Source organism: Lotus japonicus, chromosome 5 (genome assembly GCF_012489685.1).
Source record: "Lotus japonicus ecotype B-129 chromosome 5, LjGifu_v1.2".
Classification (NCBI taxonomy): Eukaryota; Viridiplantae; Streptophyta; class Magnoliopsida; order Fabales; family Fabaceae; genus Lotus; species Lotus japonicus.
This window is the reverse complement of record NC_080045.1, coordinates 15,924,823-15,996,911: the sequence shown is the minus strand read 5'-3', so window position 1 is coordinate 15,996,911 and position 72,089 is coordinate 15,924,823. Positions and strand designations below refer to the sequence as shown.

Sequence of the window (72,089 nt, the reverse complement as noted above, 5' to 3'; positions counted from 1 at the left end):
GCGAGGTTCCTTGTGGGGTGGTCTTTTCGCGTTTTAACCCTCTTTTCCAAGAGTTGATGCGTTCTTCGGATCACTCTATGGATCCTAATGATGGAGAAGGTGTGGAAGAAGTTCCTTCGCCAAAGAAAGCTAACATAAGAGGAAGGAAGAAGAAGGAGTTTGGAGCTTTAATAGAAGAGGATTCTTAGGTCCCAGAGGATGAGGTTACGCCTGATAAAGATTCCGCATTAATTCTTCCTTAGGCGTTGGATCCGTTGGTGTCTTGACTAAAGCTAGAAGGGATTTATTAATTTTCAAATAGCTTGGAGTTGTTTCTGAGTTATGTTGAACACCTGAATTCAGATTATATGGACGATCTTAGTAGGGCTATTTCATATTTTTTGTGTGGTTAGATCTCTCGTGGGCTTTTGATTGTGTGTTTTTAGTTGTTTAGTCTGGATTTTTGTTGTTCCCCCTATTCTTTTCCTGTTAGGCTTTGAATCTTGGTCTTTGTTTGTTGTATAGGGTGAGTCATTGCTTGGGGTCTAATCCAAGTTATTTCTTAGGGGGGGGGGGTCTTTTCTTCGCTTTTTGGTGTTTTGCTCTCTTTTTGTTATAACATATTAGCCGAGATTGTTTTCTCTCCTTGAGAGTGTTTCTCTCAATCCTTTTTCTAAAACAATCTCATGCTTTCTAATATGTGTGTTTGTGTGTGTGTGGAGAGGTTTTTGGGTTATGATAGCAATGGTTATTGCTCTAATCTCGTTTTTTTGTATGTTCGCCTGACCAAATCAGAGGGTGTGCATGGTCCTCTAGTGGTTGAGGTGTAGGAAAATGGATACTTTACTATAGGAAGACTTCAATCATTTCATCACTATATAAATGCATGCCATAAACCAAATTCCTAATGCATAAGACCATATCAATTCTTCAGAATAAGAACTAGAATGCGGAAGCGTACCTGAATCCATTGTGTTGTAAATGATTGCAAGATGAAGCCCGAGATTGAATATGAGATGGAGGTATGGCCTTCCAGATTTTCAATGTATGATGTTACTTGATGTTCTCTAGAAGGGGGAAAGAGAGACTTTTTCATGACAATGAAATCTGGGGACCATGACCCTTATTTATAGACTTAAGTTATGATAATTTCAAGTTGGCCCCTTAACAAATTAAAATATCACTTATGCCTCTACACAATAATTTCCATGACAATTATACCCTTTAGTCCTTAAAACTTTAATTCCAAATAGATCACTTTATATATACTTTATAAATAATGGCTACACATTTTAATAATTACATGTGTGACCCTATATGTTGAATTTTAATCCAACAATCTCCCACTGGGCCACATATGTAACTTAAGAAATGTGTTCTACTTTATGAGCTCAATAACTTGCCATTATCAATATAAGGTATAAACAATCTGGTCCATTAACTGCATCAATATAGGATCAAAGAGGCTTTCGTCAAAACTTTAATATGACTAAACCCAACAGTGGTCACATATACTAACACAACCAAACGACATAGATCAATCATGAATGTGTAGCATGGAAAATTTACATGCAATGTGATCTATACATGTCTATTTCCAACTGGTCCTACTTTACCTTAGTGAGATCAATACTGTAACTTAATCTTAAAGAGTGAAACACAACAATCTAATATTGAATAACTTTATTTCTGATCAGAAAATACCATAATACAAAGGTACCTTACATTAAACACAAAATACATATACTCCCACTATTCTAAGATATCCTCAAACATCATAACACCCATATGTTGGGTATTATTGTGAAATACCAAAGGTGGTAATCCTTTTGTAAGTGGATCTGCTACCATAGAATTTGTCCCAATGTGTTCAATGAATATTTGTCCACTATGCACTCTTTCTTTCACAACTAGGAATTTAATATCAATGTATTTTGACTTAGATGAACTCTTGTTGTTGTTGGAATATAGAACTGCTGACTTATTGTCACAAAATAACTTTAGAGGTCTTTCTATATTTCCTAATATTCGCAACCCAGTGACAAATTTCTGCAGCCATATTCCTTGGTTGGATGCCTCATAACATGCTACAAATTCAGCTTCCATAGTAGAAGAAGCTACAAGTGTTTGTTTGACACTTTTCCAAGAAATAGCTCCTCCTGCCAATAGAAAAATATACGCTGATGTGGACCTCCTACTGTCTTGACATCCAGCAAAGTCAGAATCAGAATACCCTATGATCTCCAGCTGATCTGATCTCCTATATGTGAGCATATAATCCTTTGTTCTTTTCAAATAGTGCATAACTCGTTTGGCTGCTATCCAATGGTCCATCCCAGGATTACTCAAGTATCTGCCTAGCATACCCACAATGTATGCAATATCCGGACGAGTACAAACTTGAGCATACATCAAACATCCAATAGCTGATGCATATGGAACCTTTTGCATTTCTTCAATTTCAAGGTGAATTTTAGGGCACTGGCTGAGGCTAAACTTATCACCTCTAGCAACAGGGGTATGACCTGGATTGCAATTCTGCATGCCAAATCGTTTTAGGACTTTCTCAATATAGTTCCTTTGTGATAACCCAAGAACACCTCGAGTACAATCTCGGTGTATCTGAATTCCTAATACAAAGGAGGCTTCTCCAAGATCTTTCATCTCAAAATTCTTCGATAGAAATTTCTTGGTTTAATTCAGTATTCCTACATCATTAGTGGCAAGCAGAATGTCATCTACATACAAAACCAGGAATATAAACTTACTCCCACTGAACTTTTGATACACACAATTATCAACAATGTTCACCTCAAAAACAAATGAGATAATTACTTCATGAAACTTGTGGTACCACTGCCGGGAAGCATGCTTAAGTCCATAGATAGATTTCTTTAGTTTGCAAACCATCTTCTTTGGGTCTCCTAATTCAAAGTTTTCAGGTTGCACCATATAGATTGTTTCATCAATGTCACCATTGAGGAAAGCTGTTTTGACATCCATCTGATGAAGCTCAAGGTCAAAGTGTGCAACTAGTGCCATGATTGTCCTAAAAGAGTCCTTCGTAGAAACCGGAGAGAAAGTATCTTTAAAGTCAATTCCTTCCTTTGGAGTATAGCCTTTGGCCACAAGGCGAGCTTTATATCTCTCCACATTACCATTTGCATCCCGCTTGGTTTTAAATATCCATTTGCAACCAATGGGTTTCACACCTTCTGGTAATGGGATGAGTTCCCAAACTTTATTGTCTTGCATAGACTTATACTCTTCTTTCATTGCTTCAATCCATTTTTGAGAGTTAGGGTCTTGCATGGCTTGATATAGATTCATAGGATCCTCATCCATCATATCATTATCTCCATCATGTTCTTGAAGAAACACAATATAGTCATCTAGAATTGTGGATCTTCTCTCTCTAGTGGACCGACGCAACGACACTTGTTGTTGAGGTTGTTGAGTTTGTTCTATATGAGCAATTGACTCATCTTGAATTGGTTTTTGATCAATATTTTCTTGTTGAGGTTCTGTACTGGTATTGGGCTGAAGACCTTTGTAATCTTGTGGGCTTACGGAATTTGTATTATTGGGCCAGATGACCCATGACCCGAACGGGTCAAAACTTCATAATATATAAAGAGGACACTGCCCAAGCGGCAGGGGGATCCAACACTTTTTACTCATTTGCTACTTTGCCATATTTTACTTCTGTTCTCTAATTGCTTAGCCCTGACCGGAGTTCTAGACCGGAACAGGTTCCATATCCACTTCTTGAACAACAACAGGATTAGTAGCCTGTATATTATCAGAAGGAGCCGTAGGAATCGATTCCGGAATGGAAGCTAATTCTTCCTCAAAAGTAATATGTCTAACCTTATTTCTCCCCCCAAACTCAACATCCTCAAAAAATTGTGCAATTCCCGTCTCAAATATATTCTTTAGTGTATGATTATAAAACTTAAAGCCCCTTGAATGCTCAGAATAGCCAATAAAGTAACTACTAATTGTTTTGGAATCCAACTTCTTTTCATGAGGCCTCTAAGGTCTGGCCTCAGCTGGACATCCCCAAACATGGAAGTGCTTAAGACTAGGCTTTCGCCCTGTCCATAGTTCATAAGGTGTTTTAGTAGTTGCTTTAGTTGGCACTCTATTGAAAATATAGGTTGTCGTCTTTAGTGCTTCTCCCCATAGTGACTCTGGTAAGGTAGAATTACTGACCATACTTCTTACCATCTCTTGAAGAGTCCTATTTCGTCGCTCAGCCACACCATTCATGCTAGGTGATCCTGGCATGGTGTATTGAGGGACAATTCCTGATTCCTCTAGAAATCTAGCAAATGGTCCTGGACGTTGTTCACCTGAACCGTCATATCTACCGTAGTATTCACCACCACGATCAGATCTAACACATTTAATTCTTTTATTTAGTTGATTCTCAACTTCAGCTTTAAAAATTTTGAACATGTCCAAGGCCTCTGACTTTTCATAAATCAAATATAAATACCCATATCTAGAGTAGTCGTCTATGAATGATGTAAAGTATTGTTGACCATTCCATGAAGGTTTAGGAAATGGTCCACAAATGTTTGTATGTATTAATTCCAAGACGTCTGAACTTCTATGGGAACCTATTTTCTTTACTTTGGTTTGTTTTCCTTTGATACAGTCAATACAAACACTAAAGTCTGCAAGGTTTATATCATTTAAAATTCCTTCAGACATAAGCCTTTCAATTCTTGGTTTAGAAATGTGACCCAATCGCTTATGCCATAGTAAACCTGAATTTATCTCATTTGTCTTACGCTTAGTACCGCGTGAAAACGCATGCAAGGATTCTTGATAAGATGCAATTGTGTCAAGTAAATATAGATTGTCATAGCATACTGGAGAACCACTACCAATAATATTTGAATTCATAGATAATACAGCTGTACTGTTTCCAAATGAACAAGAGTAACCTGATTTGTCCAATACAGAAACTGAAATTAAATTTCGTCTAAATGACGGTGCAACAAAAGTATCTAATAAATCCAAATAATATCCAGTTCCTAATAATAATCTAACATGACCAATTGCTTCCACTTCCACCGATTTGTCGTTTCCCACATAAATGCGTCTTTCAACATCAGTTGGCTTTCGGTAGCTTTGGCAACCCTGCATAGAAACACTTATGTGAGTAGTAGCACCAGAATCTAACCACCATGTGTTTCTTGATACTGAAGCTAAATTAACCTCAGAACAAACCAAAGCAAGTGATGTACCTTTCTTTAGACGCCAAGCATGATACTTGGTGCAATCTTTCTTCTGATGTCCAGATTTCTTACAAAAGAAGCACATATTCTTATCCAAGACAATTTTCTTCTCATCCGGACCCTTTGCAGCCTCAATTTTCTCTCTTTATGCCCTTGCCTTTAGAGGTGCTTGCCAAATTAGCACTTTCTGTGCTATCATGTCTCAATCTCTCTTCCTCTTGTACAAGATATGAAATAAGCTCATTAAGAGTCCATTTCTCCTTTTGACAGCTATAACTGACCTTGAATTAACTATATTGTATGGGGAGAGAGATTAAAACCAAATGTCCCAGAAGGTCATCAGATATCTCAAGTTTTAGTTTCTTAAGTTTAGCACCTATATGAGATATTTCCATAATGTACTCCTTGATATTTCCTTTGCCTCTATACTTCATGGAAATCAAGCGTTGTAGAAGTGTACTTGTTTCTGCCTTATCACTTTTTGCAAAGCGTTTCTCAAGTTCAGCAAGGAAATCCTTAACATTGGTGGTCCCTTCAGACACCACACCCCTAAAGACTTCTGGAATGCCGCGCTTGATGATCATTAAACACATACGGTTTGAACGATCCCACTTCTCAAAGTTCTTTCGCTCTTCAGTGGAACTTGCATCCGCAAGGGAAACGGGTTTTTCAATTCGTAGTGCAAGATTTATATCCATGCAGCCTAGAATAATCTCAACATTTTCTTTCCATTCCTTGAAATTTGTTCCATTCAATACAGGAATAGAACTCAAATTGGCAGATATTGAAGTAACATTTGCTAAAAGAAAAGAATACAACACAATCAACATACTCACAATAAATTTAAGTACCAAATATAGATTCAAATAATTATAACATATGACAAGATTCCGATAACAACATTAATATCAAGTATTTTGACAGTAATACTAATCGCAAATGGTGATCTTGTTGCAATGATCAAACATTATAATATCCATGCCAAATAATAAAACTTTCTTTGGATCGAACTATCATCTGCATGTGAAACTTTATGATTATTATATGTTTATCATTGCAGGTGCAAGTATAATTCGACCAAATATCAACCTTCCTTTAGGCCGATTAAAATATTCGCATGAGATTATAAATACACATAACATTCATTATTCTTCATGGTAAAATCTTCACAAGAGAGCTCACTTTGGTGAGATGTTGTGTCAATTAAATCATTAAGAATCATGAACAAGACTATAAGGGATTGATATAATTATTTGAATTTCAAAATACTCAAAATATAGGATTATAATAAAAAGCCGATGAATATCGTTTAGAAAATGAACGCTGGCACAGCAGTTTAGTCCTTGTTTCCCAATTGACACGGCTCGGGTTCGAATCCAAACGGTGGCAGGTTTCGAAAAACGAAATGTTTTTTTTTAACGTTAACTGCTAAAAAAAATTTGAATGTAAATAAAAAGGAATAGACGTCAGATTCGAACACGGGACGCCTGACATCTAGAAACGGTGCCTTAACCGCTGAACTAGCACACACTGTTTGTCATAACATGAAAGCTATTTATACTTACTCCCCAAAAGACATGCGGTTTCATACTACCAAGAAAACAACCATGTCCAGATCATCGAAACTTAGAATAAAAATACCAGAAGTAATAACAGATATGGCAAACTTAAGATGAATACAAATGACTCTATAATGTATTTCACCCAAAAACAACATAATATTGATACAAAACTCAATCCAAGTCATAAACCAAATTCCTAATGCATAAGACCATATCAATTCTTCAGAATAAGAAATAGAATGCGGAAGCGTACCTGAATCCATTGCGTTGTAAATGATTGCAAGATGAAGCCCGAGATTGAATATGAGATGGAGGGATGGCCTTCCAGATTTTCATTGTATGATGTTACTTGATGTTCTCTAGAAGGGGGAAAGAGAGACTTTTTCATGACAATGAAATCTGAGGACCATGGCCCTTATTTATAGACTTAAGTTGTGATAATTTCAAGTTGGACCCTCAACAAATTAAAATATCACTTATGCCTCTACACAATAATTTTCATGACAATTATACCTTTTAGTCCTTAAAACTTTAATTCCAAATAGATCACTTTATATATACTTTACAAATAATGGCTACACATTTTAATAATTACATGTGTGACCCTATATGTTGAATTTTAATCCAACATGAGGAGGTTGTCGATGTTGTCTGAGTTGGTCATGATGTTCTTGTTGTCACAAGACTGAAACTTGATGGTTGGAATTTGTGTCCAACCAAATCGTGGTCCTCTGATGGTTGAGGTGGCTACTAATGCTGCCACAGTTGATCATTATGTCGTTACTGTCATGCTTGAAATTGGATGATTGGGATTTGTGTTTTTGTGGTGATCTACGGTCTTTTACTTTTTCTTTTTCATTGTTTTTTTACACGAGCACGTTTATATCTATTTGTACGTTGTTTTTCGTTCTCTGTTTTTGTTACTGCATTGTATTTAGTCCATTATGACAAAAGTCCCTCGATTCCACACCTCTTGATTTAGGGGTGAAAAGTAAAAAGATGAAAATTGAATAGATATGAATCCTCTCATGTGGAGGCATAGGAGAGTTTCAAACACCTATATCATATTTATGTTTGTAACCACATTATACACATATTTGTAATCACATTATACACATGTTTGTAACCAAATTATACACTTCTTTTCTTTTATGTCGCCTAGAGAACTACAAGTTCTTTTATTTGCTTGTTTAGTAAGAGTATCTACTTGGAGATATATAATTCAAGCAAGGTTACTCTTGATAGAGATATGTTATACAACTTACATCGCTAAATATTATGAAGAATATATTTTTCAAAGATAATGGATATCATCTTAGTTGTTGAAGATGAAGTGTTAGCCAGATATATAGACATCCATGGGTTGAAGGCATCCGGTGTTGATGCAACTCGCTCTCGTCGTGTCCCTTCTCATCTCCAAGACTATTAGTGGTTAGTACCTCCCTCAGGTATATATACCCGTTCTATCTTGCCCAACAAGCACAACAATCCATTTCAACAAGTCATTTCTACTGCAATGTCTCTCTCTCTCTCCAGGTTTGTTCTTCCCTATTTTCTGCTTCAATTTCATTCTTCTGCGTTGCTTCATTCTTCGATGGTTATTTGCTTCAATTTCAATTTGTTCAATATCATGAATACATTGCTTCAATTTTCATTCTTCCCGCTTCAATTTCATTCTTCTGCATTGCTTCAATTTCGTTATTTGCTTCAATTTCAATTTGTTCAATATCATGAATGCATTCCTTCAATTTTCATTCTTCCCGCTTCAATTTCATTCTTCTGCATTGCTTCAATTTCGTTATTTGCTTCAATTTCAATTTGTTCAATATCATGAATGCATTCCTTCAATTTTCATTCTTCCATTGTTTGTTGCTTCAATTTGTTCAAGTTTTGCTTCAATTTGTTCAATTTCACTTTCACTTTCTTCTTCAGGTTCTGGTTCTCGTGGAAAATCATCATTGTTGTTTCCTACAGGTATAACTAATACTCATGCATGTTGAAATTCTTCTTCTTCACAATTCATTTTCGTTATTTGCTTCAATTTCAATTTGTTCAATATCATGAATGCATTGCTTCAATTTTCATTCTTCCATTGTTCGTTGCTTCAATGTGTACAACTTCTTCCATTGTTCAATTTCACTTTCACTTTCTTCTTCAGGTTCTGGTGGAAAATCATCCTTGTTGTTTCCTACAGGTATAACTAATCCTCATCCAGGTTGAAATTCTTCTTCTTCACAATTGGAATTTTATGTTATGAATTTTGGTTTCGACTTTGTTTTTCGATCTTGGCTTTTAAGGTATAATTTAGTTCTAGTTCTTCAATTTGGTTCAAGGAAAATATTCACATTGTTTCAATCATTGTCGTTGATTCTCTGCTTTCTCCTCTCCTTAAGCTGAAGAAGGTGGTGCACCTCAAGAACAAGAACAAGCTGCTGAAGAAGGTGGTATTGTTGCACCTTAGTTTTGGAGGTGCAGCAGAATTAATAAAGATTGGAGATGTCAAGAGGCTCTTCCAAATCGAAAGTTATGTGAAAAACATAAAAATGACAGCTTACAATCCAATACAAAATACAGGATGAAGAAGAGGATGATGCTCATCCATGCGCCTAATGCTGCGGATGATGCGCTTATTGCTGCGGATGCGCCTTTTGATCTGTTTGATGCGTCTTTTGCTCTGTTTGATCCGGCACTTGATTTTGGTGGACCTCATTGGGCTGTTTGATGCGCGCCTTTTGCTCTGTTTGTTCTGGCGCTTGATTTTGGTGGACCTTATTGGGTTGATTGGTTTGATGAGCTTCAGGCTGATGTGCCTGCTGATGCGCTTGGGCTTGATTTTAATCCGACGTTTGATTTTGATCCGGAGCTTGATTTTGACTAGGGTGATTGGTTTGATGAACTTGAGGCTGATGTTGCGCCTGCTGATGTTGCCAGGTGAATATTACTCACTTCCATAAGATTCTTCTACATTGCACCACACTATTAGAATGTTGGATCACAGGTTTCAATTTTATGGGAATTGCATGTGTTGTTCTGTTTTCAAAAGAGTTTTCTCTTTCTGTGCCTTGTCCAATCCTGAAAGTTTAAGTCTTGTACCTCATTTTCTTCTTTACTATCATTGTGTGTGGATATACTTCTAAAATTGATTCTAAATGCAAAATTAATTCCTGAAAGAAAGCTTCTACGAGTATCTTTTAGCCCAATGAATTGATCATGAGAAAAAATAAGCTGATCCAAACATGCTTTACATCTTCTTAATCTATTTTAAGGCAGGTGTGCATTTGTTGTTCCATTTTCTCTAATATTCTCAGCAAAGACATGTGGATTTTCTGTTCCTTTGGCCTAACTCTTTAATGTGCCTCTTTCATCTTTCAATTGGCCCAAACTTTCAAATGCTTTTGTTGTTGTTCACTTTGGTAAAGAGAAGTGGTTTGGTGCCTTATAAGTCCCTTCAATTCATGGTTAATTAATCTCACTCCCCTTTGGGAAAAGAGGGTAGAACCTTTCAAATCTGACTGTCAATACTGAATGTCTATTTGAACTTAAGAACTCTTTCATAATCTATAACCCCACCAAACTTTCTTATCATTCTCCTTGCATTTACACGTTTTGATCATACAAGAGAGATAACTACTTGATTTTATGATTTAATTCCAACTATCTGTGTTTGTAGGATAGGATGAAGGTGTGTTAGGCATGCAAGTTGGTGAAGTTGCTCGTCTCCGGGTAACCCCTGATTTGCTTATTGAATGATCCGAAGCATAGTCTGAATAATGCACAACAAATAGAGAAATAAGGATCAACTCGAGATTTGCTCTTTTCAGCTCGTTCTAGGAGCCATAGAGTTGCTCCACAATGTTTACAAGCCATATTCATGTTTCCAAGATCAACATATCCTGCATTATATAGGATTACATATGAGTATTAAAAATAGCGTTGCTTGATAAATTTGTATATTAAAGCATTAAAACTTACATTGTTTTTCAATTCCAACAAAATTGAAACTGGTATCAAATTGGGTAGAAGCACCTGTCAAAGTAGATTGGCAAGTGCCGGATCCTGTAGACAAAAACAGAATTGAAGGAAAAATAAATATATCATAGAAAATAGCAACTGACTGCAGTGGTTTATGCTGGAATATATAATAAAAAAGTTCTACCCAAAAAAATATAATAAAAAAGTACCTGTATTTCCACTTGTATTGATTTGAGATGAGTTGTGTAACATTTATTTTAGAGTAAAATACACCCCATCCCTTGACACATATAGTTATTACACCTCCCTCCCCTCGTATTTTAAAACATACTCTCCCCTCCCCTAATAAATAAAAATATGAATTTTTAACTCCACTTTTTAATTTTCCATTAAACTGTCGTTAATATTCCGTTAAAGAATTTTTGTGTGACCAAAATACCCTTTATCTACCCTTTCAAATTATCTTACTCAACTATCATATTCTATGAAAAACTCCAATCTGAAACCCTACGACACCATTGTATATCTTGCACTGTGTAAGTCTAGTTTGTTATGTTCATTGTGAAGCAATCAGAACAACTGATTTATGTCCCGTATTTTATAGTTTACAACTAATTTGTAATGAACCTTTGCAAGCAATGTGAATTTCTGACATCAAAATCGAAATCAGTAAACAGAAATAAGTACATGAATGAGATTGAATTGATATTGAATTATGAATAGTTTCTCTCGAATTGCAAGCTATTAACGCAAAGTTACAAAGTTTAATTCATTTGAGCAATTAGGAATTTTCAAAACTAGGAAACGAAGAAGGTGAAAGAGGTTGCCAACGATAAGGATCTAGGTCCCAATTTTTTTTTGTTACATCTAGGTTTCCAATTGAGAAGGGTTAAGGATATTTAAGTAATTATAAATAGTCTAATTGATATTTAATTAAAGAAATTATATCTTAAAATATATACTTAACGGTGTTAAGTTAAATGGAGTTAAAAATACATATTTGTATTTGTTAGGGGAGGGGAGACTATGTTTTAAAATTAAAAAATTAACCAAAATTTAGACTCACCCACAATTATAAGGTGCGAAAAAAATTCTATTTGAATTATCATTCGCTGAGACCGCATCATATATACACTACGATTGTTTACTTTCATAGATACGTCTTTTTTGAGGAGATAAAAAATAGAACCTCTCAGCTAATTGGTTTAGGAGCAGAACTTGATCGTACAAAAACTTGAAATAGCCTATTTAGTAATATTTTAATGTTTACATGCAAGACATTAAACACAAGAAAAGACCATCAAGTTTGGTTGAGTACCTGGTATACACACTGATAACTGATGCACTTGTTTTTTTGTGGTGGATAACTTCTTTCAACTGCTCTGCGCCAATGAATTTACTTGTTCACAATTGAATAGGCTAAAGGGCATCTCTATTTCCTCTTGCTTTCCTAATGTCAATAGATTTTGTGCATGTGCCCAAATATATTTGCAATTAGGAAGTTTGTCCACACATGAAAGCAACGGCTGAAATCTAGGCTTCTTATTCTTAGACGATTCAACAGGCAACGACTGATATTCAGGTTTCTTTGGAGGTTCAGCTTTGGATCCCTTTGAGAGACCTTTTTCTTTCTCATTGCCCTTGTATGATGATGGAGTCTGAAAACATTGAATTTGTTATTATTCTATTAATAACCAATAGCATATAAGTATAAGTAGATAAATAAAGAGAAAAACATCAATTAACATACCATAGTGGCTAAAGACACAAGAGACTTTGGCCATGCCAAAAAAACACCTAATGCATCATGTACTATAAGAATATTTACATTCTCAAGTGACATTGGTAGAGGTGCATTACCCACAGGGACCTTATCAATGGAGACTTTCACATGGTCCAATGGCAATGGAGAATTATGAAGAGTAATTGTCGGACTATTATACATCGTTCCTTTTGCAACCTTAAGATGTGTTGGATTGGCTATATATAAATCACATTTACTTGTTCCCTTGGCAAAATATAAGTAAGGGATTTGTTAATACACTTAACCCAAAATATTATTCAGAAGAACACCAGCAACGAAGAACAACAGTTTAGGGTTTATATATGTGTAGAAAAATATGTATAGCAGACGTGCTAATTTGTAAGCATTATGTAAAATAAGACTTTTTCTACTCTAAATTGTTTGGTCGTGAATTTGTTAATGAAATATTGAATGGATTAGGAACAGTTTGCTTTGATTTATTTCGAATGAAGAAGCCATGCTTTATTAGATTCTGTAATGTACTAAGGGAGAAAAACTACTTAAGTGACTTAAGGGATGTATTTGTTGATGAAAAAATTGCAATGTTCTTATTCATTATTGGTCATAGTGTTCGGCACAGGGTTGTCTCAGATCGCTTTCAGCATTCCACAAAAACAGTTTCATGTTCTTTTAAAGAAATTTTAAGAGCAGTCTGTCGATTGGGGAAAGAGCTTATAAAACCAGATTCTACAGAATTGTCTGATAGCATTAATAATAACCACAAGTACTACCTGTGGTTCAAGGTATGTATGCAATATTATTTAGTATTTACTTCATATTTTATTCATTTATTTTATTTTATTTTATAGGTTCTCATTGGGTGCACATGATGTTAAAATATTTTTGGATGCACTTACCAATCCTAAGCATAATTTTCTTGACCACCTAGAGGTGGGTAGTAAATTTAAAATTAAATTATTTTCTTTAGATGAAATAAATATTTAAAACTAATATATATTTTCTACAATGCAGAGCATTTCTATCTTGTTGATCCAGGCTATTTATGTACTAGAGGTTTTCTTCCACCTTTCAGGGGTGAAAAGTATCATGCATAAAAATATAGAGGCCATGGTAGGCAACCTAAGAACCGTGAAGAGTTATTCAACTATAGACACTCATCCCTATGAATGACAATTGAGCGTTGCTTTGGAGTTTTGAAATACAAGTTTCCTATTCTGAAGTTAATGCCTTCATATAAACCTTCTAGGCAACGCCTTATAACAATAACATGTTACGTGATTCATAATTACATACGCAAGGGAATTTGAATTCTATCATGTTCTTTATTGTTTTGTTACCAAACACTACCATTGCATACATATTTTTCATTTTGACGGTTTTTCTTTTCAATGTTTACTTTGATAGGATTGTTGTGATTCTGGCATAAGTTACTTTTCGTGGATTTCATTATTGGCGTTGTACTTCAACCTTTGTTGGGATAACTTGTTCTCTACACCTTGTTCATCGAATAAATCTTTTACTTTCAGGAAAAAAAATCCTAAACATGAATTTTTTCTTTTTCTATTTCTAAAATCTTAAAACTGTTATAAAAACAAGTGATTAATTTCTATTCACCGACGGTGTAAAAAGTTTTACACCATCATTCAATCACAATCTTCCATATTTTAAATATTATTAAATTCAAAATTAATTATGAGCTAACAAAATGGAGGGATGTGATTGAATGTGCATAGAAATTAATCTCATGAAACAATACAGCTCCATAATAGTTTACCTTAACACTAGGTTAAAGTTTATTTTATATTTAAATATTTTATAGCAAAATAAATGTACAAAAAATTATAAATACAAATGTTTTTTCAGACCTACAAAATTGACAGAAAGAGGAAGAATCAAAATACAAAATCCCCATTCTTAAACCCTAAAACCTAAACCTAAAGCAGAGCACACACTCCCAACGTTACGTTGTCTCTGCCTCCGCTACGGCTGCGATGTCGGAAATCAGAACCGCCAAGACGCGCCGGGGCAAACGCGAGCTCGAGAAGCGTGCTCCCAAACTCGTGAGCATCTCTTCTTCCTCGAATTTTCCGGGAAAATGGTTTTTCATTGAATCAGGGGTAACCTGTGTGTGTGTTTGCAGGTTGAATCAGGGAAGAAGACGCTTATACTGCATGGGACGAAGACAAGCGGCGTGTTGAACGCCGTGTTGGCTCAGATTCATCACCTGAAGAAGGAAAACTCCATCAAGTACAGCCGCAAGAATGAAAGCATTAAGCCCTTTGAGAGTGGCGGCGAGACTTCTTTGGAGTTCTTTTCGCTTAAAACTGATTGCAGCATCTTTGTGGTAATTTTCTCAATTTTTCTGAACCCTTGTTAATATTGACAAATAGGTGTTTTTTTATTTACCTGATTTTTGTGTTTTTGTGGCAACTCAAGTTATTCGATTCGTTGAGCTTCTATTGGTTTTTTAATTTTTTTATTAACTGTGCTTGAAAGTATTATTACTAACTCACTAAAATAACTACATAGATATTTACACGCTAGATTACCATCGAGCTCAATGGCGTAGTGTGATCTATGTAGCCGACCTTACTTAGTGGAATATGGCTTTTGTTGTTGTTGATGTAGTTGTTGTTGTTGATGTAGTTGTTGTTGTTGATGTAGTTGTTGTTGTTTACCATCTTCAAGCAGTTTTGGTCGAGTTCAATGGCGAAGTGTGATCCATGTAGCCGACATTACTTTGTGGGATATTGTTTTTGTTGTTGTTGTTTACCATCTTCAAGCACCTAAGTTGTGGAGGGTTAGAATTTGAACTGTGTTCTTAAGCTATTTAAATTTGGTGGTGTTTGGGGTGATGCACATTTAGCTATGAAGGATGATCGGGGGGCAACTTGACTTGTCTTTAGATTGTGTGTGCTAATATTGCTCTGAGTCTTGTAATGAAAGGATTTTTCTTCCAAATTACTTAAAGGTAGAGAATGATAGATGTTAGTTTATGATAGCAATTGACATCTTGATATAGGCTTCTTCACCTCTTCCTATTAAAATTAATTGAGTTCCTTATTTCATTTCTTAATCTTTTTTTCTTCTTGTATTTTGCAGTATGGATCTCACTCAAAGAAGCGACCTGATAACCTTGTTATAGGGAGAATGTATGATCACCATGTCTATGATCTAGTAGAAGTTGGGGTTGAAAAATTTAAACCCTTGGAGTCATTTAATTATGATAAAAAAATAGCTCCAAAGGAAGGGACGAAACCTTTTATTGTTTTTATTGGAGAAGGATTTGAAGCTGTGGACGAGCTAAAACATTTGAAGGAAGTTTTGCTCGATCTTTTTCGGGGAGAGGTGCATATTTGCTTTACTTAGACTTGCTCACTCTCTTGTTGTCACCCAGAATTATTTTAATAGATGTGATACACCTTATTAATGCAGGTTGTAGAGAATCTGAATCTTGCTGGAGTGGACCGGGCATATGTATGTACTGCCATATCTCCTAATAAGGTATTTTTTACTCACTGTGCATTGCGACTGAAAAAATCAGGCACCACTGTGCCAAGAATGGAATTGGTTGAAGTTGGCCCTTCCATGGATCTGGTTATTCGTCGGCATCGTCCTCCTAATGAGAGTATCAGGAAGGAAGCCATGAGAATTACAAGAGAAAAGCCAAAGAAAAAGGTTGGCAAAATGTCTAAACCTTTCTAGTTTATCTGTTGATGTAAAATAAAATTTGTATGTCTAAATTGTTTATCTGTTCTGTTGCTCACAGGAGAAGAATGTTAAAGGGGATCCATTGGAAGGAAAGATTGGAAATGTTTATATTCCAGATCAGAAGGTAAGATTGAAGCAACTGTTGTAGTTATTTCCTGTCATAGGGATATGACCTGTGCTTATGTTCTTATTCTGTTCACTTATAGATATCTAACTAGTTATCCCAATTTGTGATTTGTTTAGATTGGTGAAATGGCTTTACCTAATTTAGCAAAGGGAGTGAAGAGGGAGCGCCGAGAAGCCAAGCGGAAAAACCAGAATGATGAACAAGCACCGAAAAGGAAGAAGGAAGAAGAATCTTAATATATTATAAACTACACATGTTGTCTTCTTTTGATTATGAAGTGATCCATAGTGGATCAAATTATATCTAATTTCTTATCGCGTAGGTGACATGAATATTCTTTATTTCCCCTACAAGTGAGAGTTTTGTCTTCATTTCATTTTCAGCACAATTTTTCCCTCAAAATTTTGTTTTAATCCATGAGTTTCATGAATCGCTAGTTGTAACTTCATATTCTGTTGTTCGCATGTTCATTTATGTTGGTATCTATATATTTCATTTCTAATTAGATGGTGATGGATTATAACATTGTATTGACATGAGATGCTTGAGGGAAAAGAAAAGGAAGGTAAAAAGAATTCTTTGAAACAAACACTCTAAATTGATTTGTTTAAAATTTGGGTGAGCATAAGATGGTTTTTTTCCAAAATAAATAAGTCTACATTTTTTATTAGGTTAATTTTAAATTGTAGAGTTAAGGTTAGATTTAAGTGTCACGGAGCTTTGAAATTTTAATTGTAGTTCAGTCATGGGATGACCAGAGCAAAAGAATGTCATTCATATATTTAGTGTGTATACATGCACATTAGAATTTTCTTAATAAATATGGTGCATGTTTGAATACATGATAAAAAATTACAGACTGTGATTTTGACACATGTAATTGTTTTTAATTCTTTTTATTCTTGCCACATTGTAGCTCCCTGGAATCGTGCATGCAATCCAGGGGCAGAGAAATATATTTATTTTGGAAAGTTTACTTTTCTTCCTTGTTCATTACATGATCACTTTATTAACAAAGAACCATTGGTCCAAGGTTAGAACAGGACACAGAGACATACATGTTTTTTTATCAACTTTTTCATTAAAATCAATTCTGAAATTTAGAAGCTAATCACATAAGCTTTCCCCCATTATTGATTTTGATTTCAAAATGAAATTGTGGAATGGTTTTCAAACATGCACTAAGTTCAAAAGAGAAGTTTGATGATACCTATCTCATGCGGTACAAACCTGACAATGTGTAAATCTTACCTTATGAGAAAGAAAAAGTATGATTTACTTGAAGCTAACAAAAACTAAAACATAATAATTTACAAAGAGAAGTATTGACACTTAAAGAATTAGTCTTAAAAATTGGAAAAAAAAGAAAGAATGAATGTTGGTGAATGAATACTGATTATAAATCAAATTATTCAATAATATGGCCCCTGAGAACTATAAACACAGCAAGTACCCCAGGAGCAACAAGTGCATAGGAGCAGATGAACCCCTATTCATTCTTAGGTCTATCTTCTTTTGGCTGAACAGCTATTTCGTCATCAACTGGCCACTGATCAATACCCAAACTTCCAAAGCCAATATCCCACATGTCTGACTCTGACAGACCACTTGTGACTCCAAATTCAGAAACTCCATAATTCATATGATTTCCCCAAAGCTCATTCCCACTGCTTGAAGAAGCAGCAACATCAACATTGAACTCAGGGTCCCATAGGTCTTCTTGCTTGATCATGCTTTCAGTTTCAAGAGGTGAAAACTCAGCAAAGCCTTTCTCCGAGGCCGAAACCTCAGGGAAGGAAAGAAAATACCCAGGAAGAATTTCTTGATTTGGACTCAGGACATTTTTCCCTTTCATTAAGGTATCTTCAAGTCTAAAGCTAGATGGTCCATCTCCAAATATTTCTGGAGTTGGCATAATCTCAGGCAGTGCTGCAGCAAGTTCATCTGATGTAATATTCTCAACTTGAGGAGTCAAATCTTCTGCACCTACACTCATTTCTCTTGCTAAATCCTGTGAAAGGTAGTGAGGAGAATGTTCAACGGAAACAGGACTTAGTTCAGGAGTTTCAGAAGACATGATTATATTTCCCCAATCGGGTTGGTACCTCACTATCTGGTCTTCTTTGAGAGTTTCTGAAGGATTCTGTTTGACAAACTTTCTTCTCACTCTTGGGGATTCTATACCTCTTTGTTCCTTCTTCTTCTGCTTAAGGCGTGCTAAGAAGCTCGGGTTTTGAAATAACTTTGCCAAGAAAGAAACCATTTGTTTCTGCCTTTGCTCAGCAGATTGGAGCCTCTGATTCACTTCACCAGCATGTTTAACCGTTTCTCGCTGCTGTTGCTGCAAATCAACCACCTCTTGCATCAACACACTCCTCTCCTTCCTCAGCTTTTCTATCTCAACCTGAACTCCGAACTTCCCGGCATCAGAAGAAGATCCAACATAGCTCCCAACCTGTTGAGAATGATGCGTCCTGCGCCTTTGGATGTTCTTCAGCAACTGCTTCTTCCCTCGCTGGAAAGCATCATTGAAAAACTCCCACTTGTCAGAGTCAATCTTGCGGAATCCCTGGATACAAACACCAAATTAACTGAGAATCAATGGAGCAGAAATAGGCAAGAAAGATGAGGCAAAAAAGAAGAAAAACTAGCAAAGCAAAACAAGGTGTTCTAAGTACAACAAAACTTAGCCATTATCAGCAGATAGTGCTAGCTGTATTGAGAATACAATCTGTGAAACAAAAACAAGCTTTGCCTAGGCATAAGTAAAAAAATCTAAATTATAGCAACACACAAACACACCACAGAAACTCTGAGCCCTACCTGCTAAAGATGAGTTTCCTTCTACAGGAGGGTAAAAATTTCTCCTGTTGCCATTTCCAGCAGTAGGAGTCATCTGAAGTTCTGAACCATCTTCTTATTACACACTTCCATTAGTAATAATTATTAAAATACATCTCAAGGTACCAATTACAAATTACAAATTACAAAGAGTATAATATCAGCACAAGTCTGCCTCTAACAAATGAGAAAAACCAACAAAAAAATAATAATAACAAGAACTCTACCTCCCTGCACAAACATAACAAGAACATCAATACATACATTCAGCAAATCCATAGGAAAAATAATCTCTTAACATAACAAGAACCATTATAAGAATCAATATAGTATATATACACCAGCAAAATGCCTCAAAATTATTTTTGTTACATTCCCAATTTATACATCAACTAGTTCAACCAAAATATACATAGCCAATCTTCATCAAACCCAATTACAAAAAAAAATCAACGAACATAGTGAACAAAAGAACATAGCTACATTAAAAAAAAAAAAGTACACAAGAAGGGGGTATGGGGGAGATTAGTTACATACAATCAAAAAAGAGAAAGAAAAATAGTTACAGAGAGACTGCATTAGCCATTAGAGGCTGCATGATACCCACATAAGTATTGAGCTGACGAACAAAACTGGAGAAGTTGTTATGCTTGAAATGCCGAGGCAAAACCAGCCTAGAAAACTCCAAAGGATCCCACACCACGAAGCTAACACCATTGGATCCCCACGATATGATCGGATCCAGAGAAGGTTCATCAACCAAATCAAAAGTCTTGCTCAGAAATGGCGGAACAGGGGTCCCCTGCAAGCACCCCATCGGAACCGGAACAGACCCACCTCCAGTTTCGAACTCCATCGAAGATGGAGCATCAAAGGGGTCCAAAGGTGATGAAAATTTCGGAGATTTTTCATCGTTCGGGTTCATAGTGAGCACTGGGATTTCGGGGTGTTTGGTGGGTAGAATGAAAATGTGAAGGGGTGGTGGTGGTGAGAAATTTAAAAGGGTGAAAGGGCGGTGAAGGGTGGAGACTGTAGATTGATGATGGCGGTGGAAGAGTATGGCCATTGAAGTTGAAAATCAATGGTGGGGCTCGCAATTTGCAAACTGTGAATGAGCAGTGTGCCGCCGACATTGATTTTGATTTTGATATTTTTTAGGTTGTTTCTTGGCAGTTACGTTGGTTGGTTTGTAACCAGGGATGGTTGTTTCTATTGGACTTTTGGGTTCAAACGTGTGGGCTATAGATATTTTCTTTGACACGTGGGGTACAGTGTACACTACTGATTGTGTTCGGTTGCAATTCTCAAACATGATACGAGCTCCAAACGTGGATCTCCGGTTTGGAAACTAATTTTAAGAATCGATTCTACGAACTTATGCGGATCTGACTGAGTTGATCTAGAGTAGCTTCTCCAAATAGCTTATACAATTTTGTGTAAATGCATTATAATTCTAGTTACGAAAATCAATTATGAGTAAATGTATTTAAATATAATCATGTCACTTATATAAAAAAAAAAACTTAAACTCACGTTATCGAACTCAATTCTAGGTAGGGTGGGTAGCTCACATGGTTGAACTAAAGATAATTACGTGGTAAGAGTTCAATCCTGAAGAAATATAATTTATACTCGTTTACTATTAGTAACAATTAACATTTCTCTTTAATAAAACAGAATGAATTCGGGGTTAGATATTTCTTTGGCACGTGGGTATATAGTGTACACTACTGTTACTACAACACTGTGTTGTTTGTTCACTGTTTGGTTTGTTTGGCTAGATTTTATTGGTTTGATTGAGAGAGACATCACTGAACTGTGTCGTTTGTGTTATGTTATTGGCAATGGACTAGTCTAATTGATATACTTAGCGGCAAAGGAAACTCTAATGACCAATCAGAGGCTAGTAAACTTGGTTTTGGTTTTGTGGTCTGGGACATGTAACAAGTTGTCCTTTTTCTGAGGATTTTGCTGGGCCCAGCTGATTTTAAACCTTTCTAGAAAATAATTTCTATCACAAAAAAAGAAAACAATAATTCTGGTTAAAATGGGGAAATTTGGAATCTTTTCTTTTTGGTATACCAACAAAAAAATTGTTCGTCAGAAATTTGGTAAGTTTTTATATACTAAAATAAATCTATGACAACCTGATTATTACGTATCATAGGATTTTTTTAGGCTTACCCAACCTGATAGTAAGTTTAAGGCCTATTTCACAATGTCACGTTTAACTAGGCTGATAAACCTCAATAAATAAATAGACCAACGAGTTTATAGACTAACAAGGTAAAATATACTCAAATAAATCTATTTTTAAACATATCAAATGCTTACACATAGGGATAAAATATAGGTTGTGTTGTGTTGGACTTTCTAAGTCTAACCTGCTTTCTAAACTCAAGGTCTGAATTTGGTATGTTAAAATAAGTCATTTTTGGAATCTAGTGTAACATTTTCAAAAGCCTAAATTTACCAAAAACATTTTTAAATCCCATTACACTAATAAACTTATATGTTTAGATATTTAAATAGTCCAACATGTTTAAGACTATAAATAAGTATCTAAGTATTTAAGCAATTGGTTGACATGTCATGCTTAAAATACGATTAAGTCCAACTTTATTTTAACTAAATAGATTTTTGAATTGACAAAAATTATGTATTTATTTTTCAATTTGGGTTCAGTTAACATAGGTCCAATAGGCGAAGCCCATAAAAATTATTTGGCCTATTTCCAGTCCCACCCTTATGAATTATGATTGTATATTTTAAATTTTAGTTAAAGTTTTTTTTTAACAAAATTTTAGTTAAATTAATATAAATATAATCATCTTTCAAAAATTATAAATATAATTGAAACTATATGTAAAAACATGTCGGCTTATCTTTTAGGCTTAAACCTATTCAAACTAATTAAATAGACTTTTCAAAAACTTTGAGAGTCTTTTTATTAAATAGACAGGCTACATGCCCCCTATTATCATCCTAATCTATTCCCACATCTAGATAAAGACTAATTCTTTACTTATAGTAGTATTTTGACCAATATTAGTGGCGGTCTTAAACCGCCAGAAGTTTTACAATTCAAGACACTTTTATTCTGATGCTAAGTGTGTTTGGAAAATACAAGTGGATCCACGTCTAGTAGGGATCCAATTGAAGCAACACACAGTTGCTTTTGGAAGGATGGATTCACGTCTAGTAGCGCCAGACTTGAAACCAAACATACCCTAAGACTTCTAGCTTAAAAGAAGTGATTCTAGTGCATTCCACCCTTAAACCAAACATGTTATTTATTCGAATTTTGATTCATTCACAACTCACTTTCTCTCTCATCTCATTTTCATTCACTTTCTCTTCATATCTATATCTTTTTCCTATCACATCACACATCATTAGAAAGAAAGTACGGTTAATTGTCAAATTAGTCCATGATTTAACAAGTGAGTTTGATTTTAGTCCCTCAGTGAAAAAATGACGTTTAGTGGTATCATTTTTATAATTACTCGTTGTTTTTTACCATCACTTTTCCACCGAATAACTAAAATCAAATTCGTTTACAAAATCATGCACTAATTTGACCATTAACCCAAGAACGTATAAGCACCACGCCAACAATTTGACTTGCAATGGAGAAACAATAACATAAACCCTTTGAGGAAGAAAACCTTAGTTTTATCACTAAACAAACTACTAAGCGTCTATTTGGTTTTCAGTTTGAAAGTCCGTTTGAAGCATTGAAATTCAAGATCACAATTTTCAATGCACATTCACCCAACAAAGCTTTATGAGTTCTTAGCATAAAAAAAAATATTTTTCTTTCTCATTCAAATTGTTTTATTACTTTATGAGCTTTATTTTACTACTTTATGAAAATAAAAAGTATAAATAATGTGGTGTGGTGGGACCAAATAAATAGTGTTAAAAACTCAAAGTAAAGAACTTGTGGTTGGAGCGAAATATGCAAAAGTTGTTTAAGCATATGTGGCAGTGCGAGGCCACATAAATAGTGCTTAAGAACTTACCTCTAAGAACTAGCATTGGAGATGCTCCAAGAGCCAAGTTCTTAAGCATTGGAGATGGTTGACGTAGAGTTCATAGTTCTTTGAGTTCTTAGCATAAAAACATTTTTTCTCTCTCATCCAAATTGTTTTATTACTTTCTGATTTTTGTTTTATTGCTTTATGAAAACAAAAAGTATAAATAATGTTGTTAGAAGTTTCACATTGGCTAGAGATAGAGCATAAATAGCCTTTATAAGAGTAGTGCAAACATCAACTCTTGAGCTAGTTTTTGTAGTTGCGTATAGGTCTCCAAATTTCTCATATGGTATCAGAGTCTATCCTAGATTCATTTGTTGTTTGTTGTGGAGACCTCTCATATTTGGGCCACTCGTTGCTGCTGATCCCACGTACCAGTTTGTTCAGCCCTGGACGTGACGGGGTGTGTTAGAAACAGTGTTCTAAAAACCGGACTGGACCGGGCGGTCCGACCGGGACCCGAGCTTATGGTCGGTTCAGTCATCATATAAAACCGGCCTATTATCAAACCGGAGAAAAAACTGCTGAACCGGTTTGGAACCGGGCAAACCGGCCGGTTCATGGTTATCTAATAAATGGAAAAAAAAATACCCAGATAGGATTCGAACACAACACGTCAAGGTAATAAAAAGGGACCCAAGCCACTATGACAACATTGAACTTTCCTATGTGGCATGCTTTGATTGGATGTCTGTGTAAAACTATTTTACACTGTCAGTGCATATCCATTAAACTCATATATATATATATATATATATATATATATATATATTACTTATTAGATAAAGACAACTTTCTCTCACATATTTAATTTAGGCTTAATTGCAGTTTTGGTCCCTGATCTAACATGATTGTGCAAAAGTGATCCCACATGTTTAAAACGAGCGGTCAATGTCTCTAACGTTTGTGTCGTGAGCGATTTAAGTCCTTCCGTCCACTTCTGTTAGTTGACTAACAGAATTGCTGACATGTGCTTCATTAATTGACATGGCATGCTGTGTCCCCCTGCCACATACATAAATAATTATTAAAATATTTTTCCCCAAATTAAAAATTTCATCTTTAACCTTCATCTTTCCATCTTCTTTAACCAGAAAATCATCTTCAACCTCCATTTTCCACCTTCTTCAACCAAAGGCACAAAAGAAAACTTAATCTGAAATCAAAATCAAACGGCTCTTGCACCTTTGAAAGAACTATTATATTTTTCTTCTCAGATCTGGAACTAGACCTCCACCCCCAGTACCACCACCCCAACCACACCACGCCACCACCACTTAACAAGACGTACCCACCTTTGTCCCCTCTCTCACCAATCCCTATAATGAAACCATTTTGGGCGAGAGGGAAGAACCGAACCCCAGCAACGACAACAACATCAACAGCAACAACAGATCGAGTGATGGAGTCGCAGATCTATGAGAGCATAATGGAGTCCCAGATCTGTTCGCGTGGGTGTGAGAGGATGAAGATGGTGGCTAGGGCGAGGATATGGAGGAGCGATGTGAAGGTTCGGTGGATAAAATTAATTTTCTGATTTGTGTTTGATTTCTAGAAGGAGAGGGGGTTTGGTGGAGGGTTTTGTGGTCTCAATCTGGGTTTCTGGAAGTACAAATTTTATGTGTTATGCGTGAATGTTGGTGGTGATTTAGATTTCTGAGTCTGAACAAATAGGTTTCTGGGATCTCAATTGATTTTTCGGGAGGTTTGGAGCGATGGGGGTATTGCCAAGGACATGGATTCTGGTACTTTCTGAGTGGGTATGGGTTTCTGGTTTTTCCCCTTTGTCTGTATACTGGGTGTATATGGGTTTATGGTTTCTTTACTGTAAGAATTCCTAACATATATTGAAGCAAATTGTAGCAAGCCTTTTGTCTGTTTTTGATCATTGGCTTCTTATCTTTAGCATTTCACCATTTTAATGTAAAAGCCCCCTGTATGATTGGAAAGCCATGGAGAAGGAAGGATACTCATGGTGGATAAGTCGCATAAATTATGGGTGTGTTTGAATTTATTAGTGTTTTTTTTTTCTTTCCTTTTTCTAAAGATCAAGATGAATGAGTATGATGATGATGATGAAGATGAAGATTTAAAGACAGTTATGATTTGCTCGGATGAGATTTGCTGGGATGAAGAAGAGGTTGGGAAAATTTTAATTCATAATAATATTTTAGTAATTATTTATCTATGTGGCAGGGTGAACACAACATGACATGTCAATTAATGAAGCACACGTCAGCAATTCCGTTAGTCAACTAACAGAAGTGGATGGAAGGACTTAAATCGCTCACGGCACAAACGTTAGGGACATTGACCGCTCGTTTTAAACATGTGGGATCACTTTTGCACAATCATGTTAGATCATGGACAAAAACTGCAATTAAGCCTTTAATTTATGTGTAATGATCATTTGGATACACAAGAATGTATTATATACACATTAATAACATATTAGTTTATATTTAATTTAATATAGAGATAAACTAAGTAATAATTTATGTAAATGTGAAATTGTATTCTTTATTTTTATATTTAATAAAATATAATTTTATCATATTTAATAAGCTATTCATTATTCACAAAAATAACATATATTATCTATATTATTATATGTAATGTATTATTTAAAATACGACGGCCAGACCTCGGTTCAACCCCGGTTCAACCTTTGAACCTTGAACATGTGTTTGGACCGGTTTGATGACCGGTCCGGTTTTCAGAACATTGGTTATAAGTCCCACATTGGCTAGAGATAGATCATAGATAGCCTTTATAAGGGTAGTGCAAATCTCAACTCTTGAGCTAACTTTTATGGTTGAGTACGAGCCTACGTGAATAGTGTTAAGAACTAAAAATTAAAAACTAGCATTGAAGAAGAATTTCTAAGACATTTATTTAAGTTAAAACAACATCATATCAATTGAAAACTACGCGCTTGGTGTTTTAAAATTATACTTCACACATCTAAAGAGTTTTCTAAATAAACTAATCTTAAGAGCAAATTGTATTGACCTCCAATAAGATATATAATTATTACATTGACATTTTTTCTAATTTGCGAAATTGACTTATATTTCCTAATGGCAGCTCATACTTATGTTGTATTATTCAAGAGTGTACTCGATTATGTCTTTCGTTTGATTATGTGTCTTTATCTTTTGTTAGATGATATGATAACATAGTTGCAGATTTTTTGCTAACAATGTCCACTCATTTGTCGGTTTAGTGTGGATTGAAAAGGTGCTTCCTGATGTACTTCTTTTGTATTCTCTGACTTTAAGGCCTCTATGTCAGTTTCTACTTAATTATGAAGTAAATAGATTTTTAAAAAAAGACTAATATTTCCTTCTTCATATATCATTTAGAAGCTTATCAAAAAAAAATCATTTAGAATAATAAAGTGATGTTAGGCGTTATAATAAAAAAATTTAAAATATTAAATGCAATTATGTTAAACATCAGAGAGGTCGATGCAATGTTCTAAATAAACTAAATGTAGTTAAGATTAGTAATATGATAAAAATTAATGCAAGAATATAAACTTCAATGGTAATGAGTGCAATTTTTCGTGATTTTAACATATGAGAAACAAGTTTATGCAGTTGATTTTTTTTTAGACAAATTTAAAAATTCAACCTAACCTAACATGGTTCAAAAATTTGACATGAGTCCTCGTATGATAGCTCAAGTGGTAGGAGCTAAGGACATATAAGTTGGGTAGAAGGAAGTCCAGGGATCGATTCCTGACGAGCGCAACTTATCTTTCCGATGTACAAAAAAATAATTGACATGGTTCAAAAATTTTAAAAACCATTAAACAAACCCAAAAATGTGTATAGGTTAGGTTGAATCTTTGAAATCACGCGTTGACCTTTTCATGTCATGGATTAATTTTCTCGTGGCCTGTCTTTTCAATATCAAAATGAAGGATTAAAAAATTATCTAAGTGATATATGAGAAAGTTTGAGTTAAATGACTCATCATCCAATCACATTGAAAATAAGTGAGTTAGAATTTTTCTATTTTATTTATTAATTAATTTATTAAAAATCATATTTGATCATTGAGTTGTGAGTTAGTAAGTAGTAACCCACATGAGTCATTTAGACAACCCGCTAAAATATGGTAACAATTATTAGAAGATTTTATTTTTTGAAACAACAATTATTAGAAGATATTTGTCATTTTTCGACAGAAAATGAGACACAAGAAGAAACCTTTTAGATTTGTTGTGGCAAATAGCCAAATACGGGTCATGTCCAACCCTGATACTCTTCAAGTTCTATTTATAAGATTTCTCAAAAATATTTTAGAAAATCCGATTAAATTTTAGAAATTATTTTTACTCTTTTTCATAGCATTTATTAAACATTTGTGATTTCAAAATTTTAATTTTCTTTAACACTATCCAATAATACATTATTTAAAGATAATTGTGGAAAATCGTATTAACTTTTAGAGTAAAATACACTTACCTCCCTCAAGGTTTGCTAGAAAAACACTCCACCTCATTCTTATTCAAAATATACACTCCACCCCACTCATTTTATCATGTTAACTCCATCTAAAAGATGCTAACGGAATATTCCATTCAAATCAAAATTATTTAATGTAAACTTATTTTTCCATTTCTTTTTTTTTTCTGGTTATTTTTTATTTTATTTTTTTCAAAAAAAACCTCACTTTCAAATAAAAATCGTTTAACGTCAGTTCCATTTAAAAAAAAAAAACGTTAGTTTCAACAAAAAAGAATATAACATCACAATTACTAGTAATACCCAGTTTATAAAGGATTTTTATAAATAGTGAATTATATAAAAATATTTCGAAATTAATTTCATACTAATTAAAATTTCACTAAATAAATACTAATTAAATTTCTTTTTCCTAGATTTATAAAAAAATGTTGCTTATGAATTCATTGAGTAATGTATGGATATTATTTAGTAAAATTCTCTTATCATAAATCAATAACATCCCTCATTTTTAATTACTAAAAGTAATATATACTTTAACATTTAACATGTTATAACCAACGCGATCATATTATCCAAATCAATTAATTAATTAAAATAATAATATAACTTTATATTCTTTTATGGAGTGGAAGTTTAACGTACTTTTACCATAAGTTTTAATTTAAAACTATTTCATACATATTTATTCTTGAATTATTTTATAAAATGGTTACTTTATATACCAGCTCGAACAGTATGTAAGCATTGAGAATATTTGTTTAGTCAAATATTAGAAAGTGACGTTTTTTCTGGAAAAAAAATAACCAGAAAAATAAGGAAAAATAAGTTTACATTAAATAATTTTGATTTGAATGGAATATTCCGTTAGCATCTTTTTGAATGAGGTTAACTTGATAAAATGAGTGGGGTGGAGTGTATATTTTGAATAAGAATGGGGTAGAGTGTTTTTCTAGCAAACCTTGAGGGGGATAAGTGTATTTTACTCTAACTTTTAAAATCTAATACATAAATTTTTTTTTTTGGTATCATCTCGCTATCATTAACTTTTAAACATTTGTGAACGATTCCATGAAAACTGTTCTTGAAAAAAATTTACAGGGTCTTCCAAGGAATTTTTTGATGTAACCAATTGAAGGTTAAAGATCATTATGTGCAATGATTTTGGCTTCTTCTGCTGTTGGTGTTGGGTATGGGTATGTTTTAGAAAAAAGTAGTGATTTTGAGGAAAGAGAAAGTAATTGAAATTTCAAATTAATCTAAGGATAAATTTGTAAATTTAGATGGTTGGAAAATGTCTTTTCGATTGAATTAGTAGTAAATATCTGATCTTTCCCGGTGAACAACTCAATCACACTTTCATGCTAGTCACCATCTTTTTTTTTTTAATAAGCGTAATTGTGCTTAAAGATAAACTTTTTGTAATAGAATTAGACACTAAACACAAATTCCAATTATTTACATGGTTTTTGAATTATGTTTGAATTTTTTATAGGTAAATGTTAGTTGTTAGTAAATTAGTTCATTCATCATGATTTAAATTCTGACATGTTCACATTTCATTCCTTCCAACTCTTATCTCCCCTAACTCTCATGAACGCAAGAAAGGTACTATGATTAGAGATGGTAGGAAAAGTCATACTCGTGGGGCCTGACCCGAACCCAACCTGAAATTTCGGGCGAAACCCGATTTTTTTGGGTTTGTGTTTGACCCGAATTTTAAAACTTGTTTGGGTTCGGGTGTGAGATTGAAACCCGCACCCAAACTCAAACTCGAAGCCTTATGCATGTAATTATCAGCCCCTATATATATTATTAAAGTTACTAAGTAGAGTTTTCTTTAACGTAAAAAATCCATGTATTATGTTTTTTATCAACTTATGTTTATGAACTATATTTTTTCTTTGTATTAAAAAGATGATGAAGTTTAATCAGCTTATGTTCATGTTGTTATCTTATGTACATTTTGTTACCATGCAGGTTGGGTTTTTTGCGAGTTTGGTGCTCACATCGGATTTTGGATTTGGCTTTAGGTAACCCAAAACCCATAAGTTTGGGTTTAAGTTTAACTTTTACACCCATATTGAGTTTAAGTTTTGATGTTAAGTTCAGGTTCGATTGTGGGAATAGTCAAACCCGCACTCATAGGAGGCCCATTGCCAACCCTAGCTGTGATGCACTAGTATCACTTACATTCCAAACCCCACTCTCTCTACGCCTTTTAAATTCAACTCAAACAAACAAACTGTCACTATCATTGAAATCCTTATTTTTCATCAACATGGCTGCAGAAACCAGCAAAACAACTCAAGAGTCACTGTCACTTGCGGCGGAGCAACTGGTGGTTACTGATGTCGCCGCCGCCGCTGTAGTTGACAAGGAAACACAACAGCCCAAGCCCGAGGAGGAGAAGCCTGTGGAGGCTGAAACTGAGGTTTCTAAGCCCAGCGGCGGTGATGAAATTCCTGAATCAGGTTCGTTCAAGGAAGAGAGCAACATCGTTGCTGATTTACCTGATGCAGAGAACAAAGCGCTGCAAGAGTTCAAACTTCTTGTTCAGACCGCGCTCAACCACCATGAATTCTCTGTGCCGCCGCCGCCGCCGCAAGAAGGTTCTGATGCTTCACCGGAGGAGGTGTCGATTTGGGGGATTCCGCTTCTTGCAGATGAAAGAAGCGACGTGATTCTGCTGAAGTTTCTGCGTGCCAGGGATTTCAAGGTGAAGGAGGCGTTTGCTATGATCAAGAGCACGATTTTGTGGAGGAAGGAGTTTGGAATTGATGGATTGCTAGAGGAAGATTTAGGAGATGATTTGGAGAAAGCGGTGTACATGCATGGTTCTGATAAGGAAGGTCATCCTGTGTGTTACAACATCTATGGGGAGATTTACAAGAAAATGTTTTCTGATGAGGAGAAGAGGCACAAGATTCTGAGGTGGAGAATTCAGTTCCTGGAGAAGATTACCAGGAGGCTTGATTTCACTCCTGCTGGTATTTCCACCATTGTTCAGGTCAATGATCTTAAGAATTCTCCTGGACCTGCTAAATGGGAGCTTAGACAAGCTACCAAACATGCCCTTCAATTGCTTCAGGATAACAACCCTGAATTTGTAGCTAAACGTGTGTTTATCAATGTGCCATGGTGGTACTTAGCAGTGATCAGGATGATAAGACCTTTTCTCACACGGAGAACCAAAAGCAAGTTTGTTTTTGCTGGTCCTTCCAAATCAGCTGAGACTCTTCTAAGATACATAGCAGCAGAGCAGCTACCAGTCAAGTATGGTGGACTAAGCAAAGATGGTGAATTCGGAGTAAACGATGCTGTTACTGAAATTACAGTGAGGCCCGCTGCTAAGCACACCGTGGAATTTCCGGTTACTGAGAACGGCTTACTCTGTTGGGAGCTCAGAGTTATAGGGTGGGATGTGAGCTATGGTGCAGAGTTTGTGCCAAGTGCAGAAGGAAGCTACACTGTGATCATCCAGAAGGCTAGAAAGGTTGCTTCATCAGAAGAGCCAGTTCTTTGCAACAACTATAAAATTGGTGAACCTGGGAAAGTTGTTCTCACCGTTGACAATCAAAGCTCTAAGAAGAAGAAGCTTTTGTACCGGTTGAAGACCAAGCCAACTTCTGACTGAGATTCTCACCATTGGTAGTTCTGTCATGCACCCAAGATTTCAAAGCTATGAAGTTTTTCAAGTTTTAATTTTAATCATCATGAGTCCAAGCATAATACACTCTTTTTGCTTTTCTTTAACATTTATTATTATTATTATTGGAGGGGATCTTTTCATTTTTGAATTCTTATTATTGATATATGGTATGGAAGATTTTTATATTACTCTATTCTTACGTATAAATTTCATTTCATGTGAATTTTGGTGGGGCCTTTTTATCTGTATATATGTTTGTCGTTTTGTCTGTTCTCAAACTTAAAAATATGTGCTCCTGCGCCGTTCACCTCGCCGTCAGCGTTAAGGTGTGTTCCAAAAGGATGTTCGACACTATCAAAGGGAAGGAATTTGAGGAAGAAGATAACCTAAATTGATGAAAATGAAATTGGAAGCTAAGGTCACAGTTCCCTTTTCTTTCTTTTTTCCATGTTGAATCTCGTTATGGTCTTTCGAGTGAAAGCTCTGTCTTTATTTTTGTCAGATGGAAGACTATGTTGAAGGAGGCGCTGCACGCAGCTGATCATGTTGTCACTTTTAGCATCAACTTTAGTCATTACCAATGCTTACATTATCTAGGTTTAGCATTTATTTTGAAGAACATGATCTCGTGTATTGTTTGTGTTGTTTGATGTATTTCTTAACTCTTGAGTGAATCTGATGGGTTTTCCATTTGCTAGACATGGCTGGTGGGAAAAAGAGTGCTCCTACCGCAACTAAGTAACCTCGTCATCCCCTGAAAATCAATGGGTTCAAGGTGTTTTGTAGTTTTTTAATTTGGTTGGACTGAGGAAGCCCTTATTAGGATGAATGGAAGCAAGATATTATATGTGGCATGATGCATCTTGTATTTGTTTTATTGTAGAGTTGGATGCATGGTGGCTAGCATGGAGGACATTAAGGTTTCTGCTGTAGTATGCTTGGGCTACCCATTAAATGTTTGATGCTCTTTCTGATAATCTCATGTCAATCTCTTGCCTACAGAATTAACTGATTGCGTACTTTGTTTTTGTGTCTTTTACCATGGGACAAGGTACTGCTTTTTTTCTTTATTTGTTTATCTTTAGGGTATCCTCCTTTTGCAATATGTGAGTCAGTTAAACTTTTTTTTTTGATTGTTCTGTGTTTTTTTTGATTGTTGAGTCAGTTAAACTAATTAAGTTTTGAATTGCTTAAACTGTGTGAGTCAGTTTTATTAATTTAACTGTGAAAATTTGATTCTAAATTGACATAAAACTGGAATCCAAAATGTGTGATTCCATTGCCATTCTTAATCATAAGTCATAAATATAAGTTTTTTAACTTGGTCTATGTTGTATTTCACTTTCCTTGTCATATATGATTTGGGCATCTTGTACTGTCAGGCCCTAGCAGATCCATATTTGAGTACATTAATTTGGAACTGAAGTTATGGTCTAGCAATTTGCATCTGTGTATTGGTTTGGAAATGGAAAATTTTAAGGCTTTCATGTGTTCTTACAATAACTAGATACTTATTATTGCGATTGGTTTTGCAGCCACTTCAGAATGAGGCTGGTTTGACAATTAAGTGGATAAAAAAGTGTAAAGATGGTTATAAAATGCTGAATTGTTTTCGTTGCAACCAGGTCCACCGTGAAAGATACTTGCAAATGATTTTGTTGCTGTTCAGAGTTGTATTTCAAATTGAAAAAATTCTTGAGATTACTACCCTTTACCTGTGTTTTTTAAATGTATACTATCTCAGCACCTCAAAGTAGTTACTCTTTAAACAAGAGCAATAAAGTGTACTCATAACCCCCTCTATCCATATTATATTGTTTCAGCACCTTGAGGAACTTTTTGTTTACCAGTCCCATAAAAAATTATTGTTATCCCAAGAGAAAAGGAAAATGTATTGTTATTCATCTATCTTTGTGGATGTAGTGCTTCTGTTTTTTTTATGCTTAATAACATAAAATGTCTTCCACTCTTTGAATGCATGTGAATAAAGTGCCTTCAGTTGGGCTGGTTTGCTTCAAATTTTTATTTTGGAGTCAGATGTTAATTCTTCAGGTATCATCTTGTAACATGTTCAAGTGTGTAGCTATTTATAATAAACAAATAAGTTTCATATATCAAACAAAATAATGCTTCAATCTGAGTCTGCTAGTCTTCAAGCTTACCTATGCTTGCCATAAATTTACGATGCATTTTTTTGCAATTTACTTGCTTATTAATGAATGCTTTGATTTAAGCTTGAATATGCTTGTAAATTGAGGATTCATTTACTGAACTTCTACTTATTGGTTGTTTATTGTGTGTGTGTTAGAAACATGGATGTGTCTGAAAATAGGAAATTGATGGATAATAGTCAATAAATTGGACTGTGATAAGCACGTGACAGAGGAATTTCTTATAGTAATTCATGAATTAGCGAGGGAACAATTCCGTCGCTAAATTAGCGAGGGAACTACCGACGGAATGGAAATATAAATGCAGGCAATTAGCGACGGAATGTGATCTTTAGCGACGGATTGTTTCGTCGCAAATAGCGACGGAATAAGAGCCAATATGGCAAACAATATAGCGAAGGAATTATATAATTTAGCGACGGAAAATTGACAGCGACGAATTAAAGAATCCCTCGTTAAATATTTACCGACGCCACTTAACACGGCGGACGGAGTTCCGTCGCTAAATCTTTAGCGAGGGAATTTCCCTTATTTAGTGACAAATTTTGTCCCTCGCTAATTTGCTCTTTTTTAGTAGTGTCTGGTGATGCAGCAGTGCTCTCTTCACGAACCTTGCAGATCCGGCGGTGGCAAATAGGCATGGGTCTAAAGATGGAGGCTAGAGTGGCGTGGGAGTGGTGGGTTTGCAAGTAGAAGAGCTCTTGAACAGGTTTGTGAAGAAGGTCATGGCTTGTCATATCTGGATTTTGGGTTTGTGGGTTAGGGTTTTTTTGAATTTGGGATTTTTTTTAAATTGTAATTATCACTGTGATGGAAGTAATGTGGATTTGGGCATCTCTCATTGTTGTTTTGTTGATTCAGACATTATCAAAAGAAAATTGAACATTGGTTTCTATATTAGCAATTCACGTGAATTATGCAGAAACTGATTTGTGTTTATGTATATGATGGGGGAGTGGGTATTGATTTTTGGGGTGTTGTGGGTATTGGAATATTCGATTTTGTTTTGAATATTGATTTTTTCTTTGTATCTCTGTTATTTGTATCTTTGTTAGATCTTGAGTCTTTATGTTGGATTTTGGTGGTGAAAAAAGGAGATAGAAACACCACTGTATAAATTGAGGACATGAAATTTGTGTAGTATGAGATGTGGGACAAAGCTTCATGCTTCATCATATACGGAAGGTGATGGGCAATGGAAATCATGAGAAATTGTGAAAATTTATTCCTTGGATTTTCAATTTGTTCCTTTGATGGAGGAGGAGATGAATGAGTTGATGATGAAGATTTTAATTTTTTTTTTGATGACCTGGTTCATGAATGAGTTGATGAAGAAGAAGGAGATTTTTTATCTTGTTCAATTATTTTTTCTGGGTAAGAGATGAAGATGATGAAGAGATTGATGCTTTTCTGATTTAGGGATTTTGGCCACGGACTAAATTGAAATTTTAAAATTTTCCCCAATATTTAAACCCACGTGGCAAGTCTGTTAGGACACTTAACGTGCCAAATCATCGTCTCTGTCAACATTCACTAACGGAAGCAGAGGCAGGGACCAAAGTGATCGACATTTTACAACTTCAGGGACTACGGGCAACATTTTTACAGAATAGGGACTAATTTGCCCGACGCCTGTAACTTTAGGGATGAAAGTGACCATTCACCCCTTTTTCCTTTCTTCTGCTCTCTTCCTCTCCCTTTCTTTCTCCACGAATCTTCTTCTTCTTCCCTTTTTCTTCTGCTTCATCTCTTCTTCCTCTGGACTCAACCTTCCCCTAAAAAAAAACCAACCGCCACCAACCCCTCCAAAACCCCGAACATCCACCATTTCCGCCCCCAACCACCACCAAGCTCACATTTTTTCACCAATCTGGACCCAACCCTCCCCTAACCGCCATCAAGCACACCTTTTTTCACCAAATCGGAATGAGAAACCATGGAACGGGGACATGAAAACACTGGATCGGAGCCGCCTCCCCCATAAAGTCATCACCTTTCTCACTAAAGCCACCTTGTTCCACCACTATGGCCATCAAGCTTCACAAAAAACCTAGAAAATCGAAGACCTAGCAGAGTAGAACAGAGAAGAGAAAACAGTGAATCAGGCTCTCGATATGGAGGTTCTCGATCTGCTCGATCCCTTCGTCCTGGTTCTCGATCTGTTGGGTTTGGATGCATTTGAGTTGGGATTTGAAGGGTTGAAGGAGGAAAGATGTGACCTTTAAAGTTTAAAGCATTGGGGATCAGAATTAAAAGATGAAGGAGGAAGCCAGTGAAGATTTGGATTGAATTTAGGTTTGTGATGATGAAGCCAGTGAAGATGTTGATGTGAGGATGAAGGCCGTGTGAAGATGTTGAGATTACTAGATTTATTTACTGAATTAATTTTTTTATTTACTTAATTAATTATATTTTTTTATTAATTTAAATGAAAATGAAAAAACAAATTCCATGTCAGCTCATTAATTCCACGTGGTCATGCTACATGGGCCACTGGAGTTCCGGCGTTGACCCAGAGCTCCGGAGGGATGAAAACCAAATCTTGTGGCAAAGGTTAGGGACTAAAACCTACATTTGCTCCGATGAGGGACGAAAACCAAGCATTTGGTAAGGGTTAGGGACCAAAAAGTTATTTAAGGCATTATTTTATATCAGAGTAATTGTTTATACTGTAAATCCAGATGGTGCTTGTAACACCCCGATTTCGGTGGTGTCACTTTAGTGACTTTAAATCAATAGTGCGGAAAATGCGTAAATATTTTTTTTCGTTTTCTTTTCAAATAGAAGACTTAACATAATGAAGACTCAATCCAAAGATAATAAACATAAAGTAATTGGGGATAGTGCCCGCAGGCGAATAAGTGCATCCCATGGTCAGAGCCATGAGTTTTATGAATACAGTTTTCAAGGAGATAAGTCAGCCCCAAAACGGGAAATGACAATCAGAGCTGTGAAAACAATCCCCCCATATAATACACTCCTAACATCGACCCTCATCCGATCATGCATGAAGTCCGGGTCCACGTCAAAGGCTCAGTAATAGTCATTGCGCTCCGGATCCTCCCCGAACGACGATCCATCTTGAATCAGCTGTTGGACGTCTGGCAGCAGGCCGACCGCCCAAACACAACCATACACACAAAGCCAAGGCGCTAGGGTCAACTCACAGAATATAATAGATAATACAAGCAACATGTGATGAATAAAGGGGTATATATATATATAGGTTGTATATATCCATATAAGTTATGTATCGTCTACCCTAAGGTATATACATAACATGTTATCAGATTTCTAAATTCAATATTCAATATCTCAACAGTTCTATAAGTTATATCTCGAAAACTCGATAAGCAATATATCAACGAATATAGTTAAATGCATGGTATGCCAATGCAATGTCATGCTCAAAATATGATCCGGATAAAATGTCACCCTCACGATGACTCGAAGCATCTCGCTCCGCTGTGAAGCAGCACGCTCCTGTGAAGCATCTCGCTCCTATGAAGCTGCACGCTCCTGTGAAGCATCTCGCTCCTATGAAGTCCGATCTGAGATCGTCCTTCGGAAAGCAGCACACTTTCCAAGAAATGTATGCATGAATGCAATATGGTTAGCCAAACAACGAATCGTCCTTACCAAGGCACGCGTGTCTAGCTAGAGTACATTGTCTCTACAATACCCTAAGGTAAACAAGGAAGTGCTAGTCGCATTTGGTAACTTTCCTAGTCACTTGGGCTCACCGTCTCGATGGCCAACCAAACTGCTCAACGAGCAAAAGAATGCAGCTCGCACTCAGTGACCTTTCAACTTACCATGGCTCACCATCTCGATGGCCAAACAAACTGCTGAAAGAGCGAAGGAGTATTCGACATACTCAGAAACTTGCAGTTTTCCCATAACTTGGATTCGACGACAATTCTCATTTTCCAAAACTAATGTTCAAGCCCTAAACTTTCGTCTTAGTCTTTTATCATTATATTAAGGGTTTTGAGGTTGTTTAATACATTATGGAGGTTCATTATGAAATTGTTTAAGTTTCGTCTCTAATCCTATTAGTTTCAAAGATCCCATAATTCCAATGATTCCCTGGAGAAGGTCTCAAAACAAAAGGTCCATCATCACCCAAGTAATGGCCCGAGAAGTTCCCAGGTAAGCTGGCCGGGCACAATGCCTCATTAAAAGCCCTTCTTGCCTTAGACAGAACAACTCAAGTTCTTACGTGAATTCAAATGGGGTTTTTCCAATATCATTTTCAAACTCAATTTTCCTTTGAGAAGGTCTCGATCCATAAAACAATAATAGGGTACGAACCTCGGTCCGTCCCATCAAACTTTATCTAAAAACTCGTCAGGAGTCTGGCATAACTACCCGTTATCCACTATCTTGACGTTCCTCACTCATTCGCACAATTGCACGGTATATTCAATATAGTCAGCAATTCAAGTGCGTAATAGAAAGACACATTATAATCAATATAATCCAAATATCATGTGAACAAATAATCACATAGCCTATAGTTAACCATTTAACAATTAAGCATGCGAGTCAATTATCAACATATCAATGCGATAAATCATAATCTCCCATGTCGGCCGAAGCCCAGAAAACGGAGACACACGTCTCAATCAGTTCACTCGGCCGAAGCCTTCAGAAAACATTTTCAATCCAGACAATTCACATGCATAAACAATAAATCAAGTCGAATTTATCGACGCCTACAAAGCATTAGCTAGCAAGTAAGTTGCCCTAACCTCGAACTCGTCCAGTGTGTTCAAGCAAGGCTCCTTCACAATCCTCTTTTCCTGCTCCAAGTGTTCCTCCAAAAGAATCTTTGAGCAAACGAAGCGAAGGTCAATCAAAACAAGTCAATTCGGTCAATATAACACTAACTAGCGTTAGACAAAGCTTAAGAAGCTTCAGAGTACAATTTTTAAGCATGAATAGACGACATAACCTCGTTCGCTAAAACGAGCATAACTCGAGCTACAGAACTCGGAATGACACGAAACCAGCGCCAAAATTTCGACAATCGGAAGAGCTACGCAATGGCTCAGGTCATAGAGACCCAAAAATTATTTTTGGACACGGTACTCTAAGCAATAGGTTTCGGCCACTATGTAAAATAGGGTTTCCGAACTTTTTCTTCGATCTAAATCGATTCCTAGGTATTCTTAGGCGATATCTAGGCCAAGGAAACTCTCAGAAAAAAATATCGAATCGAAAACTGTCGCAGGGGTATTTTGGTCATTATTTTCAGCTCAGAATTTCAAAATCAGAGTTTCGAAAAACAAATTAGATGGGGTTGATACTAACGACGATTATGACGACTAATCCTACTAGCACTAAGCTAAGGCGATAGTTTTCAGCCCAAAGGTTGAGACTTTGCTTAAAAATGGGTATTTTAAGCAGAAATTGATTCCGGCGGAGTTCCGGCGACATAACGGAAAAACTAATCCGACAGAAGTGCTCTTGGGCACGTAAGGAAGATGTTTAGAATAAAAAATGAAGTATTCAAGATAGTTTTGCAAAAACCTCAAAACTATGAGCACAGAAGGACATAGAGAAAAGCTATGGAAAAAGACGATCAGAGGTAAGGAAAAGCGACTATACCTCGAAACCTTGAAGTAGCAACTGTTTAATCGAAGATCCAGCAAGAAATGAACAAAATCTCTTCTCCTCCTCCTCCTAGCAAACTCGCGGCTTCAAGAGAGAAAATGGGTGAGTTTTTGTGTTTTGTGAGGTTTTTGTTTCAAGCTTCAACATATATATATAGGGAATGAAATGGAAGATATTTTGTAAAGATTGGATAAGGATGGATAGATATTTATCAAAGATATTTTGAGAAGATATTTTGTGAAGATATTTTTGAGAAGATATTTTGTAAACCGGTACAGATTTGTTTAGATATCGGAGGATTTAGCTCATAGAGTTAAGATAAAAATATGAGAGTGATTTCCGATTCTTCCTACTGATTCCAAGGTATTCTAGACACGATATTCTCCCCGCTGAATCTTCTAATTCTTCAAAGAAATATCGGTATGATTTTTGGTTTTCGAGGCTTGTTTTTAATGCTATATATTGAGGTTGGCAAAACGCGGGAAAATGAAAGTTTCGCGAATCTGATTTTTCCGGCTTCATTCTCCATGAATTCTAAGATAGGTTTTGGCGACATAAATCCAAAATTAAGAAAAGGTTTCCTTGTATTTTTGGTAACTAATGCAAAGTCGGTGTAAAACTATTTTACCCGATAAGTTGCTTTTTGCATCGGATGTCGGAATAGAAAACTTCCTTCTGAAGAAAGATTGAAATCATCGAGAGAAATGGGTGTACGCGTGTAGAATCTTCATTTGAAGCTCTGAATAGAAAAAGTCTTCATCGTCGGGTGATTCTAGGGTTTTGAAATACCAGGGTTTTGGTTTCGGCAAACTTCCGATGATTGGAATCGGACGTTCGTAGATTCTAGAGTTTCGCCTCGAAACGATTGTGATATATGGAAAAAGAGAAGTTCTAACATTTCTCTGAAGATTTTTGGACTAAATTCCTACAGTGTTCCAAGGGTGGAACACAGTTTGATTTCCTAAGGTTCTTGTCCTAGGTTTTAAAACGAATATTAGTCGTGCTATAACTTAAATCGACTTCGATACAATCCTTTGACTTTTCCTGAACTTTCTCCTTCATAAATTTATTCCATTCGATAAACTCTTGTTCAGGTTTTCCGTTCACGATACGTCAAACCTAATCGTAAATGGAAATCTCTTCCACTTATTCTAAGCTTAAAACTTGGGTCTTACAGTGCTTCTTAATCCAATTCTCATCCAAACAGATGTCATGGTAGGATAAACGGCCCCATTTGTTTAGTTAGATGTACATAATAATGTAATATCATTCTTTGAAATCCTTGATATCAATGTATATTGACTATCATTTTTGTAAATACAATGTTTATATTATTACTTGACAGTAGCTTCCAGTCATTTAAATTACTTCTTGTAAGTATAGGACTGTTAATAATGATAGGGCAGAGTCAATTATTAGGGATGTTTCTCCCATGATAATAACGAGTAAATTATGCTCTACTGCCTAGAGATATGCGTAAATTATTGTCCTCCACTTGAGTTTAAAAATTACAATACCTTCTCACTTTTACCAAACTCTCTAAGAGATTTTCGTTTTCTCCTCTTTAGCGCCATTGATATTCGATCATTGAACGGTGCGTATGGCAAATGGTTTGTCGGGAAAGACTAGCTTAATGTGATATCGAAGCCTCGGGGATCAGTGTCATGGTTGTCTGTGGTGGGCATTATCTTGAAGAAAAAGATTACTCATTTGTTTTTGTTAAGAAAGAAGTACTCACTTGATGATTGCTAGTTTGTGTATGTTAACTTTTTGGTCCATTCCGAGTCTTAAAACACAAGCCGAAAACAAGTCTTAAAACATAACCCCAAACAAAATCGCCTACTAATAAACATAGATTGAGGACTGAAATTCCGCAAGAAAATGTTGAAAATTAGAGATTAAAAAAGATTAATTATGGAAATCGTTGACATTTATGGTTAGCGTGAATTTAACTTTTTCTATACCTTTATGGTGATGTATATATGTTTGATTTGGTGAAGAATGATTGTGATGGTGACATGCTTTCGTTTTGGAGCTCGCGAAAGAACCTCGACGTGAGGAAACAGGGCTAATTGAGACCTTTTAGGTAATTTGAACGAGACATAATGTCTAGAGGAATCAGTGGCGGAACCAAAACTTTTATGGAGCATGGGCAAAGTTTAGCTTAAACCTAACTTCCCACACTTGACGTTTGACCCAAGATTTTAAATTGCGGTTGGGGTCACGATTGCAGACATTATGGTGTTGCGGCGTGAATAGCCTGTTGCAACGATAAATATGTCTCATTCTCAATTAAACACTCAACCCGAAATAGTGTGTAGTGTGTGTTTGGATCAACATTAGTAGAATTGGATCTAGTAAATGTGAGTTGAAGTGATATGATTTATATTTAGATACAAAAACGTGATTCTCACAAGAGAATTTTGTTTAAATATCTTTCATTATAATTAATTTTGGATGTGTAATGATCAAAAGAGCATAAATATTACAATTATAGTTAATATAAACTGTTTCACCAATAATTTTTATACATGTTGCCATCAATAATTTTCTAACTTAATACTAAGTCTAGTGGATTTGAATTTTTTTAATAATATATGAATTCTATTTAAATTTAAAATAAAATGTATCGTGTATCATTATCAAATGGGTAGAAATTTTGGTTGATACGTGTCTCAATCCCCTGTGCATTAGGTAAAGCCTTTACTCATAAGGGTAATGATATATACATCTCAAGTTTTAAACACTTCATTTTCACCTCTGTTTATTTCTATCTCTCTCCTCTTATCATTAATCACATCTTATACTTTCTCTCTCTTACTTTTTCTTTTTTTCATCTCTCTTCATTCCACCTCTCCATCTCGAAGAAAGGTGTGAATGTAACATTATTCTTCTCGTAAGTGAAGGGCTCTAAGCATGTAGAAGAAGCCACAAGGTTGTTGCTTTTTTTGTTTTAGACACAAAATTCAGAAAATCATTAATTTACTTCCTCTCTATAGCTCTATTTTATTTCCTCCTCAAATCTTTCTTCTCTCCTTCCTTTTCTTCAATTGTCTCATTATTGCAATCACTCCGTGCCCAATCTTGTCACAAGATTCTTGACAATTTCCTCCTCTAATTTGATGTCGTTGTTCTTATTGCTCTTTTCTTGGTTTTGCATCCCCATAATTTTCTTCACTGATGCAATTCTGAAAGAGAAAGAAAAACCCAGCTTTTTGTTTTTTAAGGCCGTGAGAACGCGAGAGGAAGAGAGTGTGAGATGGTGAGAGGTTTGGGTCACTGGTGGAGAACTTGAGTCCCCTTCTGCTCTACTTTCATCCTGCCGAACGTTCATGTCCTCCCTTCGCCTCCCCCTCTTTTTCTCTGCGGTACCACCACCGCCGTGCAAGTGCTTCTTGAACGCGAGAGAGAGGAAGAGTAACCGGGCAAGTGCTACCAGAGAGAATGAGAACGAGAGAAAGATATACGGAAGCAAGAAGAAACTGAAGATGACATTTTTTGCCCAAGCTGCCCATTTTTCTCGGCCCAAAAAGGACCATGCGGCCCAAATAAAAAATATTTTTTTGGCCATGGAGCCTGGGCTGCCCAGGCAGGCCAGGCGGTAAATCCGCCACTGAGAGGAATTCATTTATATGATTAAATAATTTTCAACATATGTGTTCTTAGACCGGAAACGAGTCGGACCCCGGGGAAAACGTTAGAAATATTTTCATGACTGAGACTCGAGATTAGAGAGCGATCGATTTGAGGCTTGGGTGACCGACGCGCACCAGGTCTGCTGGATTTACGTCGGCAATGCTACCCTTTTGTGCACCAACAAAAAGGGAGAATTGATCGAATCTCAGCTGCTGAATGGAAAGGTGCAACTACCATTCACACCCTATCGTTTTCAAGTACCTTCGGATTTGGAATCGGAGTACTCATCCAACTTAGTATCAGAGCCGGAGTCGGATCCGTCTCTTCAGAGGAACTAGAGAAGATGTCGAAGACTGTGCCGGAAGAAGAGGAGCGTCCACCTGTGCAAGAGGAGCCTTGGAACTGGGGGAACCGATATGACGACGAACAGAGGGCTAGGAGTTTCCACATCTTGGCGGCATCTCAGTATTACACGGGAAGGGTGAAATCTACTGAGGTCTAAGGAACTATCTGCTGAAGAAGTTCACCGACGAGCCGATACCGGATGATGACTTTACTTCTGAGGAAGAGGACGAAGAAGAAGAAGAGGAAGAGAACGAAGAATAGGGTTTTGGGATGAGGGATATCTAATTTCTGTTTGGGTTGAGAGTTTTCGAGTTTGGGGGCATTGAACATTTTATTTCCTTTAGTTTGAAATATTCGAAAGTTTTGATGTAATTTACTTTAGTTCAAACCTATGTTTCATACTTTATCTCGGATGGTTTATTTAAAAGGTTTGCGATGTTGGTTACTTCCACGTGTTTTGAAAAGGTTAATGTTCAAGAGCTTTCGTAAAATTAACGTCTGTCATTAATTCAAGATTAATAATCGATCCGACAAAAATTCTATATGAAATTTATGACGTTTTGGTTACTGTGTGACACTCGAGAAATTGGGGCGTTGCAAGTGTCGTGGGGGAAAATATAGGAAATAAACTATTTTTGTGATATGAACTTTTTTATTTTATGATGTTTCTTGAACCAAAACTCAAAACTTCTATAGTAATTGTAGTGAATAGAGAAGAGAAAATGATTCTAGTGTATGCCAATTTCTATTAGAATGATTAGGAATTTTTTATCCAGTGCATCTATAGTGACAATCTTGGGTCCATGGCCAGATTTACCATAGATAAAGAAGGAAAGTTATTGTTACTATAAGGCCTTTGCTGCCATGCATATTCTTCTTCCTTTAAATCTTCATTGTTTTTAAATTTTTGCCGCCCCGACCTCTATTGGAAGGATGTCCCTGAAATGGAACCCCTCTTCCTCCTTGTTGTGATTTGAAAATTTTGAAGTTCTTCCTTGCTTGAAAAATCTACTCCAAAGGGGGTTGTTATATTTTTTTCACCCTCAATATATGAGCTTCTAAAGACCCATGGTTTCATATTGAGTGAGCTTTGAGAGATCTTTTGTTTCTTCAATAACAACAACAATGTTTTCAATATTTTGAGAAATACTCCATAGGATCTTTTCAACTACTTTATTTTCATATACATCTTCTCCACAATGTTCAAAAAAAAAAATGATTGAATTTTTAGCTACTTCTTGAATTATTATATTGTTAAATTAACTCCACAAGTAATGCAACTTGCTAGCAATCACATTTGATGATCCTTGAAATTATGTCTTCAAGGTTTCCGTGCCACTTTGGCTTTTTATGCCAAATATTCCAGGTTAAATGACTTTGCTTAGTCCTTGATGGACGATTCTCAATGTTGTAACATTCTTCTTCACATTCTCCTTGATGTCTTTGAATTTGACATCATACTAGTATGTTATTTTTGGTTGTGGGTTCTCTTCATATCCTTCTTCAACCATGCCCCATAAATCTTGCGAAGAGAAGGTGGTCTTCATTTGTGAATTCCAGTAACTATAGTGCTCTCCATTAAAAACCAAAATTAAAGTGCCATAAACATGAGCATATCAAGTGAGGGGAATTTTTTATATGAGAGTGAGAAAGAATATTTTTAGCTTTTGAATTAATTGTAATGGTCGAGATTAGAAGGCTCCTATAAAAACCACGTGCCCCCTCCCTCATTTAATTTCCAAACCCTTAATTTCTTTGGTGTACCATGGCTTCTGTTCACATTACCTTGGTTGCATCAGAGTCACAACTTTCCCTCTATCATGTGTTTTTGGCATCAAATTTTAACAATGTTAACTTTTCAAACTCACCCAAATATGAATTCCGAAATACATCTTTAGTCTTCATATTTTTTTTTCTATTGGATGTGTATTTCAAAAGAGATAAATAACATTTAACTAAATTTTGTTTCCCTTTGGACCAAAAGAAAGGTTGAAGTAACTGGAAATACTCATGATCGTATCCCAACGAGAGATAACCTTCGAAAGAGGAATGTTATCACTAATGAGGCAGATGCAATGTGTTCTTTCTGTTTGCAGGTTGAGGAATCAGGTTCACACCTATTCTTTCAGTGCCCAGCTGTTGTCCGAATATGGTATGCGATATATGCTTGGAGAGGGATATCTGTTGCTCCTCCGTCTACTGCAAGGGAACATTTTTCACAGTTTCCATTACTTGGCACATCCAGCTCACAGCAAGCAGGGGATTTAACAATCTGGATGGCTACTCTTTGGTGTTTATGGCTGACAAGGAATAGATACATTTTCAATGGGGTCACTATGGACTTAGAACAAATGGTGGAGAGGATTCAGCTATTGACGTGGCAGTGGTTGAAGACCAAGATGAAAGACTTTAATTATTCTTGGTTTGAACGGTATTCCAATCCTGGTATGTGTTTACAATTATTATAAAGGTCCGGGGTGTTGATTGATGCGCGAGAGATTCTGTTATGGGTTGGTATTGGCACTATCACATGGTGCCATGGTGAAAATTTTGTCCTTTTGGTGGCTCATAATGCAGAGACCAGTTCTGTAGGACAGATGAAGAGTGTCTGTGGTCATATTGTGGTTTCCTGTCTTTGAAGAAGCACGTGTTCTGTCAGTTGTGGAATGGGCAAAGTTTGGCTATCTTTGATGGTGAATACATTCCTACCTAGTTTGATATTTGGGACTGGGGGTGGCTCTTAAGTTGGGTTTATTTGTCTTCTTGTAAGGAGTTTACCAAGATGCTCTAATTCTTCTCTGTGCTCCTTTTCTTCTTACTGTTGCTGTTTTTACTTTTTTCTTTTCCTCTTTTTCTTTTTCTTTTTCTTTTATTGTAAACCATGGGTGGCACCCCTTGTTCCTAGTTCTAAGATACTATTTGCTAACCCAAAAAAAAAATTGTCTTTTTATAAATCTCCTTGGAAACTGTCTCTTGGCTTTATAAGATTGGTACTCTTTTCCCTTACCTAGGTTTTCCTAATGGGGTTTTATCATAGGAAGGTTTTAATGAGACCTCTCTTATGAAGCCCATTTCCTTGGAGGTAAGGGGCGGGGTAGATGTTGGCATTAGTAGTATTCCTTTGTCTATGTACATTCTTTTCTTTTCTCTTTGGTTTTGATTCTTTATTCATCTTTCCTATTGTATTGGATTGAATTACCCATTGTACTTCTCTTCAATATATTTTTTATTGCCTATAAAAAAAACTGAAAATACTCAAACAAAACTAGACCAAAGCAACCTAAGCATGTGAAACATAGCAATAGAAAACAAGGAGAGGAGGCACATGAGTATTTTTTAAGAGTCTTATAATCTTAACTGACCATTTTGATCCGAAGATTAAAAGTGATCCGGTCCCTTCATATATACATAAATATAAATATATATATATAATTATATATTAATAATAATATTACGCAAGATATCGTCCATTAGGTAATATATTCTATCTTTAATTAAACAACATGTCATTCAATTTAAGCACACATATAATCATATGATTAGCAATCAATATTCAATAGCAAACAACCACAAACAAAGCAATCAACAAATAAATTCAGGGTAAGCATTCTGACAAAACCCTTGGTATTTACTATGATGTAACTCATCCCCCTAACCTGGTCATCCCGTGCAAACCACTAGGGATCACTTGTACTCGTCGTATCGAGCCTCATTTAAATTTTATGAGACTCACATTGACTTCAAAGGTCTTTCTGAATGCGTCTCTAACAACCCAATATATTAGATAACATCCTAGAACACATTTAAAAATTAAAACTGTGAGGAAAATCCTATGGTTAAGGCTCGACCATAGAGATTTTTGGTTAACAAAGCTATTTAATTAGGCGGTGTTTCTACTTTACAACTACATTGGCTATGTGTTGTAAGTTCATATTTACCGAATGAAATACTAAATAACGGTTCGCGATCTCTACATGATCATTGTACTATGAAATAGAAAAAGGTGGGGTTCGATCCTATAGCTCTTGAACCCACAAGCATGAGGGAACTCAGTAGAGCAGTAATATTAGACAATGTTGAAGGTGCGAAAAACACTAGAAGGGGGGGGGGTTTGAATAGAGTTTTTGAATCTCGGGTATACTTTTAAGCTTTTTCAAAACTCAAAGATAAAAACTAAGTGTTGAATAATAGGAAGTAAAGCACACGAGTATTTTATCCTGGTTCACTTGAGATAAAAGCTCAAGCTAATCCAGTCCACCTGTGAAGGTGATTTCTTCCTTCTTCTGATGAAGGCAATCCACTAAAATCAATGAGTGTTACAACTGCACTTTGCAACCTGCTAAGTGACTAACAATACACTGATTTTCTCACTAGTATCCTCTTAAGAAGCTGATCTACCGATCCTCTTAAGACTAGCTAAATACTGAATCAGCCTTGATTCAGTCCTTTCAAGATCCGACCAACCTTGGTCTCTTGATGAACTTTACAAAATGTGTAAAAGGTTTCGGGTTTACAATAAGTGCTTCTAACAAGCGAATAGTAAACTCAGAAGTTTAAGAACAGTGAAGAAATAATGCTAAGAGAATGGTTCGTATGTGTTGAATATTTTCAGCAAAGTTTCTTAGCTTCTTTCTTCTTTCTTCAGCCTTTATATACTCCAAGACTTGTGATGTAGCCGTTGCTAGGGTTTTATCCGTTGGAGTGACAATTCTGTAATATCAGACTGCTAGGCTGTACAAGGTAGGTGGCGGACAGACTGAGACTTGTACGACGTTGTACTGTGATAGCGACCTGTCCTCTCACCGGTTGACTTGAGATCAAGGAGCTTCAGATGAATGTAGGTGAAGCTTCTGATCATGGTCAGATTGAAGCTTGGAGTCTTCTGACCATGCAACTTCTGCTTCTGAACAAGTTCCTCAGAACTTCTGATCGTCAGAGCTAGAATAGCTTGGGTCTTCAGAACCAACTTCTTGCAAGTCTTCAGAACTTGAGTCTTCTGCTTCTGGACCGTTCCACTGGAACATCTGGTCTTCAGAACTTCTGACTTGAGTTCTTCAGATCTTCTTGAGAGCTTCCATCTTCAGAACTTCTGAAGTATTTGCCACTGTTCAGAACGAACATGGTAGGATGATGAGCTCTCTTTTTAGTAACCCTTGGTTCTTCTTCTTCTGAACGAATAGGCTTGGGTCAGATTCAGAACCTGTTTGTCACAACTTAAAAAGACAAACGTTAGGGTACCACAATTGTTCATCATCACATTGTAATCATCAAAACATAGAGATGCAACCACTGATCAAACCTTGATCTTACAAATGTCATTTCAGCCAACTAATAATTTTTCATCAATTGAAAATGCATTTTGAGCTAAGATGACAACATCCTACAAATTGAAAATGTTCTCTATTCTAAAAAGATGATTTTCTAATAGTTAAAAATACATCTCTAACATGAATATGCACATCGAAGTGAATGATTTGGGGTTAGGGGTCTAGGACTCCCTAATCCGCAGATGTGAGATGATGGAGAAAATAGAGTATCTCAACCGATTAAAAATACATTCTAACAATGATTTTGTGTGAAATACCAAAAGAACAATTTTTCACCGATTAAAATTTGATCCAAGGCTACGACAACAACTTTTAGTGACAAAATGGTGATCTAATTAAAAATGGAAGCTTGTATCCTTGATTCGTTACCAAACTCGGCTAGATAACAACATACATGATGCAACTAACCGATCAAATGACAAGGAAAATATATTTTTACCACAAAAATAAGGATACAGTATGGTGGTGGTGCTCACGGCACTTCCTCCTTCTCCATGGTAATGATGGCGCGATGACGAGCTCCTTGGTGGCATGAGGAAGAGAAGAGGAGCTTGTGGTTCTCATGGTGATGACCGTGGTGAAGAGACGGGTGGTTTCTTCCACCATGACAAGGAGAATTCATGTTTGGCTTTGTGATAATGGGAGGAAGATGGAGAAGTGGAGATGGTTTAGAGATAGAACATGATCTAGAGAGAAAGGGAGCGGTAATATGAAGAAGTGTTCTAATGAGAGGAATGGGCGTGAGAGTTTATAGAGAAAGGTGCTTGGGCACCATTGAAAGGATTAATAGGAACTTGAAGAGATCTATGCGGAGCAACCACATGGATTCGTTTGCGAAGGAAATGAAAGCAAGCTTCTCAAGCATTATAGCCAAATTGAACAATATTTCATCGATCTTGGATTTAGGAGGAGCAAGCGTGAGCCTACACTATACATCAAGATGCATGGTTAGTATGACACTGTCTTAGTTTCATTGTATGTAGATGATCTTATCTACATGAGAAATAATAAAAATATGATGATGGTGATCAAAGAAGATATGATGAAAACGTTCAAGATAACCGACCTTAGATTGAACAATTACTTCCTCAGTACAAAGGTAAGTCAGAGAAAAGATGGGATATTTATCTCGCAAAAGAAACACACAGAAGGTTCACTCAAGAAATTCAATATGTATGGCTTCAAGCTTCTAAGTACTTCAATCATGACAAATAAGAAACTACATAAGGATGATGGAGCACCATAAGCTTATGCATATTGGTAGTGTGTTATATCTCACAGTTACATGACCAGACATCATGTACAATACAAGTATTGTATCAAGATTCATGAAAATCCCAAGTCAAATACACTCTGGAGCATGAAAAATAATTTTGAGATATCTATGTTCGATGAATGGAATGAAGTGAACCTTCACTGTGCTTTGTTACTGGGACCATAAATAATCTTTTGGGCGTCAAAGAAGCAAACTATAGTTGCACAATCAACAACAGAAGAAGAGCACGTGGCAGTTGCGAAAGCAAAAAGTCAAGCTTTACGGCTTCACATAGAAATCGAAGAAATAGGAGAAAAACAAGATGAGTCACTATGATCTTTTTGCTATAAAATACATATCACAATGATGAAGAATCAAGTAAGTCATTAAAGAACAAAACACATAGCAATGAAGTACCACTTCATTAGAAGCAGAGGCAACAAAATAGACTCAGCTCAACTATTAGAGAACTGAAGATCAAATTGCAAGTATATTCATGTTTGTAAAACCATTCACTAACTATCCAGCTTTTCCAAATACTAACATTATTTGATAAGTTCTAAAATTAGATTTTTTGAATTATACTTTTTCTTCTTTATTATTATTATTTGCAAGATAAAATTCATGAAAAATCAAGACTGGCAATACTAAGATTATGTATTTTAAATGTTATCCCACAATAACAATATTAATATTGTGCATGTCTAATCTTAAATAAATTTACAAGTGAAGTACTTTGATCCTTTATTAATGCTTAATATGTGCTTTTCTTTTTACTTTTTCTAAATTAACTAAAACTGACAATATTTTATTAATGAAAATGGTAGTCTACAACACCTTGCGAAAAAACTCACTAGTACATTTAGAAAAACACACAATCTAGCATACATGTATCTCCTTGTAATCTATTTTACAAGAACAAATTGTACTCATAATATAAGGTTTTTATTTGTAATATAAGTTCTTTTCTAAAGGAAAATAAATGCGACACATGTAAAACTATCACACGATTAAATGATAAAGTAATACTTAGGCAAATAAACTAACAAACTAAGAATTTTGGTTCAAACATCCAGAAACCTTCATTTTTTTTATATAGAGCTGGTTTGATCAACCTGCATTTGTTCTTTTTTTGCTATACTCTTCTCAGGGAACATTCAATATCATCTTGATTTCATTTCCCTCGTTCCTTGTAACATTCGCAGTCAATTCCATCTCTACTTCCATGTCTTTAGCCGTAGAAGAACTATCTCCTATCTTACTAGGCTCACCTAGTTCCTGCGAGGAAAACAAAAACAAAGGACAACAACATTAACTCTAGATACTTCCACATAGCACAAGGTTTACTTTTGAATATAGAGTGTATACAATATATACTTCTTCTTTGAATGTTAAGTATAATGTATGGTCATCTTTAGAAACGTTTGCTGGAGTATTTGTCCTTGTTTTTCGAGTAGCTCCATAAAGAACAAATTGAGTTACTTCGACCTTCGATCTCAACTTCTTTTTGGATGGCAAGTGTTCAAAGGTCTGCAAAAAAATTATATATTTTAGTTGGCCACTTATGCCATCAAATTTATTCAACCGGTTGCCTGAATCACCCCATAGGCTTATAACTTCGTTCTATGAAGATAAGTTATTTAAGCAAAAATATAACTATTTCTAATCTCATTTTTCTTAAACACTATTGGTTCACCTAAGATGAAGTTATTTAGCCTCATGGGATTTTGTAGATAACCTCTTGAATTTTTTGGACAAATAAAGTTTTTATAAGAAATAACAAGACATTTCAAAAAAATATATATATAGATTGCTACATTGATATTTTTTCCAGAAATCATTTAGAGTGATATCTTACAAAGTCTCCAGCTGTAGATTCAGATCCCCTCTTCCTAAATTCAATATTCCAATGTTGCGATCTTTCAATAAATGTAAAACTGTGAGCATAATTTTCCCCGGTAAAGTCTTTCTTGATATGTTCTGATAGGGGTCTCTGCAAATTCACCACGATGTATCAGATAGATTCTAAATTATTAATCAGTAATGATACTTAAATACACAAACAGTGTAAACATCCAATAGACATTCCAGTTCTCACTCTAGATATATCTCGCTTCCATCATATATCACATGTTAAATGTTAGTTCATTTGTAATAAAGTGTTAGCGTGGTTTAGTTAAATTTTTTTTATGTCCATTTATGTATTTCTTAGTGATTACTTAGAATAATTATGCGAGAGTTTAATGTCTTTTGTAGATGTTTAACTTGCATATTTTCCTATTCTCTATTCATTACTATAAATAGAGAAATTTGTAAGTTCTGGTTCAAGAAAGATCATAAAATAAAATGTTTAGGTTTCAAAAATAGTTTATTTCCTATATTTTCTACTACTATACTTCAGATGCTCCAACAAATTTGATACCAGAGCTCAAATTCAGTAACATGGATTCATCAAATTCAATATACTTTCTCATATACCACAAGCGAAATGGAGACCATTTTCCTTTTCCAAAGATCTATGGGGTGTGTTTGAGGAAGGATATGAAGAGCACCCACAGTAAAAACCAACATACTAGATTGATGTCAAAGAAAAAGACAGTAAGGAGAATGTGAAGAAAAATACTACAACATTGAGAATTGTCCATCAAGGAGTAAGCGAAGTCATTTAACCTAGAATCTTTGGCATAAAAAACCAAAGTGGCATGGGAACAATGAAGACAAAATTTCAAGGATCAGCAAATGTGATTACTAACAAGTTGCATTACTTGTGGAGTTAATTTTACTATCTCACAATGAAAGAAGGTGGTTTAAAAATAAATCAAATTAAAAGTCGTGGAGTAAATGTATCTGAAAAGATTCTATTGAGTACTCCTAAAAAATTTGAACAAGTTGTTGTTATTGAAGAAACCAATTATCTCTCAAAGCTCACTCAATATGAAACCATGGGGTCTTTAGAAGCTCATGAATTGAGGGTGAAAAAATATAACAACCAGCCTTTGGAGTAGATATTTCGAGCAAGGAAAAACTTCAAATTTTTCAAAGCATAACAAGACGGAAGAGGGAGTCCATTTCATTGAAATCGTTCCAATAGAGGTCGGGTGGTAAAAAATTAAAAGCAATGGAAGAGGTAAATGAAGAAAAATATGCATAGCAGCAAAGACCTTCTGGTAACTATAATTCTTCCTTCTTTATCTGTTATAAATCTGGTCAATGATCCAAGGTTGTCACTGTAGATGCATTAGGTGCAAAATTTCGAATCATTCTAATAGTGATTCTTAGCATACAGAAAAAGGGGAAGATGATAACAACAACAAAAAAACTCATTAATTATAATGCACAAGATGAAGCAAATAAGTGATTCCTGCCTATGTCTTATGATGTAAAACTTGTGAGAAATGATATTTAGATAATGGTTACAATTATCATGTAACTTGGACCATAATGTGTTTGAATATTTGGATGAAAAATTTTCATCTCAGGTTGCATATTGTCTATGTCCATTTATGTATTTCTCAATGGTTACAAGTATAATAGTATAATGATGTTATAGTTTCTTGTATTTTATATAAATGCTTAAATTGAGTCCTTTCTTCTTCTCTATTCACTTCTATTACTAGAGAAGTTTTAAGTTCTGGTTCAAGAAACATCAGAAAATAAGAAGTTAAGATTACAAAAATAGTGTATTTCCTATATTTTCCACTCTGACACTTTCGTTGCTCCAACATAACATCTGTGAATTCTCTCTACTCTTCTTTTTTCACTCTGTATGTCTACACTACATGAATGTTTACAATTCATTGTCCATTATTAATTATTTTCACACTTTCAATCAAACAATGGAATAAGAAAGTAGCATAGAGAAGTGTAATCTCGAGATATGTTTAAGGATTAAATGCTAGCAACTCACCAAGTACATGTCAATGTAAAAGTTATCCTCATAACATATAGCCGGAAGTTCAAAGCATAATGTAAGTTCACCAGCAAACTCAGTGGTCTGTGGTTTTCCTCTTTTTGGCGCACCCTGTTAACAGCTCTATTACATGTAACTCATATAGAAATGTTTTTTGGATAATGATCAAATTAGTCCCTGATTTTATAAGTCAGTTTGATATTAGTCCTTCAGTAGAAAAATGGTGTTTTGTGGCGGTCACAAATAGCCAGTAATTATAAAAATGACCGTCACTAAACGTTGTTTTTCCACCGATGGACTAAAATCAAATTCGCTTAAAAACAGATATTAGTTTCACCATTAACCCTACTTTTTTGAAAGTTAAAAGATATATAAAAATATAGATAAAGTTGAGAATAACCCCTCTCAACATAGGTACAATAACCAAGCCAACAAAAAGCTAGCAAAAACCTTTAATATTATAGAAATAATTAATTAAATGAGAAAAAAATACACTTAATATTTGTCATCATTGATTAATATTCTCGATACAATGCACAATATTAAAATCAAAAGGAAAATAATTTGCAGACATTGGCATGGTGTAGACATGTTCCAACAAATACCCAGATTGACAAATGGAAAGAAGAGAAAGGTAATTTTCGTGATATATGTAAGAAGAGATAAATAGAAATTAAGGTATATGCTAGGTGTCTGCACAGTTTGTATGTCCAAGTTTCAATAATGAGACTAAAATTACTCCCACACACCGGAGAATTTTGAGAATAGATATATTTACCTTGTTTTGTGCAGAATCAAGTGAAGCATCATTGCCCTCATTCCATATCACCATAGCTAATGCATGCTTTGGATCTTTTTTGGCATCTAAAAGTCTAAGTTCTTTCATGGTGTCCTAGTTACAGAGATGAGTGAAATCTTATGAATTTAGACCCAATTCAAAGGTTATAGAATAATCTTAGGAAAATTTCGATTGCTTACCTTCAATTGTTGATTTAGGGCACGATCAATTTCCTGCAGCAAACTCAGATCAACTGCAAAATTCAATGGTTTTACTACCGATAGTGCTAGCCTCTCCATCTTACAGGGGATGGGTTTGATTCTTGAATTTTTAGGTTTGTAGTTGCCTCTACCACACTAACACTGATTCATGTGCTTTTTGCGTATTGGAGTTTGCAATTTTATAACTCCGTTAGTTTTTTCAGAATTAATTTTAAATTTTGGAAATATGAAATATATTTCTTAATATTACATTTAATAATATAAAAATATTTATTTTATATATTCTAGTCAAACTTTATTTCCTTCAATTTAAAAAAAAAAAGAAAATCCATCAATGGTAAAGTAAACTACGCATTTAATGTCTAGCTCAAAATTTATCTTTATGCCTATTATATTTTTCAAAAATTTAAAAATTTAATTTTCATTTATTACATACATATCCACCTATTCAATCTTAAATTTATTAAATAAACGTTTTTATTAGTTGTTTAATCAATGAAAATATATATTTTATGTAATATCACTAACTAATATTTTATTAAATAAACATTAGCATTATGAATATTTTTAGAAAATACTGATGAATTTTCGAAGGATTTAATTTATACGTACTAATAGTGTTAAGAGTTTTACACATGCATCTAATCACACTTTTCAAATTTTCTTTGAATATAATTTTAAATTCAAATATCACATGCAATATTATGGATTCTGGTTGAATGAATTGTAATTAAACTCTACCTTTTAATCACTGGTAGACTAGGATTCAAATTATATGTATTTGATTTCCTTTAATAGAGTAAAGTAAAGATTATAATTGACCCTTCTAGAAAATATTTGTGGTCAAATGAAAAATAGTAATATTTTTCAGTTACCACTAACCAATACTTTATTAAATAAGTTAATTATTTACTCTTGTATTTTATAAATATTTAATTTCACATTTGGGAAAACTAAATTTACTATAAAATTATATATTTTAAAAAGGGAATAAATTTGGTTTTTATTTTCTAGTCAAAGTTTCTTTTTAAATAAATACACATGCATTAAATGTCTTAGTCCTCAATACATTTTTATTTGTTACCAATTATTATTTTTATTTTCATTTATTGTTTGTATCTACCTTTCAATATTTTTAATATCACATAATTTTTTTAATTAAATGGTTTATTTTCTAATGTGAAAATTAATAATTGGATATGTGTTTAAAGAAGTTTATGAGTCTCACTTGTGAAACATATTTCATAAACTAAATTTTAAATAGATTAATGTATTTTGTCTTGCTGTTTATTTAATTAGAATTTTCATTTTGCATAATATCTTTACATAATTTTTCATTTAATCAAAATTATACTATGAAATATTTTTCAAATGTCTGCTAAAACAAAGTTTTTAAAACTTTCAAAAGAGCGAATGCATCTGACGAGGTCGTTCTAAATCACACCACAACAAGGTATCATCATTTCAAATGAGCCATGAACTTATATTCTTACATGAAACACACAAGGCACAATAATCACATCAACTTATACTTAATAGTAATTATCACGCTTAAACATATAACATAACTCATTAATTAATCTCATAAAATATCAACGATTTCCATAATTAAATTTTCTGATTTTCAGTCATTGCTTTCTCCCACATACTTTCTTGAGGAATTTCATGATTATCAATTTATATTCATTAGCAGGCGATTTTGTTTTGGGATTTTATTTTAAGACTTGTTTTTTGCATGTATTATGAGACTAAAAAATGACCTAAGAGTTAACGTACACAAACTAGCAATCATCAAGTGAGTACTTTTGTCTTGATAAACAAGTACATTTTTCCCCAAGATAATGCCCAATATAGACAACCATGACACTATCCCTAAGGCTTAGAAATCACATTAAATATGTCTCTCATAAAAAAGTCATTCTAAAAAGAAAAGAAAAACACGTAACCGAGGGAAACAAAATTTAGTTAAATGTAAGTGAAAGGGAAACAAAATAGGTAACCGCGTGTGGAATTTAAACACATCACCTATTCATAACCGAGTGTCTTCATAAACACTTTACCTAATTATTACGAGCCAAGCACGAAACGGATCAGATATTTTCTACGGTTGGGGATGAGTATTCAGATTTGAGGGTTTGGAGGGAAAGAAAATAGGTTAGACCCATGAACCAAGGGTTATGTTCTAACCAGAGAACATCAAAAGGGGTAGAGTACCCAAAGTGTGAGGGAAACGATATGAACAATCTAGAGAGAAAAGTTCTAACTGCTTAGAGAGAGAAAATAATTGAATTTCAATCTGAATATTTCTCAAATGAGCTAAGATCCCTTTACAATTGGTACTCCCCTCCTATTTATAGGGGCTGAGTTGGGCCTTCGCGCCCTCAATTTTCCTAAGTGGGCAGGTTGGGCCTCAGGGGAAGAGGCCCAAGTCCTTAACGCGTCCCTTGTATGGGGTTAGCGCTCCTAGGCGAGGGACCCTGAGGTCTCGCCCAGTCCACAAGACACTAAGCTCGAGGTACGAGAGCTAAGTGTGTCTTTAAGCAGAAACTAAGGCGAGCGCCGCATGAAATTCCCTAAAGTTTTTTAAATAAGAATAAAAGACAGTAGCCAACATGGCTTAGGGAACAAAACATTTACAATTTGCATTTCAAACTTCAAACTCCTGCCACGCTCCCCTCTCTGGGCGATCCGAGTCCACAGGCTGGCTGGCGGTGAAGGTGTCTGATTTGCTCGCCTCGCCATAGTTAAGCACGTGCTCTGAGTCATGATACTCTTGACACGTGTTTGACCTTCACCACGCGTCAAGCCTGGCCATAATCGCTAAAATCTGCGAATTCACTGAACCCGAACTACCATCTCCGAAATGTCCTTTCAAGTCGCGGTAAAGACTGGCAATTTAAATTCAAAAACGGTAAGTTTTTAATGCGTTGTCCCCGCTGAAGGTATGAAAAACGGTAGAAAGGGGGGGTTTGAATAACGTTTTCAGTATAAAACTTCCACCTTAAAGATTTTGACAAATCTTTCGAGAACTTAAGTGCAAAAGATAAGAGATAGAAAAGCACACAAGGATTTTATCCTGGTTCACTTGATAAATCACTCAAGCTACTCCAGTCCACCCGTTAAGGTGATTTCTTCCTTCTTAGAATGAAGGCAATCCACTAATCAGGTAAGAGTTACAACTGCACTTGAAACCTACAAGTGACTAACAATTACACTGACTTAGCTCACACTAAGATTCACTCTCTTAGTCTTCTCTAGGATCCGATCAACCTTGATCTCCTAAAGGAACTAAACAAACTGTTTATCAAAGAATCGTTTACAAGAGATTTGCTTCTAAAAAGCTAATAGTAAACTCAATGAATTTCAGATGAAAGAAAACTTAGAAGATTTTGAATATGTCTTGTGTATGTGAATGCTTCTAGCTTCTAGCCGTTTCTTTCAGTCTTCAGCCTCTTTATATACTCCAAGGATTAGGGTTGAGCGATGCATGGGAAATGCTACCGTTGGAGGGCAGTTCTGGAAAATCCAGCTTCTGCTGTGGCTGAGAACGTTAGGTAGGTCGTCAGGAAGGTACAGTTGCTTTTGTACTTGGATAGCGACGCGACCTTTAAACCTAGGAGACTTCTGATCAGAGGAATGCTTCGTATTGGAACTTGTGAAGCCGGTTGATCAGAGTCAGAGGGAAAGCACAGATCCTCTGACCATTGTATCTTCTGATTCTGAACTCAGAGGGAAGAACATGGCCTTCAGAGTTTCTTGCTTCTGGACTTCAGAGTTTCCACTATTCAGCTTCTGGATCTTCAGAGTCTTCTACACCATCAGAACATCTGAACCTTCAGTGTTTCTTGGTTATCAGAACTTCTGGATCTTCAGAGCTTCTAGCGACTGAGTCCACATCAGAGTTTGTATAGCTTCAGAACTTCTGAAGCTTTTCCACTGTTCATACTGAACATGGTGAATGCGAAAGCGTTGCTTGGGTCACTCTTTATACACAGTGCTTCTGATTTGTGTGAGATTGAGTTGAGGTCAGAACCTGCAAATAGCACACTCAGAAAAACACGTTAGAGTACCACAATTGTTCATATCAAAAGGTTAACTTGTAATCATCAAAACATAGAGTTGTACTACTAGATCAAAACTTGATCTTACACCCGCTTCCCGAAATCCACGTCACACCCACTTAAGCAATCACCCTTTCTTTGCCATGATGGAGCACGATCTTCCAACCGTCATTACCCCTATCCTTTAAATTCTCCTCCTCCTCTTCATTCAACTTTTTTCACCAACTGACTCCATTCTCTCTTCCGCTTCTCATTCCTATCTCTTCTTGTTGACCCTGCGACCTCAACATCCCGGATCTTCCCGCTCCTCCTCCTTCTGCTTTCCCTGGTTAGTTTCCCTCTTTCCCTTCTCCTTTTACTTTAATAATGTCTTCAGCAGGACCCCTTTCCTCCTTGGAGGAGATCAAATCTCACCGCTTTGCGACTTTCGCTACTCTCCCTTCTCCTATCTCGGAACCTCCTGACCTGGAGGTTCTTGATCAACCATCAGAACTGTCAACCAGCGGATCCATTTCTGATCTCGCTCGTAGGGCTGGTGGGCTTTGTTATTCCCCGTTACTAGAGAACCTTCTTCGTACCACCAGATGCCAGGGGTTGGACCGCCCTTGGCAACATCGTGAACTTAACAACCCCAAGTATTCTCATTTCTTCTTTGTGTATGAATTCCTGTTTCTTGATTTGGGCATTAAACTCCCCTTTTCGCCTTTTCTCACCCAAATGCTATGCAACATCAACGTTTCTCCGTGCCAACTCCATCCTTGTTCCTGGACCTATTTGCGGTGCTTTGAGATTCTTTGTCACAGTGTTGATGTGGCACCTTCCCCCGCCCATTTTTCTTTCTTCTTTGGAATAGATCCTCAGTCTCGGGGAACCCATGGCTGGGTCACTCTGGTTCCCCGGCCAGGCCGAGAGCGGTTTAACCCTCCTCAGGTCAGTTCTGAATCTTACTTGGCTCGCCGCTACTTCCGAGTTTTCATCCACCCTGCTTATCCCTCGCTGTTTACAGAGAGAAAAGGAAAAGCTCTCTTTCCGTTTTACTGGACACTGCGCCCTAAACCTTTATCTAATTCCCCCAAAATGTCCTCTTCTTCAAGGGAAAGTCTCTCTCTTAGGGTCTTATCCCAACTTCCCTTTCTTAATTGCGCCGAACTGCTTGGCGTTTCTCCTGGATCTAAGTTGTTTCTGTAAGATCAAGTTTTGCTCTTGTAGTACAACTCTATGTTTTGATGATTACAAGTTAACCTTTTGATATGAACAATTGTGGTACTCTAACTTGTTTTTCTGAGTGTGCTATTTACAGGCTCTGACCTCTATTCAATCTCACACAAATCAGAAGCACTGTGCATATAGAGTGACCCAAGCAACGCTTTCGCAACATCTATGTTCAGTATGAACAGTAGAAAAGCTTCAGAAAGTTCTGAAGTTATACAAACTCTGATGTGGACTCAGTCACTAGAAGTTCTGAAGATCCAGAAAGTCTGATAACCAAGAAACACTGAAGGTTCAGATGTTCTGATGGTGTAGAAGACTCTGAAGAACCAGAAGCTGATTAGTGAAATTCTGATGTCCAGAAGCAAGATACTCTGAAGACCATGTACTTCCCTCTGAGTTCAGAATCAGAAGATACAATGGTCAGAGGATCTGGGCTTTCCCTCTGACTCTGATCAACCGGCTTCACAAGTTCCAACATGAAGCTTTCTCCTGATCAGAAGTCTCCTAGGTTTAAAGGTCAAGTCGCTATCCAAGTACAAAAGCTACTGTACCTTCCTGACGACCTACCTAACAGTCTCAGACACAGCAGAAGCTGGATTTTCCAGAACTGCCCTCCAACGGTAGCATTTCCCATGCAACGCTTAACCCTAATCCTTGGAGTATATAAAGAGGCTGAAGACTGAAAGAAGCGGCTAGAAGCATTCACATACGCGCAAGTCAAATTCAAATTCTTCTAAGCTTTCTTTCATCTGAAATTCATTGTGTTTACTATAAGCTTTTTAGAAGCACTTTCTTTGTAAACAAGAACTTCATATACAGTTGTATAGTTTTCCTTTAGGAGATCAAGGTTGATCGGATCCTAGAGAAGACTAAGAGAGTGAATCTTAGTGTGAGCTAAGTCAGTGTAATTGTTAGTCACTTGTAGGTTTCAAGTGCAGTTGTAACTCTTACTTGATTAGTGGATTGCCTTCATTCTAAGAAGGAAGAAATCACCTTAACGGGTGGACTAGATTAGCTTGAGTGATTTATCAAGTGAACCAGGATAAAATCCTTGTGTGCTTTTCTATCTCTTATCTTTAGCACTTAAGTTCTCGAAAGATTTGTCAAAATCTTCAAGGTGGAAGCTTTATCTTGAAAACGTTATTCAAACCCCCCCTTTCTACCGTTTTTCATACCTTCAATTGGTATCAGAGCGCAAGTTCTGATTACCACACCTAAAAGTGTTCAGTGATCCGGGCCGGTGTGAAAAACAATGGCTGCCGCCACCAGTGAAACTCAAAGAGATGGTTACAATGCAAAGCCTCCCATGTTCGACGGTCAAAGGTTCGAATATTGGAAAGATAGACTGGAAAGCTTCTTTCTGGGTTTCGATGCAGATCTCTGGGATATTATTGTGGATGGCTACGAGCGTCCAGTTGATGCAGATGGTAAGAAGATCCCAAGGTCAGAGATGACTGCAGATCAAAAGAAGTTGTACTCACAACATCACAAAGCAAGAGCAATTCTTCTAAGTGCTATTTCTTATGAAGAGTACCAGAAGATTACAGATCGTGAGTTTGCCAAAGGGATTTTTGAATCTCTGAAGATGTCTCATGAAGGAAACAAGAAATTCAAAGAATCAAAGGCATTGTCTTTGATCCAAAAGTATGAATCCTTCATCATGGAGCCAAATGAGTCCATTGAAGAAATGTTCTCCAGATTTCAGTTGCTTGTAGCTGGCATACGACCTCTCAACAAGAGCTACACAACAAAAGATCATGTCATAAGGGTCATCAGGTGTCTTCCTGAAAGTTGGATGCCCTTGGTGACTTCAATAGAGCTCACGAGAGATGTTGAGAATATGAGTTTAGAAGAACTCATCAGCATTTTGAAATGTCATGAGCTGAAGCGCTCTGAGATGCAAGATCTGAGGAAAAAGTCTATAGCCTTGAAATCCAAATCTGAAAAGGCTAAGGCTGAGAAGTCAAAAGCTCTTCAAGCTGAAGAAGAAGAATCTGAAGAAGCATCAGAAGATTCTGATGAAGATGAGCTGACTCTAATCTCCAAGAGACTCAACCGAATCTGGAAGCACAGGCAGAGCAAGTACAAAGGCTCTGGAAAGGCAAAAGGAAAGTCTGAATCCTCAGGCCAGAAGAAGTCCTCAATTAAGGAAGTCACATGCTTTGAGTGCAAAGAATCAGGGCACTACAAAAGTGACTGTCCAAAGTTGAAGAAGGACAAGAAGCCAAAGAAGCACTTCAAGACAAAGAAGAGTCTGATGGTGACATTTGATGAATCAGAGTCAGAGGATGTTGACTCTGATGGTGAAGTCCAAGGACTCATGGCTATTGTCAAAGACAAAGGAGCAGAGTCAAAGGAAGCTGTTGACTCTGACTCAGAATCAGAAGGAGATCCTAACTCAGACGATGAAAATTAGGTATTCGCTTCTTTCTTTACCTCTGAACTGAAACATGCCTTGTCTGATATCATGGATAAATATAACTCTTTATTGTCTAAACATAAGAAGCTGAAAAAGGACTTATCTGCTGTTTCCAAGACTCCTTCTGAACATGAGAAAATTATCTCTGATTTGAAAAATGATAATCATGCTTTGATCAATTCTAACTCTGTGCTTAAGAACCAGATTGTTAAGTTAGAAGAAATAGTTGCTTGTGATGCCTCTGATTGTAGAAATGAATCCAAGTATGAAAAGTCTTTCCAAAGATTCCTGGCTAAAAGCGTGGATAGAAGCTTAATGGCTTCAATGATCTATGGCGTAAGCAAAAATGGAATGCATGGCATTGGCTATTCTAAACCAATTAGAAATGAGCCCTCTGTGTCTAAAGCCAAATCTTTGTATGAATGCTTTGTTCCCTCTGGTACCATATTGCCTGATCCTTTACCTGCTAAAGTTGCTAAAAACCCTCTTAAAAAGGGATCTTTCTCTATGTCTAAATATCATGCAAATATTTCTTTAAAATATCATGTTGAGACACCCAAGGTGATCAGAACCTCTGGGGTAACTAACAAGAAAGGACCCAGAAAGTGGGTACCTAAGGACAAGATTATCTATGTTGCAGATATCCTTGATAGCTCCACTGAAACACCAATCATGGTATCTGGACAGTGGATGCTCGCGTCACATGACGGGAGAAAGGCGTATGTTCCAAGAGCTAAAACTTAAGCCTGGAGGCGAAGTTGGCTTTGGAGGAAATGAAAAGGGTAAAATTGTTGGTACTGGTACTATTTGTGTAGATAGTAGTCCATGCATTGATAATGTGTTATTGGTAGACGGCTTAACACATAACTTATTGTCTATAAGTCAATTAGCTGACAAGGGTTATGATGTTATATTCAATCAAAAGTCCTGCCGGGCTGTAAGTCAGATCGATGGCTCTGTTCTGTTTAACAGCAAGAGGAAGAACAACATTTATAAGATCAGATTATCTGAGTTAGAGGCTCAGAATGTGAAGTGCCTTCTTTCTGTTAATGAAGAGCAGTGGGTATGGCATAGACGGTTAGGGCATGCCAGTATGAGAAAGATCTCTCAGCTGAGCAAGCTAAAACTTGTCAGGGGCTTACCCAATCTGAAGTTCGCTTCAGACGCTCTTTGTGAAGCATGTCAGAAAGGAAAATTCACTAAAGTCCCTTTCAAGGCAAAGAATGTTGTCTCAACCTCAAGGCCGTTGGAACTTCTGCATATCGACCTTTTTGGACCAGTGAAAACTGAGTCTATAGGTGGCAAGAGATATGGGATGGTTATCGTTGATGACTATAGCCGCTGGACATGGGTAAAGTTTCTAACCCGCAAGGATGAGTCTCATGCTGTGTTCTCTACCTTCATAACTCAAGTGCAAAACGAGAAGGCTTGTAGGATTGTGCGTGTCAGAAGTGACCATGGTGGAGAGTTTGAGAATGACAAGTTTGAGAGTCTGTTTGATTCCTATGGAATTGCACATGATTTCTCTTGTCCCAGAACTCCTCAACAAAATGGTGTTGTTGAGAGGAAGAACAGAACTCTTCAGGAGATGGCCAGAACCATGCTCCAAGAAACTGGCATGGCTAAGCACTTTTGGGCAGAGGCAGTAAATACAGCATGTTACATTCAGAACAGAATCTCTGTGAGACCAATTCTGAATAAGACTCCCTATGAATTGTGGAAGAACATAAAACCCAACATTTCTTACTTTCATCCTTTTGGTTGTGTTTGTTATGTTCTCAATACTTAGGATAGATTGCATAAATTTGATGCTAAGTCTTCTAAATGTCTTTTACTTGGTTACTCTGAAAGATCTAAAGGTTTTAGATTTTATAATACTGACGCTAAGACTATTGAAGAATCTATTCATGTTAGATTTGACGATAAGCTTGACTCTGACCAGTCAAAGCTAGTTGAGAAGTTTGCAGATTTAAGCATTAATGTTTCTGACAAAGGCAAAGCTCCAGAGGAAGCTGAGCCAGAGGAAGATGAACCAGAAGAAGAAGCTGGTCCCTCTGATTCACAAACTCTGAAGAAGAGCAGAATCACTGCAGCTCATCCTAAAGAATTGATTCTGGGCAACAAGGACGAACCAGTCAGAACCAGGTCAGCCTTCAGACCCTCTGAAGAGACCTTGCTTAGTCTGAAAGGATTGGTGTCCTTAATTGAACCCAAGTCCATAGATGAAGCTCTTCAGGACAAGGATTGGATTCTGGCCATGGAAGAGGAATTGAATCAATTCTCCAAGAACGATGTTTGGAGCTTAGTGAAGAAGCCTGAGAATGTCCATGTAATTGGAACAAAATGGGTGTTCAGAAACAAGCTGAATGAGAAAGGAGATGTAGTCAGAAACAAGGCAAGGCTAGTTGCTCAAGGCTACAGTCAGCAGGAAGGAATAGACTACACAGAAACATTTGCTCCAGTAGCAAGACTAGAAGCAATCATACTGTTGATCTCTTTCTCAGTGAATCACAACATAATTCTTCATCAGATGGATGTGAAGAGTGCCTTCCTAAATGGTTATATTTCAAAGGAAGTTTATGTTCATCAACCCCCAGGTTTTGAAGATGAGAAGAAGCCAGACCATGTGTTCAAATTGAAGAAGTCACTCTATGGTCTGAAGCAAGCTCCCAGAGCATGGTATGAGAGACTCAGCTCATTCCTTCTGGAGAATGAGTTTGTAAGGGGTAAAGTAGATACAACTCTCTTTTGCAAAACTTATAAAGATGATATCTTAATTGTGCAAATCTATGTTGATGATATAATATTTGGCTCTGCTAATCAATCTCTATGCAAAGAATTTTCTAAGATGATGCAGGCTGAATTTGAGATGAGTATGATGGGAGAACTAAAGTACTTTCTGGGAATACAAGTTGATCAAACACCAGAAGGAACATATATCCATCAGAGCAAGTACACTAAAGAACTTCTGAAGAAGTTCAACATGCTGGAATCTACAGTGGCCAAGACCCCAATGCATCCCACATGCATCTTGGAGAAAGAAGATACTAGTGGTAAAGTATGTCAGAAGCTCTATCGTGGTATGATAGGATCCCTTCTATACTTAACTGCATCTAGGCCTGATATATTATTTAGTGTTCATTTATGTGCTCGTTTCCAATCAGATCCAAGGGAAACCCACTTAACTGCTGTTAAGAGGATCCTAAGGTATCTGAAAGGCACCATTAACCTTGGCTTGATGTATAAGAAAACATCAGAGTATAAGCTTTCAGGTTATTGTGATGCTGATTATGCTGGAGATAGAACAGAGAGAAAAAGCACTTCTGGAAATTGTCAATTTCTGGGAAGCAATTTAGTCTCATGGGCAAGCAAGAGGCAATCAACCATTGCACTATCCACTGCAGAGGCAGAATATATCTCAGCAGCAATTTGCAGCACCCAGATGCTCTTGATGAAACATCAGCTGGAGGATTATCAGATCCTTGAGAGCAATATCCCAATCTACTGTGATAACACTGCTGCAATCTCATTGAGTAAGAATCCTATCTTGCATTCAAGGGCAAAGCACATTGAGGTAAAGTATCACTTTATTAGAGATTATGTACAGAAGGGTGTACTTCTTCTTAAGTTTGTTGATACTGATCATCAATGGGCAGATATCTTTACAAAGCCCTTAGCAGAGGATAGATTTAATTTTATTCTGAAAAATCTGAACATGGACTTTTGTCCAGAGTGAAGATGGATCAGAACCTCTGACTATGATACTTCTTGATCAGAAGATGTCTAGTCCAGAAGGTAACTCAATCAGAGTGTGTGTACCCATTGGTACTGACTCTGAAGCTGAGACAGCAACACGTGTGTCAGTATTTCTGATGCATAGTTTCTTGTGCCCGTATGACAGTCTGTCATGTTGCGTGTAGATGTGCTTCTCTCCTGTGTGTGATATGTGTATTTACTGTTACCATCTATCTTTAATTTTCAACCGTTGATTTTAAATTACTTTTTGAATCAACAACGGTTATTTGTCAAAACCCACTATACACACACGATCTCCTTCACTTTCGGTTTTTACTCTCTCTCTCTCTCCTGTGTTTTCAAAACCGCTTACCCTCGACCTCTCTCTCGCTCTCTCTCTTCATCTTTCAACCTTCATCTTCTACCCAAAACCTTCAACCGCTCCAACAATGGTGAGACAAACCAGAAGAGATACTGCAGATGCAGCCCAGTTCCCTCATATGGTAGTGGGTTTAGCAACAGGTCAAAGGGGTCCTGAGAATCCGAATCAAGATCAAGGTCAAGCTCAAGAACAGATCATTCCGATTGCAGAACGGGGTTGTGTCGTTCACTGCGTATATACTCCTGAGGAACTTCAAGTACTGGCAGAATGGAGATTCGACCTCGACAATCTTGCTACAAATGGGTATGATCTTCGTCCTGAAGTCCAAGCTCAAGGTTGGGAAAATTACTTCAACAGGCTTCGAGGACCGGTGTATGACAAATTGGTCAAGGAATTCTGGAAGCATGCCGACTGCGATGATACTCAGGTGGTATCTCACATTCTTGGAAGGAAGATCATCATTACTGAGAAGTCACTTGTGAAGTTGCTAGGTGCAGAAACTGCAAATGGGTATCGATTTCAACTGACAGAATCGAAGCTGAAACCCAACACCAAGAATACAATCAACAAAGCCCTGTACACCACCTACAAACAGGGCAAGACCGATTACAAGGTACTAGACCTTCATCCCAAGCTCAGAATCTGGAACAAGATTCTGCTCAACTGCATCAACCAAAGACCAAAGGGCAGTTCCCCAGACTACATCAACTTCAACCAGAAGGCGATGTTATTTTTCATCCAAGACAAGAAGAAGATCTGCCTTCCCTACTTCCTGTTCTCATACCTGAAGGAATGTATCCGGAAGTCTAGGACTACTGCCTCCATCAAGTCCGCAATCAAGTATATCCCTTTTGGGAGATTGCTGTCTGATCTCTTCATTGAGAGTGGCCTCATTCAAGATCTGGTCAATGCTGGATGCACAGAGGATCTGACCACCACTGTCAGCGATGTCTTCACTGCAAATTCTCTGAAGAAAATGGGTCTAGTCAAGAAGAAGATTGCTCCTGCCCATGAAGACACATCTTCTGAAATCAGAAGTAGAAGGGTGCCTCTGAATGACTACCCTCTGTGGACACAGGCAGACAATCCTGAAGCTATTAGGTGCTATGTTGAAGACCTAAGGGCTCAAGGCTATGAAATTGATCTCGATGAATTCTTCAGAAGACTGCCGCCAGCTCCAGAGTTTCCTTCTCCTACCAAGAAGAAAGTTCAGAGGAAGATGATCTTAGAAGAATCCTCTGAGGAATCAGATGTCCCTCTGACCAATGGGAAGAAGGCTGGTCAATCCAAGAGAAAACATGATGACACCAGCAAACCAGATGATGATGATGATGGTGATAATGAGGATGGTCCTCCTTCTCCCAAGAAGAAGAAGAAGCAGGTCAGAATAGTGGTGAAACCTACCCGGGTGGAACCAGCTGCTGAAGTGATCAGAAGGATTGAAACTCCTGCCAGAGTGACAAGATCATCAGCACAATCAAGTAAGTCTGCAGTTGCTTCTGATGATGATTTGAATTTATTTGATGCACTCCCCATCTCTGCCATGCTCAAACATTCTTCAAATCCACTCACTCCCATTCCTGAGTCCCAACCAACTGCACACACCACCTCTCCACCACATTCCCCAAGGTCTTCATTTTTCCAACCTTCTCCAACTGAAGCACCTCTTTGGAATTTGCTCCAGAACCAACCATCTAGGCCAGATGAACCAACCTCTCCCATTACCATCCAGTATAACCCATTAACTTCTGAACCCATCATCCCTGAGCAACCAGAGCCCAATCAAACAGAACCTGGACCCAGAACCTCTGATCACTCTGTCCCAAGAGCATCAGAACGTCTGGCTCCCAGAACCACTGATACAGACTCTTCCACAGCCTATACACCTGTATCCTTCCCAACAAATGTTGCTGACTCTTCTCCCTCCAACAACTCTGAATCCATTAGAAAATTCATGGAGGTCAGAAAAGAAAAGGTGTCTACCTTAGAAGAGTATTATCTCACTTGTCCAAGCCCTAGGAGATATCCTGGCCCTAGACCTGAACGTCTAGTAGACCCAGATGAACCTATCTTGGCCAATCCTTTACATGAGGCAGACCCCTTGGCTCAACAAGTTCAACCTGCCCCTGACCCACAAGAGCCAATTCAACCAGAACCCGAACCAGAACAATCTGTTTCTAATCACTCTTCGGTTAGATCACCAAATCCTCTGGTTGACACTTCAGAACCCCACCTTGGAACCTCTGAACATCATGTTCAATCCTTTAACATTGGCTCTCCACAAGGTGCCTCTGAAGCTCATAGCAGCAATCACCCAGCCTCTCCTGAAACCAACCTCTCCATAATTCCTTACACTCCCCTCCGACCCACATCTCTCTCTGAGTGCATCAATATTTTCCATCATGAAGCTTCATTGATGCTACGCAATGTGCAAGGTCAGACTGACCTAAGCGAGAATGCTGAATATGTGGCTGAAGAGTGGAACAGTCTGAGCACTTGGCTAGTGGCTCAAGTTCCAGTTATGATGCAGCTTCTGAATGCAGAGGGAAGTCAGAGGATCGAGGCTGCAAAGCAAAGGTTTGCTAGAAGGGTGGCTCTTCATGAACAAGAACAGAGACATAAGCTACTTGAAGCTATTGAAGAAGCCAAAAGAAAGAAAGAACAAGCAGAAGAAGCTGCACGTCAAGCGGCAGCTCAAGCTGAACAAGCCAGACTAGAGGCAGAACGACTTGAAGCTGAGGCTGAGGCTCTTAGATGCCAAGCACTTGCACCAGTAGTGTTTACTCCTGCTGCTTCTGCTTCCATTCCAGCTCCTCAAGCTGCTCAGAATGTTCCTTCCAGCTCCACTCAGTCAAGCTCGTCCAGACTCGACATCATGGAACAAAGACTTGATACTCATGAGTCTATGCTAACAGCCATGAAGGAAATGATGATGGAACTTCTGCGTCGATCTACTAAACCCTAGTCTTAGGATCTCTTCGTTTTTCTTCCTACCCTAGTTTTATTTTCTTTAAGTTTTTTATTTTATTTTATTATTCTGTTATGTCTTTTCGTTATTTATTTTAGCGCATCATACATATATATATATATATATATCTGACATTATGTTTGCAAAATTTTCTTTATTCATCACAAACTGCATTTACATCATACATGTTTTTCTTTTCCATCACAATCCTAGAATGGAGGATCCCTCCTCATTCTTCTGCACTCCTGGCGCTGCTCTGATCTCTCCTTCTCCAGACGCTCCAGTGCATACTGGATGTTGTTGAGATTGACAATCTGCTCATCCCTCTCCAGAATTTCTTCTGAAGTCTTGAGCTTCTTTTCCAAGATCTCTTTTTCTTCCAGCAGCTTCAGTTCAAGCTGGCTGAGTTCTTGCACTTCCTCCACGAGGGCAAGAAATTCCTGCAAGTCTTTCTTCAACTCTGGACGCAGGTCCTCCTCCAGCAGTGTCCGTGTTAGCTCTGAGATGGTTGTTGTACCCTCTGGATGCCTAATATTGAGGAACAAGTCCTCATCAAAGGCCTTCTTTCTCAGCTCTTCTAGTGCGATCATGCTTGATGCCATTTCTCCTTTTATGGTATTGTTCGAGTTGTGAAGCTTACCCCATTCTCCATCGCTTTATATAGGCTTCACTCTCTCTCTGAAAGTTAATGCTCCTGCAGTTTCTCGAGGATAAGTTCTTGGTAACTGACCCTTATCTTTACTCCTTTGGCCGGTGGTAAACGCTCCTCTTTTCTGCATTAACTCTTCTCTACATTAGCTAAGTTTTTCACACCCCAAACTTTTTGCTTATGACAAAAAGGGGGAGTACACCCAGTTTTTGATGTGTAAGATGTGTTAGTGTGATTTATTTTTTCTTTTGGAGAATTTAAGAGTTCCACGTTTATGACCATAGATGTGTCACTGGGCAAATACAAGGAATACATTTCACTTCTTCTGAAGTGATTTTAGTTTGACTCTGTTACCCAAGACTCTGATACCTTGTCCGTTGACTCTGATTACTTATGCGCTCTGATTTCTCTATTTTCATCTATGTCATAATATTTTTCACTCTGAACTCTTATATTATTTAGCTTAGAATCTAGACTTTACTAACGTTTTCATCAAGTATTAGATTCAGGGGAAGCTAAGCTCAGAATCAAGTAGTGACTTGGATTCAGATTGAGCAAGATAAACTATTCACATCAGGATAAGTCTGATTCTCTATCCCTAAGCTCTGAGTGAATTCAGTTTATTGTTTAAGAATTGTTCATCAAAAATCTTAGTTTTGTCATCATCAAAAAGGGGGAGATTGTAAGATCAAGTTTTGCTCTTGTAGTACAACTCTATGTTTTGATGATTACAAGTTAACCTTTTGATATGAACAATTGTGGTACTCTAACGTGTTTTTCTGAGTGTGCTATTTACAGGCTCTGACCTCTATTCAATCTCACACAAATCAGAAGCACTGTGCATATAGAGTGACCCAAGCAACGCTTTCGCAACATCTATGTTCAGTATGAACAGTAGAAAAGCTTCAGAAAGTTCTGAAGTTATACAAACTCTGATGTGGACTCAGTCACTAGAAGTTCTGAAGATCCAGAAAGTCTGATAACCAAGAAACACTGAAGGTTCAGATGTTCTGATGGTGTAGAAGACTCTGAAGAACCAGAAGCTGATTAGTGAAATTCTGATGTCCAGAAGCAAGATACTCTGAAGACCATGTACTTCCCTCTGAGTTCAGAATCAGAAGATACAATGGTCAGAGGATCTGGGCTTTCCCTCTGACTCTGATCAACCGGCTTCACAAGTTCCAACATGAAGCTTTCTCCTGATCAGAAGTCTCCTAGGTTTAAAGGTCAAGTCGCTATCCAAGTACAAAAGCTACTGTACCTTCCTGACGACCTACCTAACAGTCTCAGACACAGCAGAAGCTGGATTTTCCAGAACTGCCCTCCAACGGTAGCATTTCCCATGCAACGCTCAACCCTAATCCTTGGAGTATATAAAGAGGCTGAAGACTGAAAGAAGCGGCTAGAAGCATTCACATACGCGCAAGTCAAATTCAAATTCTTCTAAGCTTTCTTTCATCTGAAATTCATTGTGTTTACTATAAGCTTTTTAGAAGCACTTTCTTTGTAAACAAGAACTTCGTATACAGTTGTATAGTTTTCCTTTAGGAGATCAAGGTTGATCGGATCCTAGAGAAGACTAAGAGAGTGAATCTTAGTGTGAGCTAAGTCAGTGTAATTGTTAGTCACTTGTAGGTTTCAAGTGCAGTTGTAACTCTTACCTGATTAGTGGATTGCCTTCATTCTAAGAAGGAAGAAATCACCTTAACGGGTGGACTGGATTAGCTTGAGTGATTTATCAAGTGAACCAGGATAAAATCCTTGTGTGCTTTTCTATCTCTTATCTTTAGCACTTAAGTTCTCGAAAGATTTGTCAAAATCTTCAAGGTGGAAGCTTTATCTTGAAAACGTTATTCAAACCCCCCCTTTCTACCGTTTTTCATACCTTCAGTTTCCTCGAATAGGTTTCCTGCTTTTTCTTTCCATCGCCCTCTTCTCTCTTTTCTTTTGAGCTTTTTATTTCTAATGACTGCTCTTTGTCTTTTTGTCAGGAAAAATGAAATTCTCTACTGCTGAACTGTTGGCAGC

General features: G+C 36.6%; 3 protein-coding genes and 1 long non-coding RNA gene across 8 annotated transcripts; 2 read left to right on the top strand and 2 right to left on the bottom strand.

The window, feature by feature from the left end:
- Positions 1–14,415: 14,415 nt before the first annotated feature.
- LOC130721205 (ribosome production factor 2 homolog) lies at positions 14,416–16,741 on the top strand. Its single transcript, XM_057571961.1, has 6 exons — positions 14,416–14,587; positions 14,668–14,871; positions 15,630–15,875; positions 15,963–16,205; positions 16,297–16,362; positions 16,482–16,741. Exons 1-6 carry the CDS (start codon positions 14,519–14,521, stop codon positions 16,599–16,601), a joined length of 948 nt encoding a protein of 315 aa, XP_057427944.1. The 5' UTR covers positions 14,416–14,518; the 3' UTR covers positions 16,602–16,741.
- Positions 16,742–17,690: 949 nt separating this feature from the next.
- LOC130720395 (heat stress transcription factor A-3-like) lies at positions 17,691–20,385 on the bottom strand. Its single transcript, XM_057571033.1, has 2 exons — positions 19,814–20,385; positions 17,691–18,934 (listed from the first exon to the last, which is right to left on the bottom strand). Exons 1-2 carry the CDS (start codon positions 20,270–20,272, stop codon positions 17,855–17,857), a joined length of 1,539 nt encoding a protein of 512 aa, XP_057427016.1. The 5' UTR covers positions 20,273–20,385; the 3' UTR covers positions 17,691–17,854.
- Positions 20,386–29,917: 9,532 nt separating this feature from the next.
- On the top strand, positions 29,918–33,198 carry LOC130721047 (patellin-3-like). Of its 5 annotated transcripts, XM_057571775.1 has the most exons (4): positions 29,918–31,970; positions 32,072–32,148; positions 32,257–32,424; positions 32,909–33,198. In XM_057571775.1, exon 1 carries the CDS (start codon positions 30,003–30,005, stop codon positions 31,356–31,358), a length of 1,356 nt encoding a protein of 451 aa, XP_057427758.1. In that variant the 5' UTR covers positions 29,918–30,002; the 3' UTR covers positions 31,359–31,970; positions 32,072–32,148; positions 32,257–32,424; positions 32,909–33,198. The 5 variants fall into 5 exon arrangements, with proteins under 5 accessions (XP_057427758.1, XP_057427760.1, XP_057427757.1 ...); XM_057571777.1 differs by having other exon boundaries at positions 29,918–31,791; positions 31,876–32,424; XM_057571774.1 differs by having other exon boundaries at positions 32,072–32,424.
- A 3,163-nt stretch (positions 33,199–36,361) lies between these two features.
- LOC130721085 (uncharacterized) lies at positions 36,362–38,364 on the bottom strand. The gene is made up of 2 exons (XR_009013336.1): positions 38,299–38,364; positions 36,362–36,645 (listed from the first exon to the last, which is right to left on the bottom strand). It is a non-coding gene; the product is annotated as an uncharacterized LOC130721085 (long non-coding RNA).
- Positions 38,365–72,089: the final 33,725 nt, after the last annotated feature.

What these genes read in the sequence shown, in the direction of transcription:
- LOC130721205 (XM_057571961.1), top strand. Translation starts at nt 14,519, where the DNA reads ATGTCGGAAATCAGAACCGCCAAGACGCGCCGGGGCAAACGCGAGCTC. An exon ending in AGAAGCGTGCTCCCAAACTC is followed by an intron (nt 14,588 to 14,667) that starts GTGAGCATCTCT and finishes GTGTGTTTGCAG; the next exon opens with GTTGAATCAGGGAAGAAGAC. An exon ending in GAGAAAAGCCAAAGAAAAAG is followed by an intron (nt 16,206 to 16,296) that starts GTTGGCAAAATG and finishes TGTTGCTCACAG; the next exon opens with GAGAAGAATGTTAAAGGGGA.
- LOC130720395 (XM_057571033.1), bottom strand. Translation starts at nt 20,272, where the DNA reads ATGGCCATACTCTTCCACCGCCATCATCAATCTACAGTCTCCACCCTT. An exon ending in TTCGTCAGCTCAATACTTAT is followed by an intron (nt 18,935 to 19,813) that starts GTGGGTATCATG and finishes GTTTGTATCCAG; the next exon opens with GGATTCCGCAAGATTGACTC.
- LOC130721047 (XM_057571777.1), top strand. Translation starts at nt 30,003, where the DNA reads ATGGCTGCAGAAACCAGCAAAACAACTCAAGAGTCACTGTCACTTGCG.